This window comes from Phyllobates terribilis, unplaced genomic scaffold (genome assembly GCF_046119375.1).
Source record: "Phyllobates terribilis strain yellow unplaced genomic scaffold, ASM4611937v1 Scaffold_12__6_contigs__length_324123572, whole genome shotgun sequence".
Classification (NCBI taxonomy): domain Eukaryota; kingdom Metazoa; phylum Chordata; class Amphibia; order Anura; family Dendrobatidae; genus Phyllobates; species Phyllobates terribilis.
The window spans coordinates 218,517,607-218,576,425 of NW_027362772.1; the positions used below are offsets into that span (position 1 = coordinate 218,517,607).

At 43.8% G+C, this 58,819-nt stretch overlaps 1 protein-coding gene across 2 annotated transcripts; it reads right to left on the reverse strand.

Annotated features, from left to right (window-relative positions):
* Positions 1–7,524: 7,524 nt before the first annotated feature.
* Positions 7,525–36,052, reverse strand: DDX6 (DEAD-box helicase 6). 2 transcript variants are annotated; one of them, XM_073656667.1, is made up of 14 exons: positions 35,818–36,052; positions 21,824–22,307; positions 20,772–20,835; positions 18,715–18,819; positions 18,511–18,640; positions 17,874–18,020; positions 16,948–17,042; positions 15,835–15,957; positions 15,537–15,665; positions 14,099–14,215; positions 12,894–12,957; positions 12,707–12,808; positions 11,749–11,928; positions 7,525–10,965 (listed from the first exon to the last, which is right to left on the reverse strand). In XM_073656667.1, the coding sequence occupies exons 2-13, from the start codon at positions 22,021–22,023 to the stop codon at positions 11,756–11,758; spliced, it is 1,449 nt and encodes a 482-aa protein (XP_073512768.1). In that variant the 5' UTR covers positions 22,024–22,307; positions 35,818–36,052; the 3' UTR covers positions 7,525–10,965; positions 11,749–11,755. The 2 variants fall into 2 exon arrangements, with proteins under 2 accessions (XP_073512768.1, XP_073512769.1); XM_073656668.1 differs by having other exon boundaries at positions 35,695–35,819.
* Between the last annotated feature and the right edge of the window lie 22,767 nt (positions 36,053–58,819).

Sequence of the window (58,819 nt, forward strand, 5' to 3'; positions counted from 1 at the left end):
GGACTATCAGCTGTGTATCCACTTGACTTCTGCACAACACAACTGATGGTCCCAACCCCATTTATAAGGCAAGAAATCCCACTTATTAAACCTGACAGGGCACACCTGTGAAGTGAAAACCATTTCCGGTGACTACCTCTTGAAGCTCATCAAGAGAATGCCAAGAGTGTGCAAAGCAGTCATCAAAGCAAAAGGTGGCTACTTTGAGGAACCTAGAATATAAGACATATTTTCAGTTGTTTCACACTTTTTTGTTAAGTATATAATTCCACATGTGTTAATTCATAATTTTGATGCCTTCAGTGTGAATATACAATTTTCAAAGTCTCAAAAATCTTTAAATGAGAAGGTGTGTCCAAACTTTTGGTCTGTACTGTATATATTTATATATATAAAAAATTGTCCAGGGAGGCCTGGATAGAAAGTCCACAACAGACCTGTGCTCTGATTCTATTAATCGTAGGTAGGGACAGAGCAGAAACCAGCTTACGTGCTCAGCAAATGCAGCTGGGAACAGAGGCACAAAGGAAGCAGCACAAGCAGAAGGCATGCTGGAAACCATGGTATTCAGCAGGATCTCTTGTGAGCAGGAGACTGGAGAATCACACAGGATTGCAGGAGAGTGCAGAAAGCCAGGAAGCTACCAGGAACTGGTCACAGGCAGAATACTCAAGCACTGGGTGGAGGGTGGGGTGGAGCTATAAAGCAGAAGACAAAGGGCACATGAGACCCAGGACACCATCTTGAAAAATGGCAGGAATGCCAAAAAGGTAATAGAAAATACTCAGAGTCCGGACAGGGAGAGGTGAGTATTTTAATTTTTTTTTTAATGTATGCAGCATTACAAGGGGCCAATATACTGTATGGCGCAGCATGGGGCCAATATACCGCATGGAACGGCATTGCATGGGGCCAATATACCGCATGGAACGGCATTGCATGGGGCCAATCTACCATATAGAGCAGCATTGCTCAAACAAAAAAAGAAAAATGTACTGTCTCGGACACAAATTTTGTGCAGATTTCAGCATTTTTTTTTTCTCCACTTTATTTTTTTAAAATCATTAAGATAAAATACTGATAAAGAAAATTAGCATTGCCGTAATCGCACTGACCTTGAGAACCCTGCTGCTAGGTCATTTTTACTTTAGCATAAAACCTGTAAAATCCAAAAAAAACAATAGAAGAACTGCGGTTTTTTTTTCATCATTTCACCACACTTTTTCTTTGTTTTCCATTTTCAGTACATTGTATAGTAAAGTGAATGGTGGTGTTCAAACCAACTTCTGCTGATATTTCTTGATTTTCTTCAATAATAAACCTGTTACTTTTGTATTAATTATTGGTGGGCACTAGTAAGTTTTTGATGAGGAATCTTTATTTTGGGTAAAGAACAGCAGAGTTACACCTCTGACTACGGCTCGCAGTGCGAGACAGGCGCGCTTCTGCAGAAACGTTTTACTCACTGACAAAGTACATCAACTGCGAAACAAGTTATAATAGGAGAGCAATTCCCAGCAATAAACCGCACATTAAAGTGCACTCGTAATCTCGTACTAATGGAGAAATCAATATGGTAATATTACTTGTGAAGAATAATGACCGTTAATGTAGTAGAGCAGGAATATTGCATAATTATCTTAGTGATTTATGCACAAATAATGAGGCTAATTAAGGAGGAGCGCTACCTACATTTAGGTTTTGCAGCTTAGCTCTCTTGTAGGCGACGGGCTGAAAAGATGTTGAACAATATTAAAGGAAATACAACCTGTCTTTGACTAGTGATAGAGTTAATTAATATTTAATTTCCCACAGGAGCATTGCATGGCGTATAAGCCTCCTTACACTGGCATGCTAGGCATATCACTCACTATAAGAAGAAACATTACCCCTTAATCCCATACTTTACCTATAGTAATGGTCGCCAGTGTCCACAAAGCAGTAACAATTAAATATAAATCCTCTTTCCCGCAAGGGGCAGGCAGGACATAATACACTCTCTTTCTATTAAGGTACGCTCACACTTACGTATATTAATTAAAAAAAATAATAATAATTTGGTCCCATTGTCATTCAGGAGAGTGGGACGATTTTTCCTCACTTGTCATCCGTGTGCTGTCCGTATACAATCCGTTTTTTGCTCAGCAGCTATTAATTTTTTACAGGACCATTTACAGTTTCCAATGCTACAGAACTGTAATGTATGTAAAATTCAGATGCTATACTGATGGTCTGTATGGCATGCGATTTTTTTTCTCGCATTGTACCGATTTCGGAATGAAGTCGCAGCATGTTGTGATTTTCTTATGCTGAATACAACTGAGAATAAAATATGCAGATCTGCACTGCCTCACTGAATAACATTGGTCAGAGTACAATCCGATTTTATCAGATCGCACTCCTCTGACTTGTATGAGCGAGGCCTTAATACTGCGTATCACAATTACTACTGGAATTTGGAAAATGAGTTTTGTGTTGTTAAAGGGAACCTGTCACCAGAAAAACGCAAATAACCTGCATATATGGGGTTAATCTGAACGTTAATAGTGTTCGTACTTTGCCGAATGCTGCAGGGATAAAATTATCTTTATTCACCCGCAGCTCTTCGGCACTGACTGACAGCCGGCCCCAATGCAGAGTGACTGTCAGTCAGGGCCGGGGGATGCGGTTACAGCTGCTGCTCTGTATACTCAGAACAATGACTGAACCTGCACCAGCGTCGCCTCCATGACCGAAACCAGAACGCTGGGTCGGGAATAAGTTAATTTTCTCCCTGCAGCATTTGGCTATGTGTGGATGCTGGACAGCTTAATAACGCTATTAACCTGCAGGTTGATCCCATATCTGCAGGTAAATAACTTTTTCATGTTGACAGGTTCCCTTTACAGGGAATCTGTCAGCATGGTTAATATCAGGAGAAGCTGAACGGACTGATATATAGAGAGAAATCGCTGTCAATGACAGATTAGAATCACTCCCTTAGCTGCTAGATACAGAATTCAAAAAGTTTTCTTAAAAAAAAAAAATAAAAAAAAAGATACAAATTACATTCAAATTAAAATAACAACCTTCGTCAGGTTCTTAAGTATAAGAAATATCATGCTGTTATTTATAAACCGTTGTAGATAATTAAAGGGGTTGTCCACCCCTTTCTGAACCCCTATGCTTTCCCCCAGTAAAATAACACCTATACTCTCCTCTGGTTTGCGTGACATTGTTTGGAAAAGTGCGTAACAGCACAAAGCTACACACCGGACCCACAAAAAAAAAGACAAAACTAAGGAAATGCTGATAACACAACCTGTTGAGGGCTGTAAGGACTGGAGTTTGGGGAAACTGTTCTTGAACAAGGAACATTTACCATTTTTCTTCTCAATCTGAATAAGCCCAAGTTTGATCACCTGTCTTGGTATTGCAGTCCACACAGTCCCTTAATAACCTTAGTTGCTCTAGTCTGCACCCGCTCTAGTTCACCTCTGTCCTTCTGATACACAGAAGAACAAAATTGTAGTGTGTTCTAAGTGTGGTCGCACTAGTGACTTGTATAGAGGCAAAACTAGGTTCTTTTCATGAGCATCTATGCCTCTTAATGCATCGCATTAATTTATTTTCCTTGGCAGCAGCTGCCTGACACTGGTTGCTAAAGTTTACTGTTGACTAATAAACCCAAGCAGTGGCATACACTGAAATAAATGGGGCCCCATAGCAAAAGTTCTAAGTGCCCTCCTCTCTCCCCCCCAAAAAAAATATTTGTTGAAGTAGATAAAACAGGGAGAAGACCATGTATTGTGGCACATTCACAATAATGATACCCCTATGTTGTAAGCCCCCAAGTGCCTTAGTGTTCTCACCCACTATACCCCTTTCATGGTCAGAGTATGATGCTCCCAAAAAGGCCTCCACCCACAAAGTATGATAACCCCCCCACCATAACCCCACATGTACAATATGATGCCCTCACAGTATAATGCCCCCACTGACTCCCCTAACAGTATGATGTCCACATCCAGTATCATGGCCCCGACACAGTAGGATGCTCCCATAGCCCCTCAAATAGTATAGTCCTCACAGACCCCCCCAATCCGTATCATAGTCCCTTATAGGTCATCACTCAGTATGAAGGGGCGCCCCCCCCCCCCCCCAGAGTCTTCCACTTAGTTTTACCATTTGGCACACAATTTGCTCGGTACCAAGTGCATGATGGCATTAGTTATCTACATTAAACTCGAAGTTCTCATCCCTCCAGCTTTCATCAGACCTCTAGCTTCCCTCTGGAAATTATGCTCCTCATTGCTAAACTTTTCAAGCTGCAGGCAATTTCCTTTTTCGCTTTTACATCCCCCCCCCCCCCTTCTTCCCAGAGACATAACTCTTTATTTTTCTGTCCACATAGACCTATGCAGGGTTGTTTTTTTGTTGGACGCGTTGAATGGTGTCATGCACAACTACACTTTACTACATTGTGTACTGGAAAATGGGGAAAAAAAATTCCAAGTGGGGAGAAATTGTGAAGGAGAAAAATCAAACAATTCTAACTTTGGGAATAGTTTTAATGGTGTATGTTGTGGAAGAATTCCCATGCAATATGATTCGGTTGCGGTGATACCCAACGCGTCTAGATTTATTATTTTAGTGGCGTGAAAAAAGTATATTAGATACTTGTAAAAAATATTTTTTTCCGCCGTTGGAGCTGTGTGGTAGATTAATTTTTGCAGGTTGAGACATCATGTTTATTAATACCATTCTGAAGTAGACTTTGATCGCTTGTTACATTTTTTTTTGGTTCGCCGCAATTCCACAAAAAAAAAAAAAAAAGATGCTGTAGTTTTTCTTTTTCGCTTATGGGGTTTACAGATAGGGTTATTTTTAGATTTTGATAGCAGAGTTTTCCAAACTTGGAGATACCTCCTGTATTTTCATTTTTTAAATATCTTTATTTTCAAATGGGAAAAGGAGCGATTTGAACTTGATTTTTTTTAAAGCTTTCCACTGTTCTTGTTAGCCTCCTTAGCAGACTTGAAGATGTAATGCTTGTAGCAGAAATCACAGTCTCCTTTGAAGCACGGCCATAGGCAGGGTTTCAAAGGAGCTTGGTATTGACAGGCACAGTAGTCATCCGCTGAGCCCCGGCTGTCATGACAATCCATTGGCAAGCCGCGATCACATCACGCGCACGCAGATCGGCGCATGTTAAATGCTGCTGTCTGACAGCAGCATTTAACAGGTTAACAATCACATGCAGATTGTTAGCGGTAGGTCCTGGCTGTAATACACAGCCATCACCTGCCGGGTACGGGTTGGGCTTGCTGCGTGAGCCCGCTCCATACACCCCCTTCCAACTTGCACCATACATGTATGGCATTGTGAAGGGGTTAATTACCTTACAGCGTTTAGTATTACTTGCAAACAGTATGTCCTCAATAAGGTTATTAACTAATATATTACAAAGAAGAGGGCTGGATATTGATCGCCTGGTGCCCCTAACTACTGTCACCCAATCTGCGGTCAAACTAATTTCTCCCCCCCCCCCCCCTTACCAATATCTGAATTACAGTCTTATAGAGGGCAGTTAGGAGTTAGTGCACACGTTAAATAGAGAATAAGGTGGAGGGAGCCATGGTGCTGCAGTGGTTCCCTACGGAGGGAAAGCAGGAGGGCAGGTGTACAAAAGTGACTTTACAGCTTTACTCATGGGAGGCAATAATCTTCATGTTATAGTGTTATGTAAGAGTACAAGCCTAATGGTTTCAGTTTTACATAAGGGAACAAGCTTGACGGTTTCTACACTCTTAGGGCTCTTTCACAAGTCTGGATATTTCCGGTACAGGAAAAACCTGTACTGGAGATATCCGTGTATGCGTGTCTACGTGTATGATACGTGTGGCAACCATGTGCCGGCGCCTGGGAATCAGCAGTACAGTTAGTGCTGTTCCCAAGCACCGGGTGTTGAACACTGGCCTCCTCATTGTCCCCCGCTTGCGCTGCGATCAGCAGGGGACAATGTTGAGAGTAGTATTCTGCTCTCGCAGCATCCAAAACCTGTAAAAATTTGAAACATTTAAAAAAATCCTTATACTCACCTGTCCGTAGATTAAATAAGTGTCCCACGTTGTAATCCATCTGACCACACACACAGAGCACAGAACGGGCCCGCTACTGTGAGTGGGCCCGACCTGCGGTGAGCACAAAGTGGTGTCCTGTCACTGAGCTCAGCGCAGGTCAGGGGCCGGCTCGCTGAAGCAAGTCATTCTCTGCTCCTCAGTGTGTGCGGTCGCCTCAAGCCACCACAGACGTTGATGCAGAATTGACAGTCAGATAGATTACAGGGTGGGACACAATGTCAGACAGGAGAGTATTAGGTGTTTTTTTTTTAATTATTTTTCTCAGGGGACAATGGCATCAGGGAATTAGGTGTAAAAGGTGTTTTTTTATTTTATCCTCATTTTACACTTGGACACAGTGGGGGCAGAATACAACTCTCAACATTGTCCCCAGCTGATGTGGATCGCAGTGCAAGCAGGGGACAATGATTACAGATGCCTGCAGCACCTGATGCTCCAGAACCGCACTAACTGTACCGCTGATTCCCAGGTGCCAGTACGTGTCACACAGACACTACCAATGTGTCAGTGTGCGGGACGTTTTACGGCCCGTGCTGCGGGTAAAAAAAAAACGGACATGTCAGCAAGTTTTGCTCAAGGACAGTGTCAAAAACACTGACATGTGCACAAACCCATTAATTTGAAAGGGTCGATCAAGGTAAGTGACATTTCAAACATTACGAGATCTCCCCATTTAACAGGCATTTTATTCTAAAATGCGCCAAATCTAAATTAGTCATATGGCATTGCAGCAGGCTTAGCTAAGGGGTTAGCACTGTTACTTTACATCACTGGGGGTCCTGGGTTCTAATCCCACTAAAGGTTAAAATCTCCAAGGATATTATCAAATCAAGATATTTTCATCAATAGGCAAACGTCATATCAACCTAAATTTACCTCTAAAAGCACAATGTGTCCCGAAAATTATTATTTTTTTTTTAATCATTGGATACGTAGAAACATTCCAGAGTTACCACCACCTAAAGTGATCTCACAAAAAAAAATGTGTCCTGGTTTGAAAGGAAGGTGAAAATTGGCTTTGGTTTGAAGGGGTTCAAGTATCTGACACCATGTACCAAGGGAAAAGCCTAGCAGTATTGTGATTATGGGAAGAGAATTGCTCTTAGGGGGACAAAATACGATTTACCGTATTAAAGTCCTACATGAATATTGCAGAAATAAATCTTGTGCAGTATATTGCTTTGCATTATAGATCTCTATTTCCATAGATCACCACCTCACATGATCTCCATAATATAATACTCTATTAAAAAAAATAAGTTATATATACATTTATTTATTTTTTTTATTGAGGCCTAATACATAATCCTTCACAATTCCAATCGCCTACAAATTAGTTTTGTCAGTAAATTGGCAAAAGTAATCGATTTGTCAAAAACACTAAATAAACAAAAAGACAATGTTGTGATTTCCAGTGGGAATTTATTAAGAAAACAGAAAAACATCCTCCAGATTGTACCATTTCTCTTCCAGACATAGGTCTAAACCTTAACCAACAAAGAAACAGAAAAAAAAATCCCACTGGGCCATTTTCTCATTGTTTTTAGGAAGCAGTGATGGTAACGGCTTAATTAACTCCACCGTGGATAAAGAATTAATTCTCGCACCAGTGACTACCCAGTGATTCCAAGTAAGCGGCTACCGATCACAGACATTTAATTGGAAAATGGCATTAAATATCCTCCTGGGGCCACTACTCAACTCGGACCGCAGCACCAAGAGGATAAGTTACTGAAATTGGGGTTTACAATTTGTCTGCCACCAAATGTTAAAACAGCTTGGCGTTACAACTGTTGACATACAAATAGTTATTGTCCACCCCCACCCACCAAATTAAGGGTACAACCAACATTGTACCTACCCCATATTGGCCCATCAGATCCGTTGTAACATATTAGGAACAATTTCATTTCTCCACAAACCATTTAATATGTAAAGAATTTTTTTATTTATTTTTTTTAATCGGTCAGGCAAAAAGAAAAAAAAAAAAAAAAAAAAGTATCATGCCACTTTTCCCGTTTTTCAAAAAAAAAAAAATTTTTCACTGTTCTTAGTGGAAAGTTTGGAGAAAAAAAAACTAACAAACTGGAAGAACATTTTAGAAACTGATCCCAATATGTTTAACTTTGGATCATAACCCTATTAACTCCCTCCCAAAATAAAAAAAGAAAAAAACAAAAATCAGAATGAGATGCCAAACCTGTTCAGTGTTCAGACAGATTTTCTTTAATATGTGTCTAAACAGTGAACAGTAATACTTCATTTACACCGAAATGTTTTCATAAAGGGTGAATGGAAAATGTTCTACTAGAATTGAAAGATGCTCCCATCTCATTCTGGGACAAAAAAAAAATAAAATAAAAATGGTAAAATAAAAACAGATCCTCACTCCCGTACCCAACATTGGGACTAATTGGACTGAGCCATGAATATTTTACTGATATAATGTGACGTTGTATTATAGCAGTATGGTTTTGGAAGAGTATCTGGCAGGCCTGGACTTCACGCCATAACTCATGCTGCCAGTTTACAGACAATCAATTGCAGTCATTCACAAAATGCATATTTGGATGCAAAAATTAGATCAGCTTGCTGCCAAAGCTTGGAAGACTGCAACCAATAAGGGACATATTTTACACTTAAGGAGAAAAAAAGATTAAAAATTTAAAGTATTTCAGAGCATCTTTCAATTTTTTTTTCCCGAGGGCGAATCTCGGTTTACGTGCGCTGCACCCGACAAGACAGCAGTTCCCAAATCGCTGCCCATGTGTTCCCATAGCGCTCGATCAGCCAAACCCTCGTGTGCAATGTAAAGCAGACGCAGGGTATTGACCTTTATAGAATTTAAAAGAAAATCATATATATCATGTCGTTTAAGGATCATGGATTTAGCACCAGCATAGCACTGCATTTCACCATCGCAGCGGCACAGAACTGCACAATGACAGGTGCAGTCTAAAACAGAACTGGGCAAGAGGAAGTCATTTATTGCACCATGATCCAACATGAATTATTGAAGAATAATCCCCTTCAGTAGCAGAGCAATCATAGTATTGTTAAATATTAAATAATCCACCCCACGAAAAGAAAAATTAAAAAAAGTCTGCCAATTGTTCTCATGCATTACTGAAGGTTCAGGCTCTTTTTTACAAGTAGCTGTGCTTCTACGTGCACCTGGATGCGCAATATTACGTGCTAGATGGTGCTAGCAGGCTTCAACTAAACTATGGGATAAGCTTTATTATAGGGAACAGGCACAATGAAGATTTGTCTTCTATAATACTGCATGATCCAGGTGGCTCGAGTTTAGGGACAATGAAACTAAATGAACAAGTGATGGTTCCTCACTCACTTTGCCTGTACATGAGGCCAAGCATCTAGCATGCTGGGAGAGGCTCAGATCAAAGCAACATTTCCCTTCCTTCACAAAAAGTTTAAAGAAAACTATGTCACGTACTAGATTTTCAAATCAGAGCGTCTTGCATTAATGCATTATCATTTTATTTATTTATTTATTTTTTTAATACGAGTGGTCTAAATGAAGTAATAACGAGGAGGATATTCCACGTAAGACTCAAACGAGTCACTCCATATTAGAACAAAAGGATTTGCCTTGTACTTTACCTCCTCTATATTAGACCACGCTCCATAAAATGTTGCCATAAACTGAACCTCTCTCAACTTACGCTGCAAACCTAAAAACACAAAGAAACCTTCAACAAACCATCATCAAGGAAAAGAAAGAAAATTATTCCACCTAGCCCTCCCTCCCCCACACCCTCCCAACAAAAATATTTACATTTTTTATACAAGTATACACAATGTCTTTTTTTTTTTTAGATTGCCCCCATACCCCTCATGCAAGGGAATTTGTTTTATTTTTTAGAGGGGGTATGGCTTTGGAATACATCTGAAAAACAAATGTTGCTGCAAATTGGAAAAAAAAAAAAAGTAATAAAAACACCCCATTTAGTGTTTAGAAACAGAAACCAGCATCTGCCTTAATGATTGAGAATACGTGTCTGGAACTTGCACTGTAAAGCCCGCTTTCTGCTCGTGTAATGACAGGTAGATGTATTTACAAGCTATTGGAACCCCCGATATTTGCAATCGCTTGCATTCCAGATGTGAGGGGACAAATATACAAGTGGAAAAGTGAAACTTTCACAGCCAGCAGTTTTGATCTAAAAAGCACCAGCTTGGTGATCTGCAGATGTTACAGGGTTAAAAAAAAAAAAAAAAAAAAAAAAAAAAAAGCAAGGAAATGTATTGTCTTGTAAGGGCTGCAGTGAAGAGAACCTTGAATGGTCTTGTAGCATAAGGCACTTTGCACAAGTAAAATAGTTTGCGTTATGGAGGGGGGTGGGGTGGGATTGACATGAACTCCACACTGCCACAAGAGAATGCACAACACAAAAAAATAAAGTGGGTGATAAGGACTTGTAACTTCTAAGAGAAGGGGCTTAGATTGAGTATTGCATTGTTGAACCAGTTAGTGGACTGGGTGGTGGGTGCACACATGAAAGAGGCTTAAATAGTGCAAGGGTCTCCAGCAGAATATCAAAGATTCCAGTATGCCTTCCATCTCCCATGGGTATAAAGTGAGAGGGGGAAAAACACCAAGTGCAACATCATGAATCCTGTGGGTGCACCGTGCAAATAATGGGGCTCAAAATGACAGATAAAAGGAGAGGAAAAAAAAACAAAACAATTCTTCAGGCTTGAAATTATGTTGGTCAATGTTCCAGAAGGCAGAGGGAAAAATAATGGGAGGCAGGCGAGTGAAAAAACCCTCATCAACGAAAGGATGCAGTGTCAAACTCTTCTGGGGGTCAGCCAAAGCCTGCAATAATAAGAAGATATCATCATCATCATCCTCATATCCTATGTAACCAAAACAGATCAAACATCAGAGTTTGGCACAAACTGTACAATTCTGTAGTTCCTAGTAACGGACCACAATGGTGTTGTAGGACAAGGTCCATTTCTTGCTGCTTATTCATGTATCACCATATACCGTTCAACTGTGCAGGTTAAAGCCAAACTGCACTTTCAGCGTCTAGCACCATAATACAGTTCTGGGTACAGTCCCATGTAACTAGTTCCTGACTAGTGACCAATGTACAGTCAAGTGCTACACCCCGCTGTGCCATGGCAGGCACCATGTTCTAATGCCCATCAGGGCCGCTGTATATTGTATTGATATAATGAGAAGATCACATAATTCAGTGTCCTAGTGAGGATAAACCCACAATGGCAGCTGCTTTATGTTTATCGCACCTGTCACCTATATAAAGAGATCAGGAAGACTTCTGTACCATAAAATGATACCAATGAAAAGTCACCAATTCCTCAAACTGCTGTTGATGGGGTAAACATGACATCAAACAATATTACAGAGCAAAAAGAAAAAAAATTTAAGCTTTAAATTTGGAATTTGCAAGAACAAACACTAAAATTTGTCATTTTTGAAAAAACAAAACATTGTACACAGATTAAATGTTGTGGCTTTTAGAAGAGGAGAAGAAAAGGTTAAAGCTAATTCTACACATCTTACAGTAACAAAACATGGGGGGGAAAAAAAAAAAAAAAATGTTCAAATCCAATACAGACTACAAATACTCACATGCAGATTAATGCTTCTCTTCTCCAGACTCGCTGTGATATTCTGCCACGTACAGGCTTTTGTCGATACTGCTGGGTATGGGTTTGATTTCTGTTCCCAGCTGTTCTTCAATACTTTTAAGGTTAAATCTGTCATCGTAGGTGATTAAGTTAATAGCAAGTCCAAGGTGGCCAAAGCGACCTGAGAAGGAAGAGAAATAAGTCAATAGTTAATAAAACCTATCACTATGATAACAATAGAATGTCAACAACGGAGAACACAAGCATGAGAAGAGAATCCGAGCAACACAACACTGCATAAAGGGTGTGCTCAGACTCTGCAGTGTTATACGGGCGCCAAAAGTGGACGTACGGGGATCTGTCAGCAGGTTTGCGTTACCTCATCTGAGCAGCATAACCTAGGACGAGACCCCGATTCCAGCGATGCATCACTTAGTTTACTGGGTGCAGCATTGTGACAGTTCTTAGATGTAGCATGCAGCAGAGCTGAGGAAGCTAACCCTACCCACACTAGGCTCTGTATGCACAATGTCTATTGGCAGTGAGCTGCTTATCACAAGAAGGGAGTGGTCCTGGCAGTGATAAAACCTTCATTGTAAACAGCACACAGCCCCATAAGGACACATAGCTGAATTCAGTGTTTTAACCCTTACTTCATGCTGTCCTGAGATTGCATAGCAAAAACCAGACAGATCCCTTTTAGCATTGCATGCCTGAAATTAGAGCTAAAAAAAGCTTGATACGGTCGCGCTGGGGCCATATTAATATACACAGGAAAGCTCTCAGCATTTCCTAATCTTGTATGAAATAACAAATATGTCCAGTATGAAGGCCATCTGTAATTTGTCAGAATCAACATCAGAAAGCACTACATATGTGTTTTTGTTTTATAAAAAAAAAAAACAACTTTTGTTTTATATTCTGCCCATTTGATAACACTATATAGTATCGCTTCTTACCCGATCTGCCTATGCGATGAAGATAGGTCTCTGCCAGCTTTGGAAAGTCAAAGTTTATCACCACATTCACAGCTTGGATATCAATACCACGGGTAAACAAATCTGGTGAAAAAGAACGTCAGGCATGGTAAAGAACCTGCAGCTTCACAATGAAGCAGAGGGGTGATGGAGCGGGAATAAGTCTTACCAGTGCAAACAAGGTTACGGCACAATCCATTTCTGAAATCATGGAAAACTCTATTCCTGTGTTCCTGTGAAAGATAAAGTGCAGGAGCGTGAAGTTACCTGCTATAAACCATCAGTGACAGATCCGGAGAGCACCAGACCTTTATAGGTCTCTACTATATGGCATGGGATAGCTGCAGGACTCCAATATAGGCTCCTCCTAATGTATCAATCCTTGTAATTTGGTCTTTTATTTGTGATGATCAAATGAATTGAGTATACCAAAACGGGAACGCTTTAATTTTTTTTCATGTCATAATGGCACTAATATTTTTGTATTAATTTGCAATATAGTGGCACTCGTTCATGGCAGTGAATTGTGCGACTGCATAGAAATACAGCACTTTTAAATTTCTTTACATGTCAGGTGGACCTTCATGTTATCGCACGTTGTCTCAATAGTGACACTAATCCTGAACAAGGCTACAAGCTCGTCTGCCGTCTGGTGCAATGCTACGATCACACTGGTTTGCAGCAGTGATGGTAAATTGCATTGTTCCTGGGAGTTGTGCATTAGTCGTCCTTTCACTGGCGGTTACATGCCCAGAGGCAGCGTCCACTGACATTGAGGTCATCGCATGTTTAAAAGGGGTTGTCCACTACTAGGACAACCCCTTCTTGATCCAAATGTTTGGCGCCAATAAAAAATATAAAGCACCTCCTGTGCTACCACCGTTCCAGTGGTGTCAGCCATCGCAGTCCCAGGACTTCCATGCGGTGCTTGTCATACATGAGCCCGGTGCCCTATCAGCGCTGGCGTCCCTGGCTTAGTCTTCTGTCAAATTGAACATGAAGAGGAAGTCCGGGCTGCAGCTGATCTCACTTCATGTTCAATTCGTACGAAGGCGAGGCCAGTGACTCCAGCACTGATTGGGCGCCGGGCTCACGTGTCATAACCGAATGGGAGCCCTGGGACCGCTGACATCGCTGGAACGACACCAGCATGGGAGGGGAGTTTAAGCTTTTATTTTATCAGAGCCAAGCGCGGGGTATGAGAAGAGGTTGTCCAAGTAGCGGACAACTTCTTTAAGGGGCCTCAACTATTTAAGACAACGGACATACTAATAAGTAAAGTGTGGGAAGGGGTTAATATGTCTGGCAACCAAACATTGAAAAATATATAACCCAAGAAATAGATATAGTTCTGAATCTCTGATATGCACAAACCTGTCTCATCTTGGCATGGATATAGAAGCAGGAATAGCCCAACTGGGAGATTTTCTTCGCCAACAGCTCAACCCGCTGGGAGGAGTTACAGAAGATTATAGACTGATTTATCTGGAGCTAAAAAAGAAAGTGCACACTATAGTAATTGCTAATACATGTAAATAATTCCCATGTAGTATTAGAACATGGGCCGTAAATGTGATAAGACTTACAAACACTTGCATGTGGAGCATTTAGCTCTGCTCTGTTCTCATCAAGATCAGGTATGTGGGAAACAGATTTAGGGAAGCATTTGGTTTCATTGTACAACTTCAGAAAAAAGTAACAATTTGCCAATAAAACTTCCTGTATCAAGTCTCGCTTTACTTTCATTCATTAAATGAGGATTTTAATCATTTCCTTCCAGTGGATAAAGCACGTGCACACGTGCACACACACACACACACACACACACACACACACACACACACCTTTTTAACTATATAAACTGCAATACTGCAGTGAATTTAGCACAAATGACCACCTATAAAAGCTCAGATTGACGGCATCTAAATGGGTAAAAAACAAAGGCTGCAGCCAACTCTGGTCGCTGCTGTTAAGAGGCAGGTGCCGGCTGTACAAAACTTACCTGGGATGGGGTGGGCTCAGCTCTTGAGCCTGTGCCGTACACCCACACCTGACAGATGTAAATATACGACTTGGTGCAAGGAGGGGTGAACACCAGTTGAGCAGGACACCCCAAAGTTATGGGCTATATACCCTATGGCTGTCCAAGTCATCCTTCAGAATGTGTGCATGCCAAGCAGAAAACCTAAGCAGACCTGACACACTGGGGTCAGTGAACTCTTTAAGAGCCAGTCGACATGCAGGGAAACTGCAGGTTCACCCGCAAAATTAAGGGGTTGACCATATACTGGACACCTCCTGCTTAACCACCACAGTGCCCTATATAAAATAAGAATACTCCCCGCAGTGACACCATTCCTGCGATGCCAGTGCGGCTATTCTTGGCAAGTCGCTACAGCACATATGTGACAATATAATGTGACCCACCAGGAACAGCAGCTGTGAGCAGGTTCATTGCATGTGAACACAAACTTATAAAAAGGAAGATGTCCCATCAGACAGGCTAACCGCTCCCCGCAGTCCTCCTTCACGCCCATGATACCACAAGCAGAAACTCTTTTTTGCCATAAAAGCACAACTTTCACTAGTCAGATACGACAAATCCTTACACAGCAGTTCTGCATGCTCTGTGCTGGCCGTCTAGAGTACAAAATTGTACAAACAGGAAACAAAACAAGCTACAACATACAGATACTTTCCATGTTATGTTACAAGTATGCAACTTTCACACCTCCATGAGAGTCTGAAAATTTACATGAATCTTAAGACAAGAAAGGAACCACAACGGCTGACGCTGCACATTGATACTTACTCTTGAAAAAAGTGTATTCAGGCAGTGAACCTTTTGCCTTTCCGTCACATAGGCATAGTATTGCGTTACCCCCTTCAGTGTAAGTTCCTCCATCAGGTTAATTTCATAGGGTTTTTGCAAATGAGAGGACTGTAATAATGAGAAAATGCCAAAGTCAAAATGCAGCTGTACATGACGGACAAAATGTACTTAAATTGCAGTCCTTATTTTCTGTAACCTGAGGGACTTACATAATCGATTAAAGAGCATCAACAAGAAATTTAGTTTCAAGATTGCAGCAAAGATGAACAAAACCTACCATAAATTTCTGTACACTGAGGGGAAAGGTGGCTGAATAAAGAAGAATCTGCCTGTTTTTAGGTAGCGTCATAATTATATCTTCCATTATCTGCACAAAATCTTGAGAGAGCAGTTTATCCGCCTATGAAAGGGAAAAAAAAAAAAAACAAGACTACTTTTAAGAACAGAAAAGCACACCACTCACTGTTCTACATTACATGGTAAAACACAGATTTTTTTACAATCTAGACATGTTACAAAATGGGTCCACAGACTCCATTACTTCCCAAAAAGCCGATAAGGTGGCACACGTGGTAAACTAGGAGCCTCTGCTAACCCCGTGGAGAGAACATTAACTCTACACCACATTAGTAATCCATGGCATTAAAATTTTTTATTTATATAGCGCCAACATATTCCGCAGCAATTTACAATTAAGCATTACATTCATAAAGATGCCTGGTATGATCTGAGTGATGACGAATTATTTATAAAACTCCTCTCTAGGTCCAAGGAAAACCCGCAGGCCACCTCCGGCTAAGGATCATGTGCTGGGAAGGAGCACAGCACAACCATGAAAGCCACATACAGCACTCGCAGGTTTCTACGTTTACAGGGTATGGTATCACTCACACAGGCATTAGAAATGATTATTATATAATAGTGCCTGTGTGCATGATATTGTACCCTATAAAAACTATGACATGTGAGTGCTAGGTTACAGGCCACCTTAAAGTCCAAGTCACCCACCAAGGAGAGCACAGCACGAGTAGTCTCTCTGCATTAGAGCCTGAAAGTGCCACAGCAGCTGATCCGGCCAGACCCCATTCTTACTTTGCAGCAAAGGCAAAGCAGCCCCCATTACCAGCCTGAGAAAGAGCACAGGCAGCAATGTGGTGCAGCCATGCAGCTGGTCTGAATTGTGACTCTTCAGGATCACACCGCCTTAGTAGAGCAGGAAGCCAGGAGTGGTGGTCTCCTGAAGATTCATCTCAACACAGCCTCTAAGTTCTGTATTTAAATATTTGTGAAAGTAAGCAATAAAGACAGATGAAGGGTTAATGAATGGAAGATCATCGTATTTCTAACATGTTCGGCTGCAGACAAAACTGAAAATGGCAACAGAAAATACCTCATCCAGAACGATCATCTGAATGTGGTCCACTTTAGCTACACCTTTTTTGATAAGATCCAGAATCCTCCCTGGAGTAGCGATCACCACATGAACTGAGGGGGAAAAAAAAAAAAAAAAAAAGTGTGAATGTTAGAGCAACCTATGAAAAGTATAACAGGTTTACAACGTGAAGACCATGGTGACCTCCAACTACACAGCAATGTAGATACAAGGGTACAATGCTGTGCCATTCACTTCTATAGGCATGACCGCACTGTCCTGCACCATCCACAGAGCAGAGATAGATATCCGACCAGCTGAGGGCCCCCAAGGGTCCAAGGGCCTGTGTTTTCCACATTTCACCACGGTCATTTTATTCAATGTGAGTCTAACACACAACAGTAAAGTACAGCCCTGTGCTTCTCATTTACTCCAGAGCAAAAGACAAGTCCAAGTCACATAAGAACCATTAAATCTTTCAATTATAGGGTTTTTATAACATTTGTCTTAAAACCACCTGCCTAGGATCCCCTCATATTGCCACACAGCTCTGGCACTAACGCATGGCCTCCACAATTTGGCCTGTCCCGATTAGGCAGTCCATGGATCAACTTTGATGAGCAGTAGCCACACATACTGAACATCCCCCACAAGACCTACCATTTTGGAAATACTACAACCCAGTTGTTGAGCCATCAGAATTTGGTTTAAGTCTTAGAATCCTACACCCTGTCCATTGTCCTTGGTTATAGCACATCATCAGCAACAATTAACTGTTCACTTGCTGCCTAATGCCAGACTGGTACAAGATGATCAATGAGACTCGCTTATCCAGTCAGTGCCTATAATAAATGCCTCGTGGTGGTCGATACTTCTCAACTGTTTGCAGCATCACAAAAACAATCTTACAAATTCCGTATTTGATCGTCACATAGCCTTTTTACCTGTATCATCCAGCCTCATTATATCATCTCGCAAATTGGTGCCTCCGGTTGTTGCCATAACTTTAACCCCTCCCATGTGCTTGCTGACTTGGATGCAGATCTGACTGACCTGAAGTGCAAGCTCTCGAGTGGGTACAATCACCATTGCTGCGGAAACCAGAAAAAAAAAAAAATATAAATAAATACATAGTGAAAACTGAAAAAATTCATAAAGAACATTGATATTTTGCGGATAAACCCCTGTTAAAAGTCGTTTAAAGGGGTCTTCCCCACGTAGAAAACTTTTCCTGATGGGGAAAGAAAAACAAAAAACACCATGACAACTTTGCTTTACTTACCCTTCCAGGGTCTGGCACAGAGTCTCTGTTTCTGCCCCAGGCTGTTATTTGGCTGCAGCGGTGACATCACAGAGATCACAGGCTCAGCACGTGTAAGTAAACGGCACAAGCTTTAGTGATGGCGATGTGACGTCACCACCGCAGCCATACAATGGAGAACGAGGCAGCAGCGGAGACTTGGCACTGAACCGGGAATACAAGCAAAGCATAGTTTGTTTGACACAACGTACTGCACATATCGGAAAAGTGTTTTCTGGAAGGGGACAGTCCCTTTAAAAAGGTGGGCGAGCAGTACTAACCTTGTATGCAGTCCTTCTTTAAGTCTAGCCGTTCAAGTAAGGGAATGAGGTAGGCTCCACTCTTGCCAGTTCCATTTTTTGCTCTAGCCAAGATATCCCTACCAGACAACGCAATGGGAATGCTTTCCTCCTGTAAAAAAACCATTTGATCAAGACGTTTCTTTCTGGAGTTTGTCAAGCACAGTTAGCCTCCATTTTACAAACCTGGATTGGGGACGGCTTCTCCCATCCCATTTCAAAAATCCCCATGAGCAGCTCTCGTTTTAGACAGTAATCTTCAAACTCGTTGCCTTTTGTGGAGGTGACATCCTGGAAACAACATGACAGTCAGGTCACCGAGAAGAGTTATTCTAAACCATTTCATCTTGAAGTTTTACATTTTTTTATTGTTAACCCCTTCACTAACTGGCGATGTTCTGTTTTTTTTTTCTTTCAAGAGCTATATAGTTTCTTTATTTTTCCTGAGGGCTTGTTTTTTTTGCAGACGAGTTGTACTTTTGACACCATTGATTTTACCATGTAGTGTAATGGAAAAGTAGGGGGGATTCAAAGAAAAAAAAGTGCAGTTACACAATTGTTTTTTTAATTTACCATGTTCACTATATGGTAAAACTGAACTGGCAATATGATTCCCCAGGTCAGTACAAGCATGCAGATAAAAAAGTATATAGTTTTAATTTTTATCGCCTCTTATTGCATTTTGTTGCAATGTTGTGGCAGCCAAACAAATTCTGGAGTTTTGATTATTTTTCTTTTTAAACCATTTAACAATCAGGTTAATTTTATATTTTGATAGATCTGACATTTCTGAACATAATACCAAATGTGTAGTTTTCTATGGTTTTATTTTTAATGGGGCGATTCGAACCGGCATCAGGAGCCAGCGTTCACAGGAGGATCGTAATGCTAGGCACAAGGGTCTTCTGCAGACCCTTAGCTCTTATGACAACCCATCAGCACCCTGCAATTAAGTGCCAGGCACCGATGGGTAGGATTTGACAGGCTTCCAGCCAGTGACTAACAGCGGGATTTAACTGGTTAATGGCCCCAAAAGGAGCACCAATCCACCCACGGCTGTTAGATGCACTTTATGTCTGATTAAATCAGCCACCAAGTGCGGGGAAAGATGTGGGCTCAGCACGGCGCGCAAGCCCACAACAAAGGCAGGGACAGGTTAAAAGGTGGAAAAATAAAATATTGATAGTGTCCACAAAGAAAATAGATTAATAGCAATTTGGTGGAATACTATACATGTTATTTATGTAGGTGAATTACCGTATTTTTCAGACTACAAGATGCACCCAGGTTTTAGAGGAGGAAAATATAATAAAAAAATGTAAGCAAAAAATGTGGTCATGATGCACTGTTCAGGGGGAGGGGGTCTGCTGCCAACACTATTATATGGGTAATGTCCCCAAATTCTGTTAAATTCTGTTAATATCCCCCATCCCGGTATGCACACCCCCCCCACCTCGGTATGCATTGCATGGCCAGCCCCCCCTCCCCTCGTCGTCGTCCCCTCGTCCCCCTTCCCGGTATCCTCCTCTGCTCCAGCGCTGAGTCCCGCTCTGCTGCTGACACTGATCTCACTGTGTGAGCCGTGCATGGCGTCTCTACCATGTGCCCTCACGCCGAGATGCTGTGCCAGAATAGTCACTGCTCCCCATGCCAGGACTGTGTGCGTGGGGAGCAGTGACCATTCACTCTTAATAGCACGCACACTGTAGCTGCAGAAGGCTCCTGCAGCGGCTCTGCGGTCTCGCTATTAAAGAGCATGAATATTCACTACAACCCAAGGGAGAGGATTGTAATGAATATTCATGGTCTTTAATAGTGGGCACACATGACCGCTGAGCGCAGCAGGAGCCGCGCTGCGGCTACAGTGTGCACGCCATTTAGGAAAATAAATATTCACTGCTCTCCACACCCATGGACGTGAGGAGCAGTGAATATTCATTTTCTTAAGCAGCGGGAAAAGTGTAGGCTGCAGCAGGAGGCTTCTGCCTCCTGTGCCCCGCTCCCCCCGCACCCACTACCAGCCATAGTATACCATATACATTCAGACTAAGACACCCCCCCCCCCCCCACACACACACTTTCCTCCTAAATTTTGAAGGAAAAAAAAGGTGTCTTATAGGCTGAAAAATATGGTACTTATGCTAGTAATGAGAACATCCTATGTTGCATTACAGATCTTGAACATACATTAACAATCCATCTACATCATACAAATACATTAATGGAAGGGAGAAAAATCTTACTGAAGTCTTTATTCGAAGATCTTTTGGTGGGAGTTTTAATGTCTTCTTCCAGTCATCACCAGGTCTACAAGGAAAAACAAATATTTAGTTGTTTTTTTTTTCATGTTCGACGATGTTTCAAGTGGACTGGTCCCCAAATTTCAGGATTAAAAACAGTGTACATAGTAATACGTCTCAGAAGAGACCGATGCATTTACTTCTTACAAAGGATTATACAGTCATTCTAACAATGATTTTCAAAGTTTTGGCCTATATTAAACATTTTCATGTTTGGGGGAGAAATAAAAACGGAAGTGCAAAAGTGAAAAATTGTTCAATAGCCATGACTTATTTTTCTTATTCCACCATTGTTTTTTGTTCTTTTGGCGTTTTGCAGGACAAAAAAAAAAAAAAAAAAAATCACAATCACATTTCCTGTGTCAGTACATTTTCTGAGATAAGTAACTTTTATATTTCTGTCAGACCTGTATTTGAACTTGTTTTGTGTGGCAAGCTGATTTTTACAAGATTGGATTATAATACAATATTATGACCACTTTTAATGAATTTTTTGTATTGCGGTGCAGCGAATAAAAGGACAATTCTGTCATTTTGATTTTCCCATCTCTTAAGGGTAAGACATTTTTATTAGATAGAACTTTATGGACATAAAAATATGCTTTTTATTTCTAGAAAGATTAAAGTGGCAATTTAAAAAATGATGTACTTTATTGTTTAGTGGACTTGAACCTGCCAACATCTCATTTTTTATACTGCAATGCCATTTTATTGCTGCATATAGTTAAAATTAGCGTCTTCAAAGCCCAGCCACAGGTTGAGCTTCATAGGAAGACTAAAATGGCAGCCATGGAGAGTGTCATGGGAGGAAGGAGGGGGGAGGAGCTGATGGGAACCAGAGACCACACACATAGTTGTGCAATTTAAATGGCTGTCTTATTGAAACCAGCATTTAAATAGCTAAATAACTGGCCAAACACCTAAATCTGCTTCGGTTTACCAGTCAGCACATGTAGGAGGCCATGGTGCCCGACTCCATGCCGGCAGATACTCACTTTATAGCGCTGCCCATGCTCTGTGCTTGCTGCTGCTGACTTCCGTTATTGATTGTGCTGGCGTTTTTCAGCTGGCTAATTTGCTGTGTCTGCATTCCCCCACTTCCAGGGCCCGGATTAGGCTTCACTGGGCCCCTCAATTGCCCATTCTGACTGGACAGACCCATTAAAACAGGGTTCTCTGTTCTTGTGGTGCTCATTTTGTTTTCTATTAAATTGTCCCTTTGAAGTTTTTTTGCTGCTTCAAAGTCAAGAGTCAGTCCAGAGACTGTAATAACAGTTTATAGGACTCTTCCAAATGAAGAGATAAAGTCTTGCTCAATAAATGAGTCCTTGTTATTGCAACGCAAACAAGTGCTTGTTCTTGGTAAAGTCTTTGAACTGTGAAGTCACTTGTTCTGATGCACAAAATCAACTTTCTTTATATATTTATAAAAAAAAAAGCCCTCAGATGTAGACTTGACGTAAGATCTGTCAAAGCAACCTAAAGGAAAGGGAAACGAAAAAACAAATTAGTATGGGAATGCAAAAAGGTCTTTTTATTAACTTACCCCAAAACCTGTCATCCAATCTGTAGTGGACATTTTTGTTAATGAGTCATTTTATAGCAAAGCGACGGATACCATGCCAGATTCCCTGTATGCCTGTAAGAAGCGGTTTGCTCTTGAAATACTGGGGGAATACCTATAGCCAATGGTCGAGGTGTGGCAAATATATAAATAAGACCTACCCTGAAAATAAGCCCTAGCAGGATTTTAGGAGTATGCTTGAAGTACACAAACCCTAGTTAGTTACAGTCAGGGCAGACTTTTGAAGGGAGGAGAGGAGGTGGGGGTCAGTAAACTGGGGATTTGCCACGGTCCCCACTCTTAGGTGATCCAAAGCGTTTCTATTATGTGGTTAAGACTGCTTAAGAACCTTTGATGACATCACGGTCATGTGACTGATGCCACCAAAGGTCCTTTAACTGCAGGAATCTAGAGGAACTGAAGAGGACATAGGCTGGAATATACCGTATGTGCAGTGTGTGTGACAACATGATTATATCTGAATAAATGTGGATTGTTCACGGAAAAAAATAAAACATCCCATGAAAATAAGCCCCAACCCATCTTTCTGCGCAAAAAATAACATAAGAGCCGGTCTTTTCAGAGAAACACAGGTAGCTTCTTATATACAAAAGTGTGTCCATTACTACCGCAGACCTGAACCTACCAACACAAGTCACCAATAATTACTGCAAGTCTCCAATATCCCAGCCATTTCTCATAAGCGCTAGCAAAATAACCTACCTCTAAAGGGTTATTATCCTCAACATAGACTGACAGCACTTTTAAAAACAGGCATGTTATCACTTAAAGGTTTATGAAAATTGTCAACCATTCTTGAGATATTAACACTTCCCTTGTTTACAGCCCGTAGCCTAGGAGACCGACCACCACTTACAGTATCTGGCTTGTAAGCACTGTGCAGAAACAGTTGGGATTAATTAACAACAACGTACTGCAGCAATCCTGCCCAGCTTCAAAACAGTACTTACAAGCTCCACCAGAAAGAGCTGGTGAGCACTGCGCATATTATGCTGTCTAGGAGAGGTGGCTGGTCACCAAGCCAATGAGCTATAAAACAATATATTAATATCTGAAAGACTGAAAATTGTGACAAGCAGTAAATTGCAAAAGTGCTTGTATTTACAAGCCCCATCTAATACCCAGTTATGAAGGGAATAACTAACCCTTTCCCAACACATGACCTACTAGCATGTCATCTGTCCTTCAACTGAGCCAGCATCTTTCCCAGCAGATGACTGGTATTCAGCCATTATCAGCCTCTAACAGCTGTACGCAGAGAAGCCATGCCCAAGCTTCAATTAACTCTTTAAACGCTGCTGTCAATTACCTTTTCCCCTTATTAAAATGATGTATACGTTTAAAAAAAAAAAAAAAAACAACCCTAGTGGTATTTCGCCATGTCAATGTATTAAAATAAAACATTTATTGACTCAGTAGGTAAACACTGTAAAATAACAAAAAACATTAAAAAAGCAAGAATTGCTTGCCTTCAGCCCCCCAACAGCAAACACTGCAATACACCACAACCACACCAAAATGGTATCAATAAAACAAAGTTGCCCTGGCAAAATCAAGCCCACATCTCCAGTAACCTAAAAATTAAAATGTGACCTGAAAATAGCAAGACATTTTTTTTTTTATTTTGTTTGAGTATTTGAATTTTTTTTCACCATTCAAAAAACAAAAATAAATCAAATGCATGTCTGATCATGTACTCTTGACATGCAGCGCCGGAGTCATGCTGCCTGGTCAGGTTTATTGCACAATCAAAGCCAAGAAACAAAACCCAAAACATATTTGCATTTAAGGGGGGGGGGGGTGATGATGTAACATCTCCACACTTCTCTATATACCATGGTAAAATAAAAAATATCAATCAAAAGTACAACACGTCCGGCATAAAACAATTCCTCATACTGCTGGCTATGTGGATGGAAAAAATAAAAAAGTTACTCTTCGAAGACTGAGAAAGAAGTGAAAGTGGAAAAATCACCGCCAGGAAATGGTTAAGCGGACAGCAGTAACCCACCATGCTCATTTTTAAGCCTATATACAATGAGGAGAAAAAAACCCATACAACTAGAGCTACTAGTAACAGGTGTAATAGTGATGTTTTATTACGCCAGCACTGCAGATATGCGAGACTGGTATAGACCATGTGCATTACACTACGGCCAGTGGTAATAGCACATTTTTGTACATAGGATACTATTTTTTTATGTAATTGACCTGATCTAATTTTGTTAAGGCCAAAAATGATTACTCATGCAAAGAATTTTTATTTTTAACTTACTTTGCTACCAAGGTAGGTGGCTTAAAAAGTAAGCTCTTGCTTTCCTGGTTATAGAAAGAAAGCTTTTATGATCAAGGACATTTCTACAGATCCAGAGAACACTGAATTGAAATCTTTCCTTTTCCATTAGAAACATGACAGATTTTAGGATGGCAGAGATTTGTTTTAAGTCCTTTCTGTAACGCTCTCAGAAGTGAACAGAGAAAACGGCACATGTACAGCACCTGTCAAGTGGTCAACGGATCCCCTCCTCCCGAATCCCAATCTGAACATGTGTTAGGTGGAAATTGCACCTCAGACTAGTCACTTATTCCAGTTATCCCATCGAAAAGCATAGCTGTAGGCTCAGGCTACAGGGACCCTCATTTCAATCTGCAACATCACATCTAGAATAATTGTCAAGGTGCTGAGAACAGACCACTAAACTATCAGCATGCACAAGAGACAAATGGATAGTGACAAACACAGTAAAAAAAAGCAACGTGTGAACATAACCTAAGAGCACCCACATGGCGAGCAATCCGTTTAAAGGAGTCAATACCATCTGAACAGATCTTATCGAGACAAAGGCCAGCTCTAAAATAGTGCAGAGATGGAGATCCAGATTTTTGGGTTTTTTTTCAGGTTCTGGTGAGGTGTTTCTAGTTGTGATGGACACATGAATGTTTTTACTAATGGCAGAGCAGAAAACAAATCTCAACCAAGTGTTGGCGCAGTGTGTAGGGAGTGAAGATAATATTTCTACATGGCTAGTCTTTCATCACAGCCAGGAAAACAGAAGTGATGAATAACTGCTATTAATGACAGTGCAAATATTTAGTTTACCACCCATGAAAGTGATCGTAGGACGAGCAGGGTGGGAGAGGAAAGGGATTTACAAAAGAGAAAAAAAAAATGTTTTCATGGAGCCAATTACTAATGCAAACGCTTACCCTGATTTTGACTAGGAGAGTGTTCTTATTACATGACTCCCTGAGCTATGCACAAATGCTGGATAATCTCGGCCAGCGAGGATGACTATATGCAACAGGATTCTGGGCTTAGATGCATACTCCATTATTAAATATTTTTCTAATTGTGGTTGTGTCATCAAATGAAAAGGTTTACACATCCATCAGTACACGTGACATTCAGCTCTAATTGGTGGTGAGGGAGGGGGGTCTGAGTCCTAAGCCAGAGAAAGTCTGGCAAAGTTCGTTATATTTCATGGGGGCATCCCCATTTGTTCACAAACCAACACGTGCTTTTTGGTCTACTATGTTGGTACACATACACGTCTATCTAAATTTAGCTTTAATAAAAAGTCATATTTTAATATTCCTTGTCTCGCACTTTATCGGTTTTCTTTTCCCTGTTAGCGCTTCAGCGTTCTTTACTCTGGATTGGGTTATGGTTATTGGTTCCCAAGATCACAGGGTACCTAAGATCTTGGCGGCCTGGAGAAGAGTTACTTTAGTTTTACAGAATTGGACCAGTTCCAAATTAAACTTGTTTTTTAGGGTTGAAAAAAAAAAAAAAGTTTAAATAGTCAATTTATAAAGAAAAGCAGTATATACTTAAGTTACTTCCAGGTTATCATGTATTTATTGGCCGTGTCATCCAGGGCAAGAGTGGTGACTCAATGGGGAGATTGTTAGCCGATCGGGAGCTTCGCACATCAGAAAGCCAAGCTGGACGACCCTCCAATATGGATGAAATCCTATCTCTCAACTACAAGTGTCCACAGGTCACACAAGTACCAGCAATCATGGAAGACAAAAACGATATCACCTCCAAATATTTACTGTATTTTCAAACGATAAGTTACATAGGGGAAATAGGGGTGTGTCGTATAGTCCAAATGTAGCTTACCTTGTGGGGGAGGCGGCGGCTGCAGGAGGCCGGCAGGAGTGGGGCAATGCTGCAGGCCCTGGGCTGGGAGGAGGAGGTGTCCCGATGGTGTGAGGCAGGAGCCATTCATCTCCTTGCAGTGGGCTTCAGGAAATTGTTGGCGATGTGAGACAGGAATTGAGTCCCTGATGTGCACATTTATTTACTGGAGATGGGCTTCAGGAAAATGGCGCCGGTGTAGCACATGTGCAGATTTAGATCTCATTACAACCAGAGATCTCAATCTGCACATCTGCCGACTATTTTCTTGAAGCCCACCAATAACGTGCACAGGGGGACTCAACTTCTGCCTCGCACTGCCGACATTTTCCTGAAGCTCACTGCCAGGAGATCAATGGCTCCTGCCTCACACTGCCAGGACACCCTCTCCTCCCAGTCCAGGGCCCGCAGCATCGCCACACTCTTACCACCACCGGTTTCATGCAGCAGGAACCCTGCTCCTTCCTCCTGTGACCCCCTCCCTACCCTGCAAGCTAAATTCAGACTATAAGATGGACCCCCAATTTCACAGTAAAAAAATCCCCCCCCCCCTTCCCGTTTTCCACCTCTAAATTTGGGGTGCGTCTTATAGTCAAAAAAAAAAAAAAAAAAAGGTAATTAAGATATAAAAGCTCATCCTTTGGCCAGCTGCTGATAAAGCTCGTGGATGTTTCAGATGGGATCACGTCCTCAAAGGGAGGCCTCCATACTAGAATGTGGTCACACAAGAAGCAAGCCCCAGCTGACAGCATATACCACATTTATAGAGGAGAGTGATCTGAAGTCTGACATTATGTAACATTACCACCATGTCAGATGCCCACAGCACATGTAGGAGATCATTCGCACCATGTGTGTGTGAAAATAGCTCAAGTTCCTGATTACTGCTTTAGGCCATGGCCCCACTATCAGTATATGGTCAGTATTTTTTCTCAGGAGTGGGTGATAAATGCAGAATTGGTGGCTTGTTTCTATTATACCTTTTCTCTGATTGTTCCTCACCTGGTTTTGGCTCTCACTCCTGAGAAAAAATACTGACAATACTGACCAAATACTGATAGTGGGGCCGTGGCTTTACCCTGATATACAGGAGAAATTCTGAGAAAACATCTCAGTGCTGCAGAGAAGAAGTGTCCACTAAGATGCACCTAGCCTTACACGGAAACATTTGTTAGGCTTTGTTCACATCACGTTCTTCCGGCTTCTTCCACATATCTCAGGTTGGTCAGCTCTTTCTTCCCTATGGAAGAAGGTGGTGCGCAGGAGAAGCCAGAAGAAAGAGCTAACCAACCCGAAGTGTTGTCTGGGAGAAGCCAGAAGAAAGAGCTAACCAACCTGAGGTGTGCGCGGGAGAAGCCAGAAGAAAGAGCTAACCAAGCTGAGGTGTGCGCGGGAGAAGCCAGAAGAGCTAACCAACCTGAGGTGTGCGCGGGAGAAGCCAGAAGAAAGCGCTAACCAGCCTGAGGTGTGCGCGGGAGAAGCCAGAAGAAAGCGCTAACCAACCTGAGGTGTGCGTGGGAGAAGCCAGAAGAAAGCGCTAACCAACCTGAGGTGTGCGCGGGAGAAGCCAGAAGAAAGAGCTAACCAGCCTGAGGTGTGCACGGGAGAAGCCAGAAGAAAGAGCTAACCAACCTGAGGTGTGCGCGGGAGAAGCCAGAAGAAAGAGCTAACCAAGCTGAGGTGTGCGCGGGAGAAGCCAGAAGAAAGAGCTAACCAAGCTGAGGTGTGCGCGGGAGAAGCCAGAAGAAAGAGCTAACCAAGCTGAGGTGTGCGCGGGAGAAGCCAGAAGAAAGAGCTAACCAAGCTGAGGTGTGCGCGGGAGAAGCCAGAAGAAAGGGCTAACCAAGCTGAGGTGTGCGCGGGAGAAGCCAGAAGAAAGAGCTAACCAACCTGAGGTGTGCGCGGGAGAAGCCAGAAGAAAGGGCTAACCAAGCTGAGGTGTGCGCGGGAGAAGCCAGAAGAAAGAGCTAACCAAGCTGAGGTGTGCACGGGAGAAGCCAGAAGAAAGAGCTAACCAAGCTGAGGTGTGCGCGGGAGAAGCCAGAAGAAAGAGCTAACCAACCTGAGGTGTGCGCGGGAGAAGCCAGAAGAAAGGGCTAACCAAGCTGAGGTGTGCGCGGGAGAAGCCAGAAGAAAGAGCTAACCAAGCTGAGGTGTGCACGGGAGAAGCCAGAAGAAAGAGCTAACCAAGCTGAGGTGTGCGCGGGAGAAGCCAGAAGAAAGAGCTAACCAAGCTGAGGTGTGCGCGGGAGAAGCCAGAAGAAAGGGCTAACCAAGCTGAGGTGTGCGCGGGAGAAGCCAGAAGAAAGCTAACCAACCTGAGGTGTGCGCGGGAGAAGCCAGAAGAAAGGGCTAACCAAGCTGAGGTGTGCACGGGAGAAGCCAGAAGAAAGAGCTAACCAGCCTGAGGTGTGCGCGGGAGAAGCCAGAAGAAAGGGCTAACCAAGCTGAGGTGTGCGCGGGAGAAGCCAGAAGAAAGAGCTAACCAACCTGAGGTGTGCGCGGGAGAAGCCAGAAGAAAGGGCTAACCAAGCTGAGGTGTGCACGGGAGAAGCCAGAAGAAAGAGCTAACCAAGCTGAGGTGTGCGCGGGAGAAGCCAGAAGAAAGAGCTAACCAAGCTGAGGTGTGTGCAGGAAAAGCCAGAAGAAAACACTAACCAACCTGAGGTGTGCGCGGGAGAAGCCAGAAGAAAGAGCTAACCAAGCTGAGGTGTGCACGGGAGAAGCCAGAAGAAAGAGCTAACCAAGCTGAGGTGTGCGCGGGAGAAGCCAGAAGAAAGAGCTAACCAAGCTGAGGTGTGTGCAGGAAAAGCCAGAAGAAAACACTAACCAACCTGAGGTGTGTGGGGGAGAAGCCAGAAGAAAGCACTAACTAACCTGAGGTGTGCACGGGAGAAGCCAGAAGAAAGAGCTAACCAAGCTGAGGTGTGCACGGGAGAAGCCAGAAGAAAGAGCTAACCAAGCTGAGGTGTGCACGGGAGAAGCCAGAAGAAAGAGCTAACCAACCTGAGGTGTGCACGGGAGAAGCCAGAAGAAAGCACTAACCAAGCTGAGGTGTGTGCAGGAAAAGCCTGAAGAAAACACTAACCAACCTGAGGTGTGTGGGGGAGAAGCCAGAAGAAAACACTAACCAACCTGAGGTGTGCACGGGAGAAGCCAGAAGAAAGAGCTAACCAAGCTGAGGTGTGCACGGGAGAAGCCAGAAGAAAGAGCTAACCAAGCTGAGGTGTGCACGGGAGAAGCCAGAAGAAAGAGCTAACCAAGCTGAGGTGTGCACGGGAGAAGCCAGAAGAAAGAGCTATCCAAGCTGAGGTGTGCACGGGAGAAGCCAGAAGAAAGCACTAACCAACCTGAGGTGTGTGGGGGAGAAGCCAGAAGAAAGCACTAACCAACCTGAGGTGTGTGAGGGAGAAGCCAGAAGAAAGCACTAACCAACCTGAGGTGTGTGCAGGAGAAGCCGGAAGAACGTGATGAGAACAAAGGCTAACAAAGGTCTTACTAAGGCTAGGTGCAGATTTTTGTCATCCAGAAAATTGGATCAATTGTGCAAATGACACTAATCAGATTCCCTTGGATGAGAAGACAGAAAAAAAAATCCTCTATCTTTTACATTCTGTCAGTCTGTGGAAATTGTGCTGCACTTAGATGTCATCCAAGTGCAGTCTGATAGTTTCCACGGGCTCTTTGACTTGCATGGCATAGTGTGATCCAAATATCAGATCCAACTCAGGCATGCTGCAAATTTTTTCCCCAAAACGGCTCTGTGCAAGGGAAAGAAAAAAAAAATAAGAAATTGGATAGGTACACAGCCCCATAAAATATCATTGGTCTGGGTGCGATCCGATGTTTTGTCAGATCGCATTCACACCAATAATACAGTCATCTGCAACTGCCCCAAAGCTAAGGGCATACTGTTGGCAGCAACTGTCAACATATACGCTCAGAAATATATGTTTACTTGTGGCCACCGTCAAGATGGATGTTGTGGCATCTGTCCACCACAGGGCCGACCACAAGAGACCATGGGGTACACTTTTGCCGTGGCCCTCTATATAGAAAAGGGCAGTTTCCTGTGGCATCCTACAGATACACTGGATGCTCCCACATATTTGTCACAGGAAGAGCAAAAACCATTTTACCTTCTTAAATACAGGTCTTAGGCCATGTGCCCATGTAGAGTTGTTGTAGCGCTTTTATGGCCGCGAAAACACTTGTAAAACCGTCTCATGTAAAGCAATGTGAATTCGGATGTGCTGTGAACATGATGCGCTAATTAGCGCGCCGAAGTCGCATTGCGTTGCAAGACGCAGCATGACCATTACTACCGCGATTACACTGCAAATTCGCAGCCATTGATGAACATTGAAACGCAGCAAACCCGCAGGTATATGTGGATTTGCTGCATTTCAATTAAATTCAATGGCCGCGAACTTGCAGCGTAATCGCGGTACGTGTGGTACCCGGGATGAAGAGGAGACTACAACTCCCCCTCATCCTGGCTACCACGCGGTGAAAAAAAGCAATAAAGTAAAAAAAAAAAAAACCTGTATACTCACCTCTCCGGTCTGCTCCCGGCGGCGTCCCGCGGTGTACTTGCAGGACCTGCGGTGAATTAATTTAGTCAGCTGATATTCACGCGACCGCTGACGTCATTGGTCAGGTGATAGTCGCGTGACCATCAGCTGACTAAATGACATCACCGCAGGTCCTGCCAGTACACCGCGGGATGCCGAGGAGAGAGGACGCCACCGGGAGCAGACCGGAGAGGTGAGTATACAGTTTTTTTTTATTTTTAACTTTTTTTTTTACTCTAGATGCAGCATTTAAAGCATCTAAGTTGGTCACACAATATAAATCTATGCCGGTTGCATGAATTTATATTGTGTGACCAACTTGTCAAGCCCTTTTCCAAGTGATGCTCAAAATCGCTTGGAAAAGTGCTTGAAAAGACACATGCGAAAACACATGTAAAAACGCATGTAAATCTGCATGCGTTTTTTTCTGCCAGAGAGGCCAAAACGCTCTGCATCAAATCTGCTACGTGGGCACATAGCCTTAGGGATAGGTGATAAAGGAGCTCTTCAAAGTTTGGAAGTTAAGTCATCCACAACACTGTGAAGAGTGCACTGAACCCTGCAGAGCACTCCCAGCTAAACCAGTACACCAGCCTTCAAAGGACAAAAACAAACACCAGACTGGGGAGGGCCGGTATACTGGTATGTTACTAGTCCTGCAATACTGCACCAACACGATGTGTCAGTACTGTGAATTTACAATCTCACTGTGCCTGCGTTCTACATACAGTAGTCTCCCAGTGTGCACCTTCGTGGGTGGAGTCACAAAAGTACATGTGGGTGTGGTCTCCAGGATCTTAAGAATCCAAAATTGCAAGTGTGCTTGTCCTGAACAAATAAATGGAGCACTGAACAATAATGAGGAGCCGAGTCTAGGTCGGTGGGTCCCGCTGTCCATCTGTTACAAGCAGAGCTCTAACAGATATCAGGGATGGAGGACTGGGCATGCTGAATTTTAACATGCCTGATCCTTTTTTTCTTGAGATCTAAGACACTTGACCTCCTCTCCCCATTTAGAACATATGTGCACTCAGCCAAACCAAGTGTGCATGTGTAAGTGGAGAGATATTAAAAAGTCCCCCCCTAAGGAATGACGCCAGCAGGAGACAGTGGGCACAGGGCTTCATCACTTACATTTCTCTATCCCTGCACAGACACACAAGAGGAATATATCGTGAACAATTAAACCACAAATTTTAAGATGTAAAGAAGTTCTCTAGACAAGACTATAGTTTTGTTTTTATGCCTTTTTTTCCTTCCCTTCTTAAAAGAGCCATAACTTATTATTTCATCAATTTAACAATATGAGGAGCTTGATTTGTGTGGGACGGGTTGTACTTTTGAATGACATTGAACATTTTACTGTATTAAGTACCGAGACAGGGAAAAAAAGAAATGGGGTAAAATTGAAAAAAAAACATAACTGCAATTTAACCATGTTTTCCGCCAACAGTTTTGCAGTAAAAATATCCTGGAAAATTGGATTCTCTAGGTTGATACGATTACAGGGATACCAAACTTGCATTTTTTTACCTTTCAGTAGAAAAAAAAAATTCACTATTTTCAGATACCAGTAACTTATTTTTCCATGGATGGCGCTATGCAAGGACTTATTTTTGGTGCGCCGAGATGTAGTTTTCATTGCTAACATTTTAGGGTATATAAGACCTAACAATTACCTTTTATTGCATTTTGTGGGGGCATTGTGATGAATGAAAAAAAAAACTCAAATCTGGCATTTTTATTTTTTGGTGTTTGACGTAAGCTTTAAATAATTTTATATGTTAATAGACCGGACTTTTATGGAAGCTGTAATGCAAAATCTGGTTATTTTTAAAGTTTAAGATTTATTTTCATACTTTTTAAAACTTTTTAGTCCCATTAAAGTTCTTGAACCAGCGACTGATTGCTTATACTATATACTGCAGTACCACAGTATGGCAGTATATAGCATAAATCTAGGTCTATGAAACTTAGCCTATAGCTGAATTTGAGAAAACTACCAAGATGGCAGTGACAAGGCCTTCAGCAAGCCCTAGTTCTCCATCAGTGCCCCATGAGGGTCGTCAGTGATGGCACTGATTAAATGCCACTGTCAAGGAGATTTAAAGCCATGTAAATACTTAAACAGGAAGGATGGTAAGCAGAGCAGGTAGTTGCTGTTATGCGCAGATGCTGGCTACGTAGTGCAGCCAGCACAGCTCCCGAGCCTGCTCCAAACATGCGCACCCAGACAGCGACATACATGCTTGGCAGGGTGTGCAAATGGGTTAATCTTATTAAAGTTGTCCACTACTTGGAAAACCCCTTATCACACCCCTCACATGACACCGATAAAATTAAAAATACTATACTCCCCTCCCAGCAGTATCAGCACTCGCGGTCCCGGGGCTCGTGTGGTTGTTGTGACACTGGTACCCAATCAGCGTTAGCGTCGCTGTCTCCGCCTTCATGTGAAGCATGAAGAGGAAGTCAGTGATCAGCGGCAGCCCGGACTTCATCTTAATGTTCAATTCGACAGAAGGTGGGGACAGTGACGCCAGCGCTGATTGGGCACCGGGCTCATGTGTCACAACAGCATGGGAGCCCCGAGACCATGAGTACCGACACGGGCCGGGCTGTGGAGTCAGAGCCCACTTTGGTGGAGTCAGTATAAAATGGACCGACTCCTAAAATATATAATAAACTGGGTACAGTAGTTCAATGCAGTTTGTGGGGAATATTTTTTCATAAGAATTTTGGGAAGTTATGAAATGTCCTATAAATGTCTGTCCTATTCCTGATCTAAGGATCTAGACTTTTAGCTGAGATTAATCTGTGCTGCAGTAAATTTATCACTTAAGCATGAGCCGTGTATGAGGGAGTCGGAGTCATGGAAATTGAGGAGTCGGAGGTTTGACTTACCGACTCCACAGCCCTGGACACGGGTGGAGAGTTTAAGATTTTTTATTTTATCGGGGCCAAACATTTAGATAAAGAAGGGGTTGTCCTAGTAGTGGACAAGCCCTTCAAATGTGTCAAATTGTAAAGTGCTTGTTATAAAAAAAAAAAAAGTTTGTAATTTGCCTTTTAAAAATCCTCCGACAGAAAATAGAGGGGATTTTTAATTCTATAAAGGTGGCCAATCTTCTAGTCTGGGAGTGTGTACTTGCCAGCAGTTTTCCATATAGCATGTAATCACTGCTAAGTGCAGGTCGATGATTCAGCCATGGCCCGACCCTGACAGTCCTCAGGAAGCTGGGGTATGCTCCTGAAGCCCCCCCCCCTTAAAATTCCCCAAGTGAATCAAAGAACTTCACACCTTTAAGTGCCCTAGTTTAATCATGAACGACATTACTCCAGACTTATCCCCTCCTGACCCCGTGTGCAGTCCACAACTCGCGCTACTTCACTAGCCATCATGTAGTACTACGATTCTACATATGGCTGGGACTTCTCCTGATGAGAACGATGGCCACTATTTGGTGATCTGGCTCTGTCCATTAAAAAGGACATGGCTCTTTTAGATCCCAAACTGATGGCCATTAATATCTGTTCACCCACAGATGAACATATCTATGGTAAAAACAAAGGAGTCCGATGTGGTGAATCCCCCCCACCTACAGACATTATTCAGGGTGGATGGGTTTACAGTCTCCAAGGACACCACCACCCCCCCCCCCCCCACAGTGAAACCCTCTATTTATAGAGAGGGCAAGTAGAACTCACTATAGGTGCAGGCCACACCGCAGGGCCGCACACAGCCTGGTGTACCCAGTTCCCCCAAGCACCGCCTGGTCGTCGTCGTCACCCACCCAGCAGGGCCCTGTACGGTGTACCCCTCCTCATCACTACCTGGTCCCCCCCCCAGCAGGGCCCCGCACGGTGTACCCCCTCCCAGCACCGCCTGGTCCCCCCCCAGCAGGGCCCCGCACGGTGTACCCCCTCCCAGCACCGCCTGGTCCCCCCCCAGCAGGGCCCCGCACGGTGTACCCCCTCCCAGCACCGCCTGGTCCCCCCCCAGCAGGGCCCCGCACGGTGTACCCCCTCCCAGCACCGCCTGGTCCCCCCCCAGCAGGCCTTGTGCTGGTACAAGGCACAGGTCAGCAGGAGGACACCGGTGGGGTCGGGGTTCCCATTTTATTAGGTTTAAGGAAAAAAAACAACAGGAAAATGTAAGTGCTTAGTACATACTAGGCCATGGCACATTATATACAGACATACGGACATCATTTGGGAGCGGAGTAACAAACACCACAGCCTAGTTAACCCCTGCTGCACCGACAGTCCCGCTATAAGGCCTCACTCACACCGCAGACAATCACAGCCGAGACCCCACATGACGCAGACCCTCAGGATGGCGCAGACGGTCGGCCGTGACCCGGGTCCCTGTGCCCCCATTACGGCCGGCTGATAGGGCCTGGACCCCGTCATACTGGGCCGCCCCCCCGCAATGACCGGGCCCGGAGGGAGGACCGAGCCCCCCAGCCCCGCACGGTAAACACAGCGGCCTACACCCGCCACCACAGCCCCGCCATGACAGCAGCCCGCGGGATCACCACACTTCTCGGCTGACGATCTCACCGTGTCGTCGTCAAGCATCGCCCGATCCCGCGCAACACACAGCGGATCCCCGAGCTGAGGGAAGGCCGCTGCCCCCACCCGCTGCCCAGCAGATCCCTCCGCCGCAGGCCTCACCACACGCACCCGCGGCCCGAGCACTTCCGATTCCTCAACGCCGCGATGTCGTCGTCTTCACACCGGGCCTCGTTGTTGATGGATTATTTCTCACTAGTAATTATTAGCTTTTTCTCGTCTCTTTTTTTTTCTTTTTTTGTTTCTTCTCCGTGCGTTTTTCTAAGTCGAAGCTCCAAAATGGCTTCCTTCCTCCTTTAAACCCTCCCCGCGCCGAGCGTGTGGATCCCTCCGCTGTGAGGTGGAATAATCGCATTACTGCATGTCACCAGCGGTGTCACTGCGCGCACTTCTTTCTTCAAGGAAACACTTCCGGGGTGACCGGCGGGGACGGCTGGGTGCGGGATACCGGGGTAGCTGGCGGGTATATCTGTGCACACATTGCCTACAATAAAGCTTCGGCCGTCACCTCTCACACATTAGCTGTGAGTTCCGCTGGCTTAACCCCTTCGTGACCTTGTCCCCATACTCCGGGCAGAGGGAGCCCGTCAGCAGGTAGCAGCTTACACACACGCGGCCTCAGCCGGCAGTGTGTAGGGGGGTGCTTACAGGGGTCTCCCCATACAGACTGGGGGGCTACAGCCAAGCTCTGCTTTTAACCCCTTCCCAACTGGGCAATTTTTTTTGTGCTTTTATTTTTTCCTCCCATGCAGTTTCCTAGGAGCGGTGCAGAATCTGACAGTGGATGGAGCAAATAGCTGGTGGGGGCAGGTGTCAGACCCCCACTGATCTGATAGCCGTAGCTCATCCGAATGTTGTAAGATGGCCTTTAGAGTAATGGGAATCTGTCAGTAGGATCATCCCTCCTAAGCCATCTATGTGGTCACACAGGTCATAGGAAGCCAAATAACATGATACCCCGAGATCTGTGATCCGATGATTTATTCCAGAGAAATACTGGTTTACTTTAATATGTAAATGAGCTGATAAGATTTATGGGCCGGACACTGATCTCCCTGAGAATCTGCCTCCAGAGATAATGATAGGTGGTGTTACCAGTGTGAGACATGTAGATCAGGAGAGCAGACTGTCAGTCATTACATGTCTCACACTGGTAACACCGCCTATCATTTACAATAAGCTCTGGAGGCAGATTCTTACGGAGATCAGTGTCCGGCCCATAGATTTTAACAGCTTATTTACATATTAAAATAAACTAGTATTTCTCTGGAATAAAACATCAGATATCAAGGTATCATTTTATTCAGCTTCCTAGCTTAGGCCTGAAAGGTCAGATGCGCTTTTTAAGGGGCTTGTCCCATGAGGACTGGGCTACACTGCAGCTTTTTGTAGCGCTTCTGATTGACTGCAACTAGTTACAGCTGCTGTCTGGAGTAATGCATTGAGGTGTATGCAGTTGCTTAGGACTGAAGCTGCCGCTATCAGTAGCACTATAAAAAGTCACAGTGTGGCCCAGGCCTTACTGGAATATGGATAGGAAGGGCCTATCTCCAGAATGAAGCCCTGGTGCACGCTTGCCAGGCGTGGCGAGGGGACTGACATATTTGATTCACTTTTATGGAGCTCCTGAAAATTACTGCTCTCATAGTCATACAGTCAGAAGGAGGTTCAGGGCTATGTGGAGTGCTATTCAGAGCATTGAACGGAACCAAAACTAGTTGACTCTGCGTTTCTCTGCCCATAAGGCCACGGCCCCACTATTAGTATTTTGACAGTAATTGGTGAGTATTTTTTTATGTATCTTATAGCCATGATTTCTGGTCTACTAGTTGAACAGTATGAACTGGAAGTCAGAAGAGAAGTGTAGAGGCCATATCGTAAGAAATCAGAGGGGCCCCAAACAGTGGAACTGAAACAAAGTGAGAGCATCGGGTGTTAATACTCCCTGTACGTCCCATCACATGTTATATTGAGACACAGGTGATAAACCTGAGGATCAGTGGGGGTTCCGACACCCACCAGGGGGCACTTTTATTTCTGTTAGAGTGGAGCAGTAGTGCACCTGCTCAACCGCCGCTCCATTCATTCACTCTTGGACGGTAGAGCGCTGTGCTCAGCTTTTTCCAGCAACCCCAGAGAGAATGAATGGAGCGGTGATTGGGCGTGTGGCCTGCTGCTACATATTTTAATGATAACAGTTATACATTCTGCCAATCCAAGCAGTCGGACCCCTAAGGATCAGTACGTGTAACAGGTTTGAAAGACAGTCATTCTAGATCCGGCCGTAGCACTTGGTCTTGCAGACACCTTGATCCTTTCATCATCCCTCCCTCTCTAGGACCCAGCTGTGATCTCCACCTTCTGCTGCTAATTAACACACCCTTGCTGGATCTTTAAATACACTCAGTTTCTCCAGAGAATCGCTGGTGATAGGGTAATTCCTCTGTTCAGGTCTGGAGTTCTAGCAGTCGGCTAGATTCTCATTGGAGTTCCTTTGTGGATTGTAGTCTTCTTCTCTCTGGTGTCTTCACAAAGCTAGGTGTATCCCCTTGTCTGTTTTCCTTGTTTGTCTTTAGTTGCAGTGGGGCTGACTAGTGCTCACCCCTTCCCCTCCCTCCCTACCTAGGGCCTAGCTCTAGGGTCAGTCAGAGATTAGGTATCCTGCTTGGCGATAGGTGCGGAACCTATTTAGGGACGATAGGGGAGTCAGGGTGTTGTTAGATCTGCCTAGGGGTCTACACTCTCCATTTTCCTAGTTGCTGGGCATCCCTCCTTTTCCCATCGTCGTATGCAGGGTCCTTCCCATACCTAGCATGACATTAAGTTATCACTGGACAATAACTTTTTAATACCCCTGGTTAACCCCCTAAGCAACTGTAATAATTTAACAGGATTTTTTTTTAAATATCTTTAGCCACTTTAATTGCCTACAGATTGGGTGGGAGGGGGGGGAGTTACGGATCCAGAGACCCTCATCGAGCACTCAAAAGATTTCTGAAAAGTGCGGCGCTCGGGAAGTCTGCACAGCGCAGAGAGAGTGCACAGAATGGAGGACAGTATGAATTAAAAGACTTAGTATCTGGTTTATTAAAGTGTTTACACCAAAAATCTGTCAAATTATTATTTTTTTTTTACAAAGCCACAGAATTTTAGCACCGTGTGAGGTTGCACAAAAATTTTGAGACCTTTAACGTTTTCATGGCGGTTTCAATGGGTGGAGCTGGCATGGGGCATGCCTGCTCCTCTAATCCATAACGAGCTGCTGCGTACCTTACACCCCAGATCTTACTCCAGCCTCTGTAGCTGTGTTCCTATGCTGGGACATTTTAGAACATCACTATAATATAGGAGCCGGATGACTGGATGTTTAAAGTATATGGATAATCCGGAAGTGGTTTAGCAATGAATAAAAGTACTCAAAAAGACACCCAGGTGACTAAGCGGTTTGTTAGTTTTTGCCTTCCTATTGCCTCCTATTATACAGTGTGACAGAGCCTCAAAGTGGAAAACGCCTGAAGAATGCTCCCCTCACTTCTTTTAATTGTTTTGCGTTTTGGAAATCTGAAAGAGTTAAATGAATCTCAAAAGCCTGAACATATGGACAGCAAAGTGGTTTTACAATACAAAACAATAGGTAGAGGTTTAGGAGCATATTCTGAGCAATCTTTCAGGCTGTCTTTGGAGCGGACCCGCTTAAAAAATGCCTGAAAAAAACTTGTAAAAAGGTGTAATTATTTTTTTACCATGCACTTAAGAACTAAAAGGCAGGTAGTTGCTACTTACCCGCCTGTTGTGCCCAGCGCCACTCCCTGCTGGCACAGAGGGGTCACAGACTGGTTCTGTTCTTCTGGGCTGCTTTGTTCACAGGGTGTGACTGCCGATGTCCTGCTGATTGACAGTTGGCTCCCCACATTTAGGCAGCAGGGAGCTAGGTGTCAATCAGCATGACATCAGTAGTCACACCCCATGAACAGAGCAGCCCGGAAGGACAACCAGTCTGTGACCCCTCTGTGCCGCAGGGAGTGGCGCCGAGCACAACAGGCGGGTAAGTAGCAACTACCTGCCTTTTAGTTCTTAGGTGCATGGTAAAAAAAAAAAATAGTCCTGGATAACCCCTTTAATTACATCAGCCGCAGAGCAGAGCTGTTTGTGACACGTATGTGGAAAGTGATTTCATGTTGCAATGACCCTGAAAAAAAAAACATTGCATGTTAAAGGTGTAACTGATGACGGGAAGACCCAGACAGAAGGGGCCCCTGTGCAGTCCAATAATGTGTCTGTGACAGAAGCTGCTTTGCGGCTGGTAGTGGCCCCCTTACCTCCCGGGGCTCTGTACAGCTGCACAGGTTGCACCAATGGTGTGTCCGCCCCGACCTAAGACCATTGTATCTAGGGGAGATGACTATGTAAATTTGAAACTTTGTTAAAAATGTTTATATTATCTAATAAATGAAGCTAGCAAGATTGCAGCCAGTGATCCGGTGATGACCAGGCTCATAGGTGACATCTGCTTCCTTTTTATGCATCATTGAGTATTTCATTTATGTTGAAAAAAATGCCACCCCACAGGTGGCTCTATATCAGTAGCACTTCCCTATTTTGTGTGGATAGTAATGGTAATTAGTTTTCGCTGCTGAAAGGGAGATATTTGGCTATATTCACAGTTTTTCAAATGGAAACAGCTTCAGGAAATAGTCCTGTTTTGGAGGAGTTTTACATCTCTTGGAGCAGTTTTGGGAGGGTATTTTTCCTTAGGTGTTTGCTTTTTACTGGACAGGTCCTTGTTTGGAGCAGATTCCATCAGGATCCACTACAAAGAAGTGACAAGCACTTTTTATTTCCACTGACCACTCTTTCAAATCCTTTATATAACCAAAAAAACCAAAGTTTTTCCAATAGAAATGGTTAGGAAGAGTTTTACAGGTATTTCTGGAGAGGATTTTGGAGGACTGTACTCCAAAAAAACACTTTCCTTTTCGATATAAAAACTCTCCAAAAGTGTGAACATAGCCTCAATGGATCTGTCCAATCTTAAAGGGAACCTGTCATGTCCTAACTACTATCTACACTGCCCCCATTACTCCACCCACTCTTCACAATGTCAGTGCTGCGGACAGGACTGTGGACAAATGGGAAGAGTCACATGCTGACAAAACTCAACAATCACCGATAAGGGGAATTTTTTATATTACATAAAACAACAATAAAAATGTAAGTTTCATTAATCAAGAAAAAAAAAGAATTTTGCCTAAATCCATAAAATATATAACAGTGTAAAAATACATAAATTATATAACAGTGTAAAAAAATCATTTTTGACTCGTGATGTTTGCTCCAAACGTTAAAAAGTCAGAAGAGGCGACTAGACAGCAGTGAGTATGAGGATCCTGGAATCAGCTCCGATCTAGTGGTGTCAGTGCTGAACTGTCTACATCGGAGGGGATTACTGAGACCCTCACTCCAGCAATTCCAATCAAGTCTCCTCAGCAGTGAAGCATCTAGATCGGAGGCTAAAGTGAGGAGCACAAAAATCACCTCAGATGTAGACGCAACCCTGCCGGGAGCAGTATTCAAATACATGGGCAGCACCTAGTGATGGGCGAGCACTAAAATGCTCGGGTGCTCGATGCTCGGGTCGAGAACATTGGAATACTCGGGTGCTCGACCCGAGCAGCGAGCCCAATGTAAGTCTATGGGAAACTCGAGCATTTTTCAGGCGGCTCCCCCTCGGCTGTCTGCAGAGGGGCTAAAAATTGCCCAAATCGATGGGAACAGTGCTCAAATGGCATGGGGAAGACCCCTGGAAGCATTTCTGACTCCCAGATCGCTGCTGACAACAACATTGTCAGAGGTATTCTGCCACTTTTACGGACTCACAATAAAACATACAAAAATGAACCCAAAATGGATTTTCCTGGGAAATATGTTAAGGAACATCCTTTCCAGGGTAATGACTTGTATATAAAGCAAAATAAATAACTAAAAACAAAAATGCTCCTCCACACCTTGGGCTATGTTCACACGTAGCGTTTTTGATGCGTTTTTGCACTTTTGCATTGCTTTCAACCGTGACAAATGCATTCACCAGGAAATGTCATTTTAACATTTTACAACCTTATCTGACCATGTCGTGTGTGACACATCATCAGACACATCCTGCTTCATTTATGAAGGAGGGACTCAAAGTTATAAAGCCTATTTTTATGGGACATCAGGCGGCCTTTACTATTCTTAAAGGGCCAGCAGTCGGCCCTCACTATTCTTAGAGAGCCATCAGCCGGCTATGTTTTATTGTTCCCATTACTAAAAAGTGGGTCTCCTATACTGCTATTGCATATGCAGTGAGTGGCAGGGCTGCCCAAAATTTGGACGCACCCCAATACCCCTTTGAAGAGACTTAGAGGAGGGCCTCCTGAAAACAATGTTCCCATTATTAGGAAGTGGGTCTCCCAATGTGTTTGCCTATGCAGTGAATGCAAGGGCTGCTAAAAATTGGGAGGCACTCCAATGCCCCTTGGAAGAGACGTGGAGGAGGGCCTCATAAAAAAAAAGTTCCCATTAGAAAGGAGCAGGCCTCCTATACTTGTAATGCCCATGCACTAAGTGTATGGGCTGACAAACATTTACCCCTGGGGGGTATACATGATCATACTGTGTAAAAAAAAAAAATAAATAAATAAAATAAATAAATAAATTTTTACGGGCATCATAAACACCCTTTAAAAAAATTATGTGGGTGTTTCATCATGGACCACGGTCACCCTGGTGATATGGTGGTGGAGAAGGAGGAGGACAAGAACAAATAGCCAAAATCAGGAAGCTTATACCCATGTGTGGGTGTGAAGAGGTGCATGGGAATACACCTCCCAAAAAAAGACACTGGATTTGAGTTTGTTACGCTGCTATTATTCGGTGGTGTTGAGAAGTCTGGCCTAATCCAGCCCTTGTTCATTTTTATAAGAATCAGCCTGTCAGCATTTTCAGTTGACAGGCGGATGCGCTTATCAGTTATAATTCCACCAGCGGCACTAAAAACCCGCTCTGATAAAACGCTAGCGGCAGGGCAGGCCAGGACCCCCAAGGCGTAGAGAGCCAGTTCATTCCACGTATCCAGCTTGGATAGCCAATAATTATAAGGCACAGAGGAATCACGGAGGATGTTGGTACGGTCGGCAAGGTACTCCCTCAGCATCTTCCCAAACTTTGCACTCCTTGTGAGAGTACCCCGCGCCTCAGGGCCTGTGCGATGGGAGGGGCTGAGAAAATTCTCCCAGAACTTTGACAGTGTTCCCCTGCCTCTGCTGGATTGGTGTCTCTCTTGCCTGTACTCCTTAGTAGTCCAACTTACTGTGACCTCTGCCGCCAGTGTTTTCAGATGGGAATTTTTTTAATAGTTCCACAACAAGGGCCTTCTGGTACTGCCCCATTTTTGTAGACCTGTCCGCCTCAGGAATAAGAGATATAAAGTTCTCCTTGTAGCTTGGGTCTAGAAGTGTCACCAACCAGTAATGACTGTCACCCAAAATTTTGAGAACACGAGAGTCATGGGAAAGGCTGCGTAACATAAACTCAGCCATGCGTGCCAGACTGCTAACAGGCAAGACTTCCGTGTCCTCACCAAGAGGATGACTGACCATGCTCTCCTCCTCCTCTCTGTCCTCTGGCCATCCACACTGAACAGATGGTATGACAGTTGTGCAGGTAGTACTGTCAATAGCACATAGCAATAGCTCATGTTCTTCCTCCTCCTCCTCTTCCTCATTGTCACCCAATCCATGTTGGGATGAGATGAGGCTGGGCTGTGTGTAATCACCCTGTATGGCTCCTTGCTCCATCTCAGCGTTTCAAAAGACAGAGAAGCGGGATGGTGACGCTAATTATGGTGTCATCGCTGCTCACCATATTGGTGGAGTCCTCAAAGTTTTGGAGGATGATACATATGTCTGACATCCATGTCCACTCCTGAGGTCTTATGTGTGGAGTCTGAACTGAATACCGAAGGCCTTGTTGATGCTGGTACTCAACAACTGCCCTCTTCTGCTCACAAATCCTTCCCAACATCTGCAGTGTAGAGTTCCAACGTGTAAACGCTGCTAAAACACGGCAAGGGTGGCGGAAGCTGTAGGTGACTTTCTAAAATGGGCACACAGGCGGCGTACTTTAACAAGCAGATCCGGCAGCTCTGGGTAGGATTTGAGAAACCGCTGAACCACGAGGTTAAGCACATGGGCCAGGCATGGTATGTGTGTGAGCTCGCCTCACAGCCGCCACCAGGTTCCGGCCATTGTCACACACGACCATGCCTGGCTGTAGGTTCAGCGGTGTGAGCCACAGATCTGCCTGCTCTTTCAGAGCTGTCCACAACTCTTCAGCATTGTGCGGTTTGTCACCTAAGCATATTAGCTCCAGCACAGCCTTTTGCCGCTTGACCGAGGCAGTGCTGCAGTGCTTCCAGCTTGTGACTGATGTGGTCATTTCGGAGATGGAGGCTGAGGAAGAGGAGGAGGATGAGGTGCAGGAGCTGTAAACTGTGGGGGCAACCCTGATTGACCTAGGGCCCGCAATCCTTGGTGTCAGGAGGATGTGTTCCGTCCCAAGGTCCGACTGGGTCCCGGCTTCCACTATGTTAACCCTTTGTGCCGTCAGCGAGATGCACCGTCCCTGCCACAAGCACTTGTCCACGTGTCCATGGTTAGGTGGACTTTCCCAGTAACTGCGTTGTTGAGGGCATGGCTAATGTTTTGGGACACGTGCTTGTGTAATGTGGGGACGGCACACCGAGAGAAATAGTGGCGGCTGGGGAACAAGTACCGAGGGACGGCCGCCGCCATCAGGTTGCAGAATGCTTCAGTCTCTGCGAGTCTAAAAGGCAACATTTCGAGCGCAAGCAGTCGTGAAATGTGGGAATTTAGTAGTGTGGCCTGTTGGGCGTTGGCTGCATATTTGCGCTTGGGTTCCAAGGACTGGGGTATGGACAGCTGAACGCTGCGCTGGGACAAGGACGTGGACGTGCTTCCTGATGCTGCTACTTGAGAGTGTGCAACGACAGGTGAAGGGCAGGAGGCGTCTTCGCATGCACGATGGACAGGGGATTGGCTTGCATGCACAGCAGTGGAAGAAGCAATGGTGCCACCTGCAGACACTGTTCCTGGACCCTGGGGTTCGGCCCACAAAGTTGGGTGCTTTGCTGCAATGTGCCTGATCATGCTGGTGGTGGTCAGGCTGGTTGTTTTGCCATCCCCGCTGATGCTGGCCTGGCAGGTGGTGCAAATGGCCTTTTTGGGGTTATAGGCAGAGTCTTTAAAAAACAACCAGACTCGGGAAGACCTAACAGTTGTACTGGCAACTTCCTTCGTGTTGGTGTTACGGGGAATGGTTGCCCGCCTTCTGTCTGCGGCCACCACACTGTTTCTTCCTGCCTGATGGGGTGTTCTGCCTCTCTCCCCCTGTGTGTTGCTGTCCTCGCTCTGCATGTCCTCCTGCCAGGTTGGGTCAGTTACTATATCATCCACCACCTCGTCTTCCACTTCCGCACCCTGGTCCTCCTCCTGACTTTCTGGCAATTGTCTCATCATCGTCCACCTCTTGTGACACTTTCCCACCGTCGTCTTCGTGTGACCGTGGCTGCTCAAATATTTGGGCATCGCTACATGCAATCTCCTCTTGCCCTTCTTCAAGTGGACCGGGCTAGAGGCCCGAATCTATAAATGGAGAAGTGAACAGCTCTTCGGAGTGTCCAAGTGTGGGATCAGTTGTCTCCGGGCACTCGGCGTGGTGGGAGGAAGGAGGATCAGGGTGAGGAATATGCAGTCCAGATTCATGGCTACTGAGACTTGACCGTGTGGAAGACAGGGTGGTGGTGGTGATGGCAAAGTGGCTGGAAGCATTATCCGCTGTCCAACCAACAACCTTTTGACACTGCTCTGGGTTCAATAGTGGTGCTCTGCAGTCCCCTAGGAATTGGGACAGGAAGGTCGGGTGGGAAGATGTGGCACAATGTCAGCTTGCCCACGGCCTTGTCCTCGGCCTCTGCATGCACCATCACGTCCAGTTCCCCATCCCTTGCCACATGCCTTGCCCATTTTAAATGGAGGACAATATCTTTCATGCTCACTACAAATGGCTGAATTTGAAGCGAAGTTATATGTGATCGATGTGACGGAGAAACCACAGTTTTAAATACCTGGCCTGTAGGTAACTATTTTGAACAGCAAACTGGTGTCAATTGCTTCACTGACACATTGCAACACATTTTTAATGGAGGCCAGAAATGGCAGTATTTTCTGAAAACGTATATGTGATCCGTGTGATGGAGAAAACACAGTTTTAAATAGCTGGATTTTTTGCGCTGTAATATGGAAAGGACCTGGCTGTATTCTGCAGTGCCAACAAGCAAAAAAACCAAACCTTTTATTGCAATGCTTTTCGGTAGCAAATTGCTACCTTCCTAGAGCAGTATAACCAGTATTAATATTAGTACAAGTCATAATCACAGATTGCTGGAGGAACACGGGACCAACATTGCAGGAAAGGCAGAAAAATTAAAGGGGTGCTACAGTCCTTGCAAATAGTCTCATGCTGGCCCCCATACACATGAGATGGGTGCTGTTCAAACATTCAACATAGAGAGAGAGGAGAAAGCCGCTGACAAACACTTCTGGCAGAAGCTTATTTTCCCTGAAAACAAAAGGATTGAGCTTGGAAATACCTACTGTCCGATCCTTCTCTTCCCCCAACATCATAGGGCGTGGGAGAGTTGAAAAGCCGCCATATACATCTGCTGGGCGGTTGTTCCTGCTATAATCCCTGGGATCGGATAACTTTAATCTAGTTTTGGGCCTGAAGACTCTGCCCACAATACAGTTACGTAGTATGTTTATGACTCAAAAACTGGATTCAGGCAAAACCCACGAAGGAGCCATAGACTGCAGTGACACAGAGTTTACATTTTTAACCACTTGCTGACTTTGTAGTAGTTCTCTGCAGTATTTTTGCTTGATGTTCATCTTCATTGTAATTTTTTATACCATTAGGTATCCAGCTCATATGCGTTGGATCAATAATATAATGAGCTCTGGGCTTTTTTCTTTATATGTGGTGGACACTATTACTCAGGCGCTGCCAGTATTCTGCTCTGCATGGCACAGGCGTCTGCACAAGGACATGCAGATCTTTCCCTGGCTGGGGTGAGCACTTTCTGGATTGTGCTGAAGCAGTGTTATGGCTGGTGCTAGAACTCTCTGTAATGTGCCTGAGAAGACAGGAGCAGAATATCCTGGCCAGTCCTCTACCCTTTGTTCAGGGACAATACAGAAATTGTGCTGGTAAACAGAAGCCTGGCGGTGCACACATCTGCACACACACTGGCTGATTAGCCATAGCGATTTATCAGGGGATATGTGCTGTGCGCTGGAAGAAGTGAGGATAAGAGCTGTAACCAGATCCTGAGACCACAGTTAAAGAGAATCTTTAGACAGTTTTTTGCTATGTAATCTATGAGCAGCATGATGTAGGGACAGAGACCCTGATTCCAGTGATGTGTCACTTACTGGGCTGCTTTTTGTAGTTTTCAATAAAATCAATGTTTTATCAGCAGGACATGATCACTAGAAGACTGGTTGTCTCGTGCCATGTAGTCCTTCAACTTTGTATAACCCTGCCCCCACCACTGATTGACAGCTTGCTGCCTATGCACAGTGTACACAGAAAGCGGCCAATCATTGGTGTGGGCGGGGTTTAAGACACATAGGGATGGGGATCCTATGCAGCTACCTAGCAGGTGAGAGAAAAATGTGATAACTACCTTATGGTAACTGTGTCCATCACCTTGAATATACTTGATATTTTTGTATTATTAACCTTTCAAGGATACTACTGGTCCACCCCAGGCCCCACTTTTGTGTACGCTTTTGATGAATGTATTGCAAAGATTGATCAAAATTTACAATTTAAAAAATGCATTTCACAAGTACATAATAAAGATTATACTCTGGTCAGACATAATATTAAAACCACAAGCCTAAGATAATGTAATAATGTAGTCCGGTGTTCCTGTAAAACAACTGTGATCTGTCAAGGCATTGATTCCACAAGGCTTTAAAAAGTCTCCCAGGGGTATGTGCACATGACGTCTTTGTTGTGCCGGTGCAGCCGTGCACACGACGTCTTTGTTGTGCCGGTGCAGCCGTGCACACGACGTCTTTGTTGTGCCGGTGCAGCCGTGCACACGACGTCTTTGTTGCAGCCGTGCACACGACGTCTTTGTTGCAGCCTTGCACACCACGTCTTTGTTGCAGCCTTGCACACCACGTCTTTGTTGTGCCGGTGCAGCCTTGCACACCACGTCTTTGTTGTGCCGGTGCAGCCTTGCACACCACGTCTTTGTTGTGCCGGTGCAGCCGTGCACACCACGTCTTTGTTGTGCCGGTGCAGCCGTGCACACCACGTCTTTGTTGTGCCGGTGCAGCCACCGAGTTTTTCTAGCCGAAGCTGCATTAAGAAGGCGTTGGCAGTCTTTTCCTTGAAGCAGCTTCGGTGACTGCTTTGTCGTAATTTTTTGTGACCCGGACTCTGGTATCTTTTCTCAGTGTTTTACAAAATAGTAGCGAGCGGCTGAAGAATGAGCATGTCACTTCTTTTAACCGCTTCACAGTTTCTGAAACCTCAAGCAGTTATAACAAGTAACAAAAGATTGAACATGTGCACAGCAATGTCGTCTTCACATTGCTGTGTGCTATGTTCATTTTTATCGGAAGTTCTGTGGTGCTTTTTCAGACGGGTTCCGACGTGTGCATATACCTTTACAGCAGGCCTGCAAATTACGAGATGCGGCCGCCATGGTTTGGACATCAGAATTGTTTTTCCAGCACATGCCACACATGCTCGATCAGAACGAGATACAAGGAATTTGGAGGCCAAGGTTATACCTTCAACTCTTTATGTTCGTCAAACCACTGAAACATTTTATACATTGTAGCAGAGCGCATTATTCTGCAGAAAGAAGGAATACCTCAGCCATCAGTAGATGTACTTAGTCTGGTTTCTGCTATATGTCACCGAAACATCCACATGAACGATAGCTCGATAGGTGCAAGGTTTCTCAACAAAACATTGACAAGAGCATCAGACAATCTCCGTCAGCCTGTGGTCTTCCACAAGTGTATCTTGAAGTTATCTATAAATGTTGCATAAGCACTTCAACATCTAGATGATGTAAAAAAATATGATTCATCAGACCAGGTCACATTGTTCCATGTTTCCATTGTTCTGATGCTTTTGTGCGCATTGTATGTGGTGGTGCACTGGGATCATCATAGGCACTCCAACCAGTCTGTGTTCTGACACCTTTTATTATAGCCAGTGTTAACTTTCTCGCAAATTAGTGATACAGTATCTCTCCTGTGGGAACATACCAATAAGGCTAGACCTGCCACCCTTCCCATAGCCATGATCCTTAGGAGACCAGGACACTTTAGCTGATTCACCCAAGGTTGTCCTTCCTTGGACCACTTTTGAACAGCACTTGCCCATTTTTCGAGCTTTCAACAGTTTAACTTCAAGAACCAAATGTTCACTTGCTGACAGAGGGTTTGTGCTATTTTTTTTTTTTTTTGAGCACATGTCACTTCCTTGAGGTCTCACAAATTGCTCCAAATCAATCAACTGTCTAATTAAAAGGCTGCAAAACCTCAAAAAACAAAGCTCTTCAAAAAACTTCCAAATCGCTTGAGGAAACAATTCAGGAAACACAAAAATCCTCCAAAAACTCCCAAAGAGGTTTCCACTAAAAAACTTGTATTTTTTGACCACCTAAAAAAAAATCCATGTGCACAAACAAACCCTAATGTGTCAGTGATAATCAATGTTATTGACATTACCTGTCACTTCACATGTCAAGGGTAGATAGATTTTTTTAACTGAAGGCTAATGAAAGTAATCCAGAAAAAAATAGTGCATAAGAGTAAAACCTCCTCTATCCCTCCACCAGTTTTAGAACTCGTCTACCAGCAGCAGCCAGTGACGGACAGATCTCCTTTGTAAACCTAAGACTGGATTTACATGTTGCCAAATGTTAGACGTCAAAGTTTATAGAATATAGAAAAAAATAAATATCTCTGCACACACAGCATTTTGATTTGTGGCATTTTATTGGTGTTTTTTGTGGCATATGTCTTTAAAACATAGCAATCTTTAAGTATTTTTAAAATAACACCAATATAGCTTGATCCTATAGTAGAACATGGGCTCCCTGCCATGCCACTCTGTGCCCGCGGGTTACAAGATGTCAGCATCCTGGCACAGGCAGCGCACGGAGGTCACTGCATTGTGCTCCTGCATGCAGTGCTCGTCAGCAGTGAGATTAGGTGAGCATAAACTTTATTGTTTGTGAGTATTTGGCTCACCGGTGGCATTAATGTAAGAGGGTGCTAAGAAGTCATTATTATTTAGAGGAGGCACTCAGGTAATATTACACTGATGCAGGGATGGGACAGATTGGAAAAACAAGAGCAGCCACTGAATTTAGGTTAGCAGCAGTATGGAATGTTTGAGTGGGTTGATAATATGTGGGGTTAGTACTAAAAATGTGAGCAATACATTTGTCCTAAACTCTTCAGATACAAGTCATGGCTGGAAGAAGTGGTTAGGGTGGTCTGGGGCACCCAGATGGAAAAGTTGGGAAAAGTGAAAAACTCTAATCTGAAAGAATGTCAAGTGTGAGCCATGTGTCACTCACCTGTCTTGGCTCCAGTGTCGGGCCTGGCTTCCTTCTTCTTTGGCCGCCTCCCTTTGCAAAATTTACTCTGGTTTTCTTAAGTAACTGGGCAAACTCCTCTGACATCATCACTCCAGACCTGTAAAGACAGAGGCCAGGTGCTTCCACAGTTGCCTCAAGTTTATCAGGAATTTGCTGTTCTACTTTTGTTCCAAAGAATGCAGATACAAATATATAAAGGGAACACTCAAATAACACATCCTAGATCTGAATGAATGAAATATTCTCATTGAATACTTTGTTCTGTACAAAGTTGAATGTGCTGACAACAAAATCACACAAAAATCATCAATGGAAATCAAATTTATTAACCAATGGAGGCCTGGATTTGGAGTGACCCCCAAAATTAAAGTGGAAAAACACACTACAGGCTGATCCAACATTGATGTAATGTCCTTAAAACAAGTCAGTATTGTGTGTGTGGCCTCCACGTGCCTGAATGACCTCCCTACAACGCCTGGGCATGCTCCTGATGAGGTTGCGGATGGTCTCCTGTGGGATCTCCTCCCAGACCTGGACTAAAGCATCCGCCAACTCCTGGACAGTCTGTGGTGCAACGTGACGTTGGTGGATGGAGGGAGACATGATGTCCCAGATGTGCTCAATCGGATTCAGGTCTGGGAAATGGATGGGCCAGTCCATAGCTTCAATGCCTTCATTTTGCAGGAACTGCTGACACACTCCAGCCACATGAGGTCTGGCATTGTCCTGCATTAGGAGGAACCCAGGGCCAACCGCACCAGCATATGATCTCACAAGGGGTCTGAGGATCTCATCTCGGTACCTAATGGCAGTCAGACTACTTCTGGTGAGCACATGGAGGGCTGTGCGGCCCTCCAAAGAAATGCCACCCCACACCATTACTGACCCACTGCCAAACCGGTCATGCTGAAGGATGTTGCAGGCAGCAGATCGCTCTCCATGGCGTCTCCAGACTCTGTCACACCTGTCTCATGTGCTCAGTGTGAACCTGCTTTCATCTGTGAAGAGCACAGGGCGCCAGTGGCGACTTTGCCAATCCTGGTGTTCTATGGCAAATGCCAAGCGTCCTGCACGGTGTTGGGCTGTGAGCACAACCCCCATCTGTGGATTTCGGGTCCTCATGCCACCCTCATGGAGTCGGTTTCTAACCGTTTGTGCAGACACATGCACATTTGTGGCCTGCTGGAGGTCATTTTGCAGGGCTCTGGCAGTGCTACTCCTGTTCCTCCTTGCACAAAGGCGGAGGTAGCGGTCCTGCTGCTTGGTTGCTGCCCTCCTACGGCCCCCTCCACGTCTCCTGGTGTACCGGCCTGTCTCCTGGTAGCACCTCCAGTATCTGGACACTACCCTGACAGACACAGCAAACCTTCTTGCCACAGCTCGCATTGATGTACCATCCTGGATGAGCTGCACTACCTCAGCAACTTCTGTGGGTTGCAGAGTCCGTCTCATTCTACCATGAGTGTGAAAGCACAACCAACATTCAAAAGTGACCAAAACATCAGCCAGAAAGCATTGGTACTGAGATGTGGTCTGTGGTCCCCACCTGCAGAACCACTCCTTTATTGAGTGTGTCTTGATAATTGCCAATAATTTCCATCTATTGTCTATTCCATTTGCACAACAGCATGTGAAATTGATTGTCAATCAGTGTTGCTTCCTAAGTGGACAGTTTGATTTCACAGAAGTTTGATTTACTTGGAGTTATATTCTGTTGTTTAAGTGTTCCCTTTATTTTTTTGAGCAGTGTATATACATATACACACACACAATGTATATATATATATGTGTATATACAGTACAGACCAAAAGTTTGGACACACCTTCTCATTTAAAGATTTTTCTGTATTTTCATGACTATGAAAATTGTACATTCAAGAGAATGTTTCCTAGCAGCTATTTTACCATGAAGGCCTGCTGCACAAAGTCTCCTCTTAACAGTTGTTGAACAGATGTGTCTGCTGCTAGAACTCTGTGTGGCATTGACCTGGTCTCTAATCTGAGCTGCTGTTTACCTGCGATTTCTGAGGCTGGTGACTCGGATAAACTTATCCTCCGAAGCAGAGGTGACTCTTGGTCTTGCTTTACTGGGGCGGTCCTCATGTGAGCCAGTTTCTTTGTAGCGCTTGGTTTTTGCAACTGCACTTGGGGACACTTTCAAAGTTTGCCCAATTTTTCGGACTGACTGACCTTCATTTCTTAAAGTAATGATGGCCACTCGTTTTTCTTTACTTAGCTGCTTTTTTCTTGCCATAATACAAATTCTAACAGTCTATTCAGTAGGACTATCAGCTGTGTATCCACCTGACTTCTGCACAACACAACTGATGGTCCCAACCCCATTTATAAGGCAAGAAATCCCACTTCTTAAACCTGACAGGGCACACCTGTGAAGTGAAAACCATTTCCGGTGACTACCTCTTGAAGCTCATCAAGAGAATGCCAAGAGTGTGCAAAGCAGTCATCAAAGCTAAAGGTGGCTACTTTGAAGAACCTAGAATATAAGACATATTTTCTGTTGTTTCAAACTTTTTTGTTAAGTATATAATTCTACATGTGTTAATTCATAGTTTTGATGCCTTCAGTGTGAATGTACATAGTCATGAAAATACAGAAAAATCTTTAAATGAGAAGGTATGTCCAAACTTTTGGTCTGTACTGTATGTAGAACCTCTTGAGCCTTCACCTCTACCACCGTCTCCAGTAATGGTTGATGGTAATTTGGAGTTCGAGATTTTGAGGATAGTAGATTCTCGTCTCCAACATCGTTCTCTGCAATACTTGTTGCACTGGAAAGGCTATGGTCCAGAGGAGAGGACGTGGGTGTCAGTGTCAGAGGTGAACGCTCCCAGATTGGTTCACTCTTTTCACACCTCTTTTCCTAAGAAACCCGGTCCTGAGTGTCCAGAGGCCACTCGTAGAGGGGGGGGGGGTACTGTCATGGGTGTGTCAGAGGTGACAGACAGTCGCCCTGCAGTGGTTTACAGGAGATCTCCACTTTTGGCAATGCAGACAGATGCCTAGATAGGAGGCTGTGTTTAGGAAACAGCGACTACCTCCCTTTAGTCTGGGTGTATACAGTACAGACCAAAAGTTTGGACACACCTTCTCATTTAAAGATTTTTCTGTATTTTCATACTATGAAAATTGTACATTCACACTGAAGGCATCAAAACTATGAATTAACACATGTGGAATTATATACTTAACAAAAAAGTGTGAAACAACTGAAAATATGTCTTATATTCTAGGTTCTTCAAAGTAGCCACCTTTTGCTTTGATGACTGCTTTGCACACTCTTGGCATTCTCTTGATGAGCTTCAAGAGGTAGTCACCGGAAATGGTTTTCACTTCACAGGTGTGCCCTGTCAGGTTTAAGAAGTGGGATTTCTTGCCTTATAAATGGGGTTGGGACCATCAGTTGTGTTGTGCAGAAGTCTGGTGGATACACAGCTGATAGTCCTACTGAATAAACTGTTAGCTGCTTTTTTCTTGCCATAATACAAATTCTAAGTAAAGAAAAACGAGTGGCCATCATTACTTTAAGAAATGAAGGTCAGTCAGTGTGAAAAATTGGAAAAACTTTGAAAGTGTCTCCAAGTGTAGTTGCAAAAACCATCAAGCGCTACAAAGAAACTGGCTCACATGAGGACCGCCCCAGGAAAGGAAGACTAAGAGTCACCTCTGCTTCTGAGGATAAGTTTATCCGAGTCACCAGCCTCAGAAATCGCAGGTTAACAGCAGCTCAGATTAGAGACCAGGTCAATGCCACACAGAGTTCTAGCAGCAGACACATCTCTTCAACAACTGTTAAGAGGAGACTTTGTGCAGCAGGCCTTCATGGTAAAATAGCTGCTAGGAAACCACTGCTAAGGACAGGCAACAAGCAGAAGAGACTTGTTTGGGCTAAAGAACACAAGGAATGGACATTAGACCAGTGGAAATTTGTGCTTTTGTCTGATGAGTCCAAATTTGAGATCTTTGGTTCCAACCACCGTGTCTTTGTGCGACGCAGAAAAGGTGAAGGGATGGACTCTACATGCCTGGTTCCCACCGTGAAGCATGGAGGAGGAGGTGTGATGGTGTGGGGGTGCTTTGCTGGTGACACTGTTGGGGATTTATTCAAAATTGAAGGCATACTGAACCAGCATGGCTACCACAGCATCTTGCAGCGGCATGCTATTCCATCCGGTTTGCGTTTAGTTGGACCATCATTTATTTTTCAACAGGACAATGACCCCAAACACACCTCCAGGCTGTGTAAGGGCTATTTGACCAAGAAGGAGAGTGATGGGGTGCTACGCCAGATGACCTGGCCTCCACAGTCACCAGACCTGAACCCAATCAAGATGGTTTGGGGTGAGCTGGACCGCAGAGTGAAGGCAAAAGGGCCAACAAGTGCTAAGCATCTCTGGGAACTCCTTCAAGATTGTTGGAAGACAATTTCCGGTGACTACCTCTTGAAGCTCATCAAGAGAATGCCAATAGTGTGCAAAGCAGTCATCAAAGCAAAAGGTGGCTGCTTTGAAGAACCTAGAATATAAGACATATTTTCAGTTGTTTCACACTTTTTTGTTAAGAATATAATTCCACATGTGTTAATTCATAGTTTTGATGCCTTCAGTGTGAATGTACAATTTTCATAGTCATGAAAATACAGAAAAATCTTTAAATGAGAAGGTGTGTCCAAACTTTTGGTCTGTACTGTATATACCTGGTGTGTCTAGGTGGGCGTCACCGGTTATACTCATTTCTACTTGGACCTTGGCTGAAGCAGCATCACATCCTCTTTGGAGTCTTGAGGCCGTGTGCCCTGTTGGAGTTTCTTCTAAAGCTAAGTTGTAATTCCTCTGTGTTGTCTTCCCCTTTTGTCTTTAGAGAGCTAGCGGAGGTTGACTATTGCTCATCTCCTTCCACCCCCAGCTATAGCCTTACGCCAGGGATAGTATGGCGAGGCACATGATCGGCGACAGCTGCGGAGGCTGTATAGGGACATTAGGGGGAGACAGGGTGACGCTAGTCCAGATTAGGAGGTCACTTCTTCCCCCTTTCCCTAGTGTCTGGGCTCCCTTTCCCCTCTGTGTTGCACTCACACCTGGCGTGACTCTCTGTTTTGCACTCACACCTGGCGTGACAGGAGATGGGAGAAAGTTCCACAAAGTCAACTATCACTGCAGCCCTACACCAGTCAGGCCTTTATGGCAGAGTGGCGCGACGGAAGCCTCTACTCAGTGCAAGACATATGAAAGCCTGCATAGAGTTTGCTCAAAAACACATGAAGGACTCCCAGACTATGAGAAATAAGATTCTCTGGTCTGATGAGACAAAGATAGAATTATCACCAAAAAGTTCTAAGTGGTATGTGTGGAGAAAACCAGGCACTGCTCATCACCTGAACAATACAATCCCAACAGTGAAACATGGTGGTGGCAGCATCATGCTATGGGGGTGTTTTTCAGCTGCAGGGACAGGATGACTGGTTGCAATTGAAGGAAACATGAATGCGGCCAAGTACAGAGATATCCTGGATGAAAACCTCTTCCAGAGTGCTCTGGACTTCAGACTTGGCCGAAGGTTCACCTTCCATCAAGACAGTGACCCTAAGCACACAGCTAAAATAACAAAGGAGTGGCTTCAGAACAACTCTGTGACCATTCTTGACTGGCCCAACCAGAGCCCTGACCTAAACCCAATTGAGCATCTCTGGAGAGAAATGAAAATGGCTGTCCACCAAAGTTCACCATCCAACCTGACGGAACTGGAGAGGATCTGCAAGCAAGAATGGCAGTGGATCACCAAATACAGGTGTGAAAAACTTGTTGCATCATTCCCAAGAAGTCTCATTGCTGTACTAGCTCAAAAGGATGCTTCTACTCAATACTGAGCAAAGGGTCTGAATACTTATGACCATGTGATATTTCAGCTTTTCTTTTTAAATAAATTTGCAAAAATTTCTACATTTCTGTTTTGTTTTTTTTCAGTCAAGATGGGGTGCAAAGTGTACATTAATGAGAAAAAAAATGAACTTTTTAGAATTTGCCAAATGGCTGCAATGAAACAGAGTGAAAAATTTAAAGGGGTCTGAACACTTTACGTACCCACTGTATTTAATGCAAAGGGAGGCAGTGCTTATGAAAAATATACAAAAGATTTTACGAAGGGGGCAAAACAATACAGCATATACAGGTAGAAAAAATAAAAGGGATTAACAAAAGAACTTACTACGTCGCTCACAGAGACGAGTCAACTTAGCCGAAGGAGAGCGCTTCGCTTGCGGCCGTTCAATAAACATGATTCTCACATACATGATGTGTATCTCTGTACACGAACCCAGATCATAATTCGGCTTGATCTTTTATCAGCCCCTGTGTTCCACCCACACCCCACCTCCTGTGATGACCTCACGTGGGCTTGGTAGTGGGATGTCCTCAGCTCTTCAAGATTTTATGAAAATCCCATTTATGGGATAACTCCTCTCCAGATGATCTCAGAACTTCAAGATTGCCGCCATATTTTCCATCAGGATTTTACCTTTCCATAGATAGTAAACATAGCATAGCTGTTGTCAATTATCTGGCCATTATGCATTTGTGGCTCATAGGCTGGGGTTACAGTTATGGAACATTATTCGTCTTCTTCCCCGACTCGCCCTGACGCCGAAAATGTATGTCCCCCTCACTATTATATTGATACAAACTCCAATATTCCATATTTTCTTTCGGAGACATCACGTCTGCTGAAGCTGTTGTGATGAAAGGAATGTGTATACTGAGTGACTATAGCTATTTCGAAAGGGTGTGAGATATTCCCTTTAATCCTCTCAAAACTTAAAAAGCCTTTTCCTGTCTTAACTATTTGTTCAATCTGTACTCTTTGTCTATGCACAAGATACATCCTCGTTCAGTCACCTGGGCCATTTGTCCCCAAAAGGAGCTTTGCATGCTAATGAGGATGGTTCACTTCTCTTTGTCTCCAATCTATACATCACAGTCATACTCATTTCCAATATGTTAAACTGTGTAATTCACATAAAGGCAGCCCAGATTGTAAGCTCTTGTGTAGTGCTGCAACTCTGTGTGACAGAAATAAGGATGGTGGGAAAATGTCCCTCTCTAGTGTCGCCCCAGAGCTGTTAATATTTTCTATGATACATATCTTTATAACATCCACTAATAAAGATTTCAACCATTTGTATTGATTTTAGCCCCAGCAAAATTCTTTTTTTGGAGGGTTTCTCATTCATTTGGTGCATGTGGGACAATAACCCTGCCTAGGGTTACAATCCTTTTTATTTAATGGTATTATTGGTTTTTGTACAGTGTTTTGTTCTGTAGCTGTATGTGTGGTAATATTATTCATTCACTATTTAGTGGCAATGGTAGTGGTCATCATTTAGTGCTATTTCTTCAGTCTTATATAGTGGTAATTTTGGTACTATTTGTTTTCACTTGGTGTGTGTTTCGTTGCAGTGTTTTATATAATATATATAATTCTGTTTTACTTGGCGTATGGAAGGAGCTATTGCTTGAGCCTCTGATGCTTTGACAAAGTAGCAACATCCCTGAAATAAACTGTATACATTAACCCCTTCGCGCCGCAGCCAATTTCTTTGCGTTTCCATTTTTTCCTCCCCATCTTCCCTGAGACATAACTTTTATTTTTTCGTCTACATTGACATATGAGGGCTTGTTTTTTTTTTGTTTCTTTTTGCGGGACGAGTTGTATTTTTCAATGACACCATTCATTTTACCACATACTGTAGTATAATAGAAAATGGTGAAAAAATTCCAAGTGCAGTGAAATTGTGAAAAAAACACAATTCTGACATTATTTTTTGGTAATTGTTTTTATGGTGTACATCTTGTGGAAAGAATGACCTTGCAGTATGATTCTCCTCATCAATGTGATTACGGCGATACCCAACATGTCCAGTATTTTTATTATTTTAGTGGTGAAAAAAAATCAGAAGTTTGCAAAATAAATTTTTGGGTTGTGTTGGTATTTTCCGAGACCTGTAACATTTTTATTGTTTGGCCAATTGGAGCTGTGTGATTCCTTATTTTTTGCGGGGCCAGACGATGTGTTTATTAATACCATTTTGAGACAGATATGACTTTTTGATCGCTTGTTACAGCATTTTTTGTGGAATTGCGGCACCCAAAAAAATGGCGTTCTTAAATTGGCGTTCTTGAATTTTTTTCGCTTACATTATTTACCAATAGGGTTAATTGTTTTTATATTTTGATAGATCGGACTTTTCTTAGCTCGACGATATCAAGTGTATTTTTTTAATATCTTTATTTTCAATGGGGGGAAAAGGTGGTGATTTGAACTTTTATTCATTTTTTTCATTGTTAG

What these genes read in the sequence shown, in the direction of transcription:
- DDX6 (XM_073656667.1), bottom strand. Translation starts at nt 22,023, where the DNA reads ATGAGCACCACAAGAACAGAGAACCCTGTTTTAATGGGTCTGTCCAGT. An exon ending in AAAGAAGGACTGCATACAAG is followed by an intron (nt 18,021 to 18,510) that starts GTTAGTACTGCT and finishes TGGTTTCCGCAG; the next exon opens with CAATGGTGATTGTACCCACT. An exon ending in TGAATACACTTTTTTCAAGA is followed by an intron (nt 14,216 to 15,536) that starts GTAAGTATCAAT and finishes TTTCTTTTTTAG; the next exon opens with CTCCAGATAAATCAGTCTAT.